This window comes from Marmota flaviventris, chromosome 14, assembly GCF_047511675.1.
Source record: "Marmota flaviventris isolate mMarFla1 chromosome 14, mMarFla1.hap1, whole genome shotgun sequence".
Classification (NCBI taxonomy): Eukaryota; Metazoa; Chordata; class Mammalia; order Rodentia; family Sciuridae; genus Marmota; species Marmota flaviventris.
This window is the reverse complement of record NC_092511.1, coordinates 58722479-58793701: the sequence shown is the minus strand read 5'-3', so window position 1 is coordinate 58793701 and position 71223 is coordinate 58722479. Positions and strand designations below refer to the sequence as shown.

General features: G+C 40.5%; 2 protein-coding genes, 1 long non-coding RNA gene and 1 other non-coding gene across 6 annotated transcripts; 3 read left to right on the top strand and 1 right to left on the bottom strand.

The window, feature by feature from the left end:
* Positions 1 to 15280: 15280 nt before the first annotated feature.
* On the top strand, positions 15281 to 46416 carry Paip2b (poly(A) binding protein interacting protein 2B). 2 transcript variants are annotated; one of them, XM_027934518.2, is made up of 5 exons: positions 15281 to 15444; positions 16098 to 16219; positions 40086 to 40234; positions 43984 to 44160; positions 45402 to 46416. In XM_027934518.2, the coding sequence occupies exons 3-5, from the start codon at positions 40097 to 40099 to the stop codon at positions 45456 to 45458; spliced, it is 372 nt and encodes a 123-aa protein (XP_027790319.1). In that variant the 5' UTR covers positions 15281 to 15444; positions 16098 to 16219; positions 40086 to 40096; the 3' UTR covers positions 45459 to 46416. The 2 variants fall into 2 exon arrangements, with proteins under 2 accessions (XP_027790319.1, XP_071457791.1); XM_071601690.1 differs by lacking the exons at positions 15281 to 15444; positions 16098 to 16219 and adding an exon at positions 21859 to 21941.
* On the top strand, positions 37261 to 37471 carry LOC114092088 (small nucleolar RNA U3). The gene has a single exon (XR_003582624.2). It is a non-coding gene; the product is annotated as a small nucleolar RNA U3 (small nucleolar RNA).
* Positions 46417 to 55202: 8786 nt separating the features above from the next.
* Positions 55203 to 64318, bottom strand: Nagk (N-acetylglucosamine kinase). 2 transcript variants are annotated; one of them, XM_027934364.2, is made up of 11 exons: positions 64227 to 64276; positions 62980 to 63228; positions 62317 to 62401; positions 62067 to 62165; positions 61142 to 61283; positions 60226 to 60336; positions 59439 to 59551; positions 57719 to 57806; positions 56720 to 56817; positions 56207 to 56285; positions 55203 to 55512 (listed from the first exon to the last, which is right to left on the bottom strand). In XM_027934364.2, exons 4-11 carry the CDS (start codon positions 62124 to 62126, stop codon positions 55322 to 55324), a joined length of 882 nt encoding a protein of 293 aa, XP_027790165.1. In that variant the 5' UTR covers positions 62127 to 62165; positions 62317 to 62401; positions 62980 to 63228; positions 64227 to 64276; the 3' UTR covers positions 55203 to 55321. The 2 variants fall into 2 exon arrangements, with proteins under 2 accessions (XP_027790165.1, XP_027790164.1); XM_027934363.2 differs by lacking the exon at positions 62980 to 63228 and having other exon boundaries at positions 64227 to 64318.
* Position 64319: 1 nt separating this feature from the next.
* On the top strand, positions 64320 to 70295 carry LOC114092058 (uncharacterized). Its single transcript, XR_003582609.2, has 4 exons — positions 64320 to 66199; positions 68436 to 68612; positions 69465 to 69604; positions 69775 to 70295. It is a non-coding gene; the product is annotated as an uncharacterized lncRNA (long non-coding RNA).
* Positions 70296 to 71223: the final 928 nt, after the last annotated feature.

Below are 71223 nucleotides of genomic sequence, written 5' to 3'. Positions count from 1 at the left end.
AGAGGTGGCAGTTTTATTAGGGAGTAAATCAGGCAGACATGAATACATATCTAAAGAGGCTAGGCAAAAATTGGTAAGAATCACATAATAGATGCAAGGTTTTAGGAGAAGAAATCTTCCAATTCCCTTAAAAAATGATGAATTTTCAAATGAATGTTCCTTATTGAAATTGGGAAAGACCTAATAATTGAGAGAAATCTGGAAACTATTTTATCAGCCATTTCTAAGCTCAAATTTGTTCTGTAAAGTCTCTTAAATTAAAGTCTTTTGGCCAAATGTTTCTGGTCAACATTCATCATTGATAACATATTTTCACCCACAAAGACTGGATTTCTCATTAGTATGATAATTTATTACATAACTTATGCTTTAGTTTCTAGTCAACTTATTAATAAAAACTAATGCGTTAGCTTTTTATTCATAACTTTAAGAAAAAATACTTAAGCAAACAAGAAAACAATGAATATTATCCTGGACAGGCATAAACTCACTATCTGCATCCAAAATTGGTCAAAGTTTTACCATATTTTCTTCATTACATGTATATGTGTATGGGTTGCTAAACCATTTCAAAATTAATTTCAGTTATCATAACAGTTCATCCTTAAATATTTTCTTATAGCTCTAAAAAAATAAGAATATTCTTTCTGTTAACTACAATATCACCATTACAACCTACAAAATTAGCAGTAACTCTCTAATGGTATCTAACATTCAGCACATATTTATATTTTCCCAATTATGCCACACGTACTTCAAAGCTGTTTTAGCTTATTACTTAAATGGTCATTGAAGTCATCATTACCATTAAATAACTATCATCAGTATCACATATTTTGTTTAATGTAATGCCCCCTCCCATTCTGTGCCTTTAAATCTGTTGAACCTACTCAAATACCTTGAGGTAGACATCTAACACAAATGAGATTTGGGTATCTCATCTCAGCCTTCCTTTCAAATCCTGGTTACATCCTCTATACTCTTCCCAGGACCCTATCCCATTCTTTACCATCCTTCCACCTGACTCCTAACCATCTAGCTTTATCTGCTTTTTGTTAGACTTGACCCCACCTGCTCTCTCCAGTCTTGGTCTTGGCTCTCTCTTGGACAGTTTTTGGACTCTCCTTCTGGCTCTCTTTCTTTCAGCTGTTCTATCCTAATTGACCTAACCAATGTCAACATTAGCCAAACTATGCCTTTTAGGTTGACCGCGGTCCCCATGTAGGGGGATGGGACATTTTTGCATTTAGTTCCTGGTGGGCAAAGTGGAGGAGAATTTCAAGTTTGTGGATCTGTCATGGTTCAGTCCTGCCGTTCTTTCCCTGCCTTGCTGTGATGGATCACTCTTCCATAACCTCATGCCTGGCTCCCACATCTCTGCCTGGAATCTTCATATTGATGCTTCATTGAACTGGTACTATGTTCCAGACCTACTATAGAAAGGGTTTTTTTTGGGGGGGGCGGGGGAGGGGGCTGGGGATATATATGGCTCGGTGATAGAGTTCTTGCCTAGCATGTTCAGGTTCCTGGGTTCAATCCCTACCACGGGGAGAAAAAAGAAGGAGCAGGGGTGGTTTGCATTCTACTTGCACTCCTAAGAAGTGCAACCTTAAGAAGGAGGGTGTAGGGTAGGTAGAGAAAAGCCAGATCAGGACATTTAGATATCTAGAGAAGCTAATGATTGGATGCTTCATTAAAACAATCCTTAAAGAATATTTGTTTAATGCTTCTTTTGAGGAAGAGGTGAGCACCATGTGGAAAGATGGAGGACCATAAGTCCTTACATACACTCATAGGCAACTCAGCAAAGCCAAGCCTTATGGTTAACTGGACCCACTTTGTTTTAAAAAATAGTTGGGTAGAAGAGAAGAAGCAGTATTGCTGAGATTGAAATGTTCCATGGAGGGAGAGAGGGCAGTGAACCAGAAGACCATTCATTCCAGCTGTTTGTGGGAAACAGTGCATCCTGAGCCAGCTGCTATCAGTTACACGCTTCCCACACTGTCTGTGGTCTGAGGCCTCTCAAAGCTCAAGGCCAAGAGATCAGAAGCACTCACATCTGACAACTTCAATATTGTTTGGGGCCATATCCTGTGGCTGTCCTGCCATATCAATTCCAGAGGTCCCATCTACAGGGGGGGTTGAAGGCCTGTCCAGTTATCACCCTCCTCCCTAGGGCAAGTGTCTACTTGACTTTCTGCCCAGTCTGAGAGCTAGCCAAGCAGCTGCACTCCCACCACTACTACTGCTGCTACTACTCCTACTTCTTTTCTTCTTCTTCTTTTTGAAGCAGGGTCTCGCTAAGTTGCTTAGGGCTTCACTAAGTTGCTGAGGCGAACTTTGAACTTGCAATTCTCCTGCCTCAGCCTCCCAAGGCAATGGGATTATAGGTGTACATCACTGTATCTGGATGCACTCCCAATTCTGAAGCTGAAACTCTTCTCACAATCTATAACACCAATTCCTCAGCCATACCATAATGACCTTTGTAAAGTAAAGGGCTCCTTCCAGGACTACTGAGTCCCCAACACAGCTTGTCACACATTGGACATTAGTAGCGGCTCATTCACTGCTTTCCTGCTCTAATGGCATCAATAAAGGAAGCACCCCTTCCTACTCAGAGAGTGAGGCTATTTGTTAGGTTCTGGAAGTTGCTCAAGAATCCAGAGGCTGCAGACTTTGTTGATCTCAGCTCTGACCTTGTTTGAACCAGTCTAGTGTTTTACAGTCTGCAGGCCCTTAACTTATTGCAAAGTTATGAGGGTGACTGTATCCCAGAAGGACATCATGTCTGTTAACTGCATCCCTGTGCCCATTTCTCACAGACGCTGACCCTGGTGGAGGTCAAATCCCAGGAAGTGGGAATTCCAGCTTTTAGGCACTGTTTCAGCATCTGAGGCTAGTGCACGCATCCCATCACAGCCTGCAGCAGCTGCCACATGCAGGGCTGTTCTCTTCACTCCAGGCAGCCTGCCTCTTTTTAGTGTTCTTAATTTTCCACCTCATATACTCTAGACAGCCCAAACTACCTCTTTCCCTAAACCTCAGGGGGGCAGGGACTCGGTTGTTGCCCTATCACAGGGCTTCCTGACTACTTATATCTAGCTCTAAATATAAAAAATAACATCCTTCATATTGCTTCATGAGAATTTCACATTGAAGACATGCCTGGGAAACCTGAGGAATTAACCCTCTCTAGCACCCAGGGCTTCCTTGAAGGTTTTTTATTCAAGCTCCTGAACCAAGACATTTTTCATATTAACTGCTATCTGTATCTCCACAGTAAATCTACCCATCAGGTCTTCCTCCACAGAAGATTCAGAAGACTCGGTCATTTAAATTCTGAACTCACCCCTAGTTCACCTTGCAGATACACACACACACACACACACACACACACACACACACACAGAGAGAGAGAGAAAGTGAGATTCACTGTGTTGCCCAGGCTGGTCTTGAACTCCTAGATTCAAGGAAGTCTCCTGCCTCAGCATCCCAAGTGATGGGATTCCAGTCACGCCCAGCTACCTTACAGTTTATTATCCACTCGCCCTGATTAGTATTCATTGTTTCCAGAAGGTACTGAGCAGGCTTCCGGGTTTTCACTATCCCCGGCAATGTGTCTTGGCCTCTCAGCCCAGCTTTTCTGTAGCTCAACAATTAATACAAGTTACTTATTCCCGATCTTTTAATTAGTTGTCTTCTCTGCTCAGGTCCTCGAGGCAAACCCTGTCCCCAGAAATAGGCCTTTAGTTTTTTTATAACCCATGTTCTAAACAATGTCTTGCTTTACATACTATCATTTTTATTTTCTCAAGCCTAGGAAGTGTATATTTTTAACACCTTCATTTTATAAAGATTGAGTAATTTGCCCAAGGCCAGCAAGTGGCAGAATCTAAGTATGAAATCAAGTCTAACTCCAGAATCTGGGCTCTTTTCAGCCACTGCCTGCCTGCCCTCCACAATGGATGTGAAGTATACGGCTATCTTACCTCTAAGGACTCTAAAATCCAGGCCTGCACTTCAGGAAGGAGATGTCCTATGGAGAAGCTTCAACAAATATTTATTACTCCTCTCTCATAGGAATTTCTCTTTGCTAGTGGTGATGTCATATAGTGATGTACAGTTTAAAAGGCAACATCCTTGCCCATCTGAACTCTGCCTACTACACACAGCCATCATTTGAGGTTCTGTTCCTGATGCACGAAAGAACTTGGTTTTCTGGGCTTGATCTATTGAGTTCTTAAGGACTATTTGTTGTGTTTACTGCTCTGGTACTTCAGGACCTGTATCAGTCAAGTAGGGATAGGTCAGGCTGTGTAACAAACAGTCCTTTGTTGACATGAACAAGTCTTTTTTTTTTTTTTTGGTACTGGGGGTTGAACCCTGGTATACTTTACTACAGAGCTATATCCCCAGTTCTTTTTTATTTTTTATTCTGAGTTAGGGTCTAACTGAGTTACTAAGGGTATCACTAAATTGCTGAACCTGGCCTCGAACTTGAGATCCTCCTGCCTCAGCCTCCTGAGTCACTGGGATCACAGGGGCACATTTAGTGCTTAGTTAAAACAAAACTTTGATACTTTGTCTATAGGGTACTACTCATTACAGTAACTCAGGAGACCCAGACTGTTGGAGGCTCTGTCTCAATACTGGTTATATGATCACTGCGATAGAAAGATTTTATAAGTAATATGCTGGTTTTATGTCTGTTTGTATCTGTCCAGAAATGATATATGCTTCTACTCACATTTTATTCTCCAGAGCAAGTTGCATACCCATGCCTAACTCAAAGAGGAGTAGAAAAGTATCCTCTGCATGACTCTATAAAAAATACTGGAGGATTGGCTTTTTAACTCTCAAGATAGCCCACATTTTCTCTTGAGAGTATATCTACTTCCTGAATAAACCTCTGTCTATGCCTTTGACTAGTCTGTGCTGAAACCCTTTTCCAACACATATACCAAGAACCCTGCTGGTCCTGAGTCAAGCTCTCTCTTCTTGTTGGTAACTCCTTAGACCCTTCTTAGGACATAGGTCTTCTCCCGTGACACCTCTTTGTGGCCTGTATGGGGAACTTCAGAGGCACTGACACTGATTACAACACTTCCATGTTAAGAGGATGGCAATACAAGAATTCTAGCCCATCCCACAACTGAGTGGGATGACTCCTTTTGAACAGTCAGGATGAGACTTTTGATCACTGACTAAGTGGGGTCCTCATCCCTTACCAGCCTGAGGCAGCCACAGAAGATAGATCATTGCCCCTAACCCTTAAGATTAAGGAATCAAAGTCTGGGGGCGAGTGGCAGGGATGAGATAGGAATTAGGGATAAATGAGACAGGAATTGAGTCTCAAAGGAAACGCCCCTGAGTCATTGAGATGAAGAAAGTGCTTAGGAATAACTAAAACTCCTGAGAGATATACCGTTGGCCTGTGCCCTTGTAAAATGAGGGAAATGCACAAATACAGGGGAAACCAGTGTGAAAGCATGGGGCTCCACCTTGGCTCCCCTTCCAGCCTGGCTCCCAACTACTGCCCCTCTATAAATTTTAGAGCCCCAACCCAAGGAGGGTTGAATGTGTATCTACTTCCTAAGTAAACCTCTGTCTATGCCTTTGTAAAAAACAAAAAATTAAACAAAACCAAAAACTAGAGGATTGGTTAATGGTCCTAATGACAAGCTCAGAAACCAAAAGTTGGTATGGCTCATTCAGTGTTATCCCCATCAAGGTCCACCCCAGTGTGCCAGTCCTCTCTCTTATTCCTTGTTCTTAGAAGGAATGTCCATTCCTTCACCCCTGTTCATCCATTCATCCCATGTTGCCTCAACAACCGGGCTCCTACTCTTCATATTGCTCCTAAGATTAACTCCCTGGTGTATGGATCTATCCTTTGGCCTTTGACTCTGATCTCTGCCTTCTGTCTTCAGGCCAAATAAATATGGGAAAGAGGTGCTTTGTGCACAAGCCATGCCTGGAACCTTTCAAAGGTCAAGTAAGTCCTTGCCTAGGCCCCTTTCTGACAGTGGAAGCTTAGACACCCGGAGTCCCAGGACTCCTTACTGGAGAACAGATACCAAAACTGTGGCCAAGGGAGGGTGCTAACGCTGAGGTAACTCGGTAGAACTTACCTCATGCAAAGAGCCAGAGGCAAGTAACAAGATCCTAAAATAAGGTCAGGAAGCAGGGAAACATGAGAGCAGAGACCAGCAGGGCAGACACTACAAACAGCAACTCCATAAACAGTGCCTCACAGATCCCATCTTGGGGTTTTCTACTTAACTGTGTTTAGTCAAAGTAAAATCAATTGGTTGTAAAATCAATTGGTTTCACTAGACTGATACTGAAAAAAAATCACCTGTTCTCTCCACCCTTGAGGCAAACTTTTTCAACATTTTAAGCTGCTTCTTTTGATATGTATATAGAGAGATATATAAAAATCTTTATCTACTAATAAACTACTATCAATAACAATATAATTTAATAATAAATATATTTATTCTTGGAAGTTTTTAGTTTTAGGCTAAATCTAATCTATTGGTCTTTTTTTTTTTTTTCTTTTCTTTTTTTGGTACTTGGGATTGAACTCAGGGGCACTCAACCACTGAGCTACCTCCCCAGCCCTATTTTGTATTTTATTTAGACACAGGGTCTCACTGGGTTGCTTGGCACCTCGCTTTTGCTGAGTGCCGCAGTCTGGCTGGGCACAAATCACGAGCCACTTAAGCAGGAACAAACTTTATTTCCGAACTCCCACCAACGCCACCCACGTGGCCTTCTCCGGGACACACCACACACCAACCGGAACTCCCTCCACCAGAACTTCACCAACCAACTCGAACTCTCCAGGAATCCCCGACCGGAACTCAACGGGAACTCTGCGAGAACTCAAAAGTACTGGCAAAATGCTAGGCACCATCCCAACTTGGCTGTGGCTCTCAACAGCTGAGGCTGGCTTTGAATTTGAGATCCTCCTGCCTCAGTCTCCTGAACCACTGGGAATATAGGTGTGTGTCACCTGCCCAGATAATCTATTGACTTTTAATCTATACTTTCCTACTCCCTATCCTCCCAATGTGGTCATATCATGAATTTTGTGACATTCAGTATTAACATGATGATGACTGTGTAAATACAGAGGCAGCAGAACATAGTGGTTAAGAGTAAGAACTCTGGGCAAAAATTACCTAGATTTGAATCCTGTCTCTACCCCTAGCTCTGTGTGACAGCTAGGATAATGTGCCCTTAAAGATGTCTACACACTGATTGCCAAAACCTATTAATATATAATTTTACATGATAAAAGGGACTTTGTAAGTTTAAGTTAAGGATTCTGAGATGGAGAGATTATCCTGGAGTACTCGATGGGCCTATTTATTTATTTATTTATTACATACATGACAATGGTAGAATGCCTTACACTCATTATTACCTATTTATAGCCAATTTTTCGTAACTCTGATATAAAGTATGTTCACGCTAAAATCATGCCATTATACATGTACTCTTGTTTTGCATTACAATTCTTAATACACATATATACCACAGTTTTTCATATCTCTGTATATATGTATGTTGACACCAAATTCAAATCTTCATACATATATTTTGTATAATGATGACCATCTCGGTGGGCCCATTTTAATTTCAAGGGTCCTTTTAAGAGGAAGGCAGAAGCTGGGCATGGTGGTGCACACCTGTGATCCCAGCAGCTTGGGAGGCTGAGGCAGGAGGATCAGAAGTTCAAGGCCAGCTTCAGCAATTTATCAAGGCCTTAAGAAACTTAGTGAGACCCTGTCTCAAAATCAAAAATAAAAAGGGCTGGGGATGTAGCTCAGTGGTTAAGTGACCCTGGGTTCGATTCCCTATCCTCCTTCCCCCCACACACACAAAAAAAGAGGAAGCCTAAAGAATCAGAGTTAAAGAGATGAGGATGGAAGCATAAGTTGGATGGAGAAAAGATGCTACATTGCTGGCCTTTAAGATGGAGGAAGGGGCCATGAACCAAAGATGTAGGTGGCCTCTAAAAGATGGGAATAGGAAGGAGATGGGTTCTCCCTTAGAGCCTCCAGAAGGCACTCAGGCCTGCCAACAGCTTGATTATAGATCATTAAAACTAAAATTATGGGGGCCGAGGATGTAGCTCAGTGGGAGAGAGTGCTTATCTAGCACATGTGAAATACTCAAGGCCCAGGTTTGATTCCCAACACTGCAAAACAAAAACTAACTTGCTGTGAACTTCTGACCTCCAGAATTGTAAGATAATAACTTTTTATTGTTTTAAGCAAGGAGAAAGCCTGAGCTTAAAGTCTTAATTGGGGTTTCCAGGAAAACACAGGGTAAGGTAAATCGTTTAGGAATAGCAAATCTGTATAATTTTGGCAGGCTTTGGGTTCCAGGGATGGTGTCTAGTTGCCTGGTACCCGACCCTGGGATGATCCAGGCAGAGGAATATGGCCATTTGGGATGTAGGAACAGATAGAGATGGCAGATAAAGTCTGCATATCAAAGTTGTGCTCTCAGCTGAGCCCTTTGCTGACCCTAAGAATTGACTAGCCCCAAGACGGGCAGTTTCTCCCCACACAGGTCCTTTGAGATGTCAAACATCAAAATGTACATAAAATAAAAGTATATGCAGTATATTAACGTCTTTTATGCTATTTGCTTTTTTTCTCTTGTTGTTCTCAAACTATCTCTTTGTCTTTGATCCTTGACAGTTTGATTACAATATGTCTTGGTGTACCCTCATTTGGATTGAATCTGATTGCAGACCTTAGACCACGGTGTATGTGGATATATATATCATTCTCCAGGTTTGGAACATTCTTTCTTTAAATAATATTTCTTCCCTTTTATCTTTCTCTGATCCCTCTTGAATGCCATTGGCCCCCACACGTTCTCTTTTGATGTTATCTCATGAATCCTGGAAACTTTCTTCATTTCTTTTTATTTTATTCTTCTAATCATACTTTCCCCTTAAGGAATCTCTCTTCAAATCCAAAGATTCTTCCATCGACTTAATCAATGCTGCTGTTGATTCTTTTTCAATTTTCACTTCATCCACTGTAATTTTTTTTAGTTCCAGGCTGTTTGATATTTCTTTATTATTTCAAAATTTCTATTGTATTTCTCACTTCTAGTCACATTTTTACATTATTTCATTATTTTGCATTATTTCTCTTGAAGTTCATTGAGCTTTCTAAAAATAGCTCTTATGAATTCTTTGTAAGACAGTTAATACATCTCTCTCTCTCTTTTTAGTCCGTCACTGGCACTTTATTTTGTCCATTTTTGTAATGTCACCTTTCCTGATTGTTCTTGATCCTTGTGCTTCTGTGTTAATGTCTATTCTTCAATGACATTGAAGAATTATGTACTTATAAACTGTGTTCTGGGAACATCCTTCAGCAATAAACATGCCCACAAATTCAAAAAATGTATATATGCAATGTATTGTGTGCATCTTCCAGAAGCTCCCAATAAAAGGATCCCTGAAAGGTAATTTCTTGAGGCTATGATTGTCTGAAAATTTCTTTATTCCACCCTTACACTTCATTGATAGTATGGCTGGGTACCAATTTGTAGCTTAGAACTAATGATCCCTCGGGATTTTGAAAACATTCCTCCACTAGCTTCTGTTTTCCTGTGTCAACATTGGAAAATCTGGTTTCATTCTGATTCCTGACTTGTTCTTAGGTGACCTACTTATTCCTGGAAACTTATAGGATCATCTTATCCCTATTGCTTTGCAAATGATTGGACTTGAATTAGAGTTTGTAATGAAAAGTCTGACTCCATTTTTCATATTTGCTGACAGCATTCATTCTCCACTTTCCCTTTTCCCCTCTTGCCTCATAAGTAGACAAACCAGTAAGAAAGCTTCCTTCCAGAAATTCTTGCCTTCCAAGCCCCAGCCTGTCTACAAACACCCTTTCCCCAGCCATCCCAGTTAATAACAAAGCCGAAGTCAGTCATCCCTTCTATCTCTCTCAAGGCATTTTCTGACCTGCTTGGAAGCCTGAGACACAGGAAAACCTCATTATATGGATAATGCAACTCTTCATGCCTTCTTAAAAAAATTATAGTTGTAGATGGACAGCATACCTTTATTTTATTTGTTTATTTTTATGTGGTGCTGAGAATCAAACTCCAGTGCTTCATATATCCTAGGCAAACGCTCTACCACTGAGCCACAAACCCAGCCCTCTTCATGCCTTCTTGATACACGTGGAACATCATCGGTATGACATCTGAATCCATTCCCCCTCTGCAGGAAAACAGAATGATTTTCCTTGGTTTATCTGTTTATGAGGGAGGAATCATAACAGTACTGTGTTGTTTTGAAGAACAAATATGAAGATTAATACATATTAACTGCTTAAAGTGATACCTGACACACAGTTAAAACTCAGCAAGTATTAGATATTACTGGTATGGACTTTTTAAATTCAAAATGTGGGGTGGTTGTTGAGTTCATTTTTTTAAGGAATTAAGTTAGTTATGAGACATGTTTTGGTATCATTTAATTTATATCCTTTCAGAATTTTTATCGACCCCTCCTTCTAGAACATTTCTTACATTATCTTCTCTATCTTCCATGTAATTTTCTTTTAAATTTTGCTTTATATGACATTTCTTTCTTTCCTTTTTTTTTTTTTTTTTTTTTTTGGTACTGAGGCTTTAACCCAGGGGTACTTTACCACTGAGCTACATCCCCAGCCCTTTTGATTTTTTATTTTGAGACAAGATCTCACTAAGTTGCTTAAGGCCCCACTAAGTTGCTGAAGCTGGCTTTGAACTTGCAATCCTCCTTCTTCAGCCTCCCAAGTTGCTAGGATTTACAGGTATGGACCCCTGCACCTGGCTTTATATGATATTTTATCAATTTCATCTTCCAGCTCTTCTGTGGTATTCATATCCATTCTCTTCTATTAACTTAATAGTAAAATCCCTGTTTTACTACTAGCACTTGATAATAAATAACTAATTTCCTGACTCCCGCTACAGCTGAGTTTGTTCATATGACTAAGTTCCGGGCAGTGGGTGTAAATGGAAATGGTAAATGAAACACTTCCTGGAAGTCCCTTAAAGGGAAGAGACATAGTTTCTTCACTTCTTGTTCCTGCCTGCTGTGTGGAATGTTGGAGCCCCATTTTCTTATTTCCAGGCATCTTCTGTTTAAGAGCAAAATAAAACTCTAAATTTATTTTATTTCATTTTTTTTATGGAAGTGCAGGGGCTTAAACCCAGGGTTGCTCTACCACTGAGCTACATCTCCAGGCCTTTTTAAAGATTTTTAAAAATTTGAGATAGGTTTGGCTAAGTTGCTGAGGCCAGCCTGGAACTTGGAATTCTCCTACCTCAACTCCCCAAATAGTGAAAATTATAGGCCTGTACCACTGTGCCTGGATGAAAAACGCTAATTTTAAGTTTTTATTTAATTTCTAAGAACTCTTTCTTGTTTTCTGAATTTTTTAAGTAGCATTTTCTTCTCATTTAATGATGCAGCATCTTATCCTTAAAGGATATTAATTAAAGGGTTTTTTGTTTCCTTCTTTTTTCATTTCACTTTGTTTCTTACATTGTCTCAGTTTCCACTGAGCTTATTTTTTCCCTGTGTGTTTAATTTAATCATTGTCTTTCCTGTTAGATACTTTCCTCAATTGTCTGATTATCATTGTCCATTCATGATAAAGAATGAGATACTAGCCAGACGCGATGGCACATGCCTGTAATCCCAGTGGCTTGGGAGGTTAGGGCAGGAGGATTGCAATTTCAAAGCAGCTTCAGTAACTTAGTGAGACTCTGACTCAAAATAAAAAATAAAAAGGGCTGGGGATGTGGCTCAGTGGTTAAGTGCCCCTGGGTTCAATTCCCAGTAGCAAAAAAATTAAATAAATAACAAGGCACTAGGGACTGGGGTGCAGCTCAGTGTTAGAGCTTGCCCTTGCCTAGCATGTATGAGAGTTTATGTTCCAGACCCAACATTGGGAAAATAAAGCAGCAGTATAAAGAAAATTGTGTATAAATTATCTTTGTGTATAATTGTTGACTAGTTGGTTTCACCATAGGGAATAAGGTAGGACCCAGACATTTCTTAGGGATCTCCAAATGCCTGTATCTCTAGGTCATTTATCTTGAGTTAGTCAGTGTCCCTATAGAAAGATCTTGGAGAAATTCCCTAGGGTTGGTGACTCTGTGTTGTAGAAGTCCTCCTGTTTCTAGAATAAATGGATAGTATAACAATTTTGAGAGAAGTCACAAAAGAGCTCTCCCTTGGAGCCCCCCACTGAGCCAAATATTCTTTACATTGCTCCTTGGGTTGGTGAAGATGTTCAGAAGAGCTTCTACAGTAACTGCAGATGCTTCAAAGCCCAGCCAGTGTATCCACTTATTTCTCTATTTTACCTCTCCAGTTTATCGGGGTTTCTCCCAGGAACCTCTCTGGGATGTAAGGGGAGACAAAACAAAACAAAACAAGATCTCCACTCCACAAGTTATACTCCATGCACATATAATATGTCAAAATACGCTCTACTGTCATGTATATCTAAAAAGAACAAACAAACAAAAAGATCTCCACTTTGCTTTAAAGCTTTGTCTGATAAAGTAAATTTGACCCTATAAGAAATGCTTAATTCTTTTATTTATTTATTTTTTTAAAATCTGTCTCTATGATAGCCTTGCTATAGCCTCCTCTGCTTCCTTCCCTAGGTGGCCTTCAGGAGGATAATAAGAGAGGGACTTGGGCAATCTTATGGCTTTGAAAAAACAGGCTCTTTAGAACCACATGGTGTCCTTGCACAATCAGAAACACTCCGCCAGCATTAAAAGACACTATCAATAGAGAGAAAAGACAACTCACAGGATAAAGTATTTGCAAGTCATATATCTGATAGAGGATGAATATCCAGAATACCTGAAGAACTCCTACAACTCAAAAAACAAAACAAATCTGATTTTAAAATGGGCAAAGGACTTGCATAGACATTTTTTGAAAACAGATATACACAGGAAAAAAAATGCTCAACATAACTAATCATTAGGGAAATTCAAACCAAACTCACTAGATATTATTTCCAACCATTAAGATGATTAATATAAAAAAAAACACAATATAACAAATGTTGTCAAGGATGAAGAAAAATAGGAACCTTTGTACACTATTCAAAGGAATGTAAAATGGGTGGTGCAACCATTTTGAAAAACAGTATGTCACTTCCTAAAAATTTAAATGTAAAAATGTGAACATACTTAATGCTACTGAACTGTACACTTAAAATAGTTTAAATGGCAAATTTCATGTACCCACGGAAGCAGAAGGCCAATTTAAGGAATTTGAGCATCCATGGATTTTAAAAATCCTTGGGGGAGCCTGAAACTAATCTCCAGTAGATACTGAGGAATGATCTATAAAAACAAAACTTCAAAACAGAGCAGACAATTCTGGGCTGAGGTTGTGGCTTAGTGGTAGAGCACTTGTTTCGTATGTGTGGAGCACTCCTTGGATCCTCAGCACCACATAAATAAATAAAATAAAGGTATAGTGTCCATCTACAACTAAAAAAAAAACAGAGAAAGCAATCCTAAACAGATGTACACCTAATCATAAAACTTCAAAATTAATGTGAAACAATTTGAATAGAGATCCTAGAATTGTACATGCTAGACATTATTCATGTCTTGGTTTAATGTTTTTTGTTTTTTTTTCAAACAGACTTTTAAACTGACCAGCTCTTTAACTTACACTTGAAATAGCCATTCCTCCAAACATTCTGTCACTTGTTGTATTTTTCTTTAGAGCACTTAGCCACAACCTAACACTTTAAAACTTTTTGGTTGGGGCTGGGGTTGTAGCTCAGTGGTAGAGCACTTGCCTAGCATGTGTGAGGCACTGGGTTTGATCCTCCGCACCACATATAAATAAATGAATAAAATAAAGGTCCATCAACATCTAAAAAAATTTTTTTTTAAAAATTTATTGGTGGGCTGGGGATGTGGCTCAAGCGGTAACGTGCTCGCCTGGCATGCGTGCAGCCCGGGTTTGATCCTCAGCACCACATACAAAAAAACATGTTGTATCTGCCGAAAACTAAAAATAATTAAATAAATATTAAAAAAAAATCTCTCTCTCTCTCTTAAAAAAAATAGTTAAAAAAAAAAACAAAACCTTATTGGTTACTTGCTTCTAGGCATTCTCCTTAACGGAGAATAAGCACTAGGGGTGCATCTTCTTTTTATCCATTTTATATACCCAAAGCGTAGATCTGAGTATGGAACATTTTAGAAGATGTTCAATAACATTTGATGAATAAATAAATGGATTTATTTACTTTATTGTATTATTTAATGTTAAATATGTATTTAATATATTTAGTTATGGTATTTAATCTGAATTTAATTCTCCTCTTTATTATCATTTATCCACTCATTCACCAAGCCTCTACTTGTGTCAAGTTCTTTAGTCAGCATAAGAGGGTGGGAGAAGACAAAGATATATACTGTAAACTCATATACCATAAAGATATTCCTATTTCTTGAAGAATAAAATTCAAAATCCTTTAAGATTGGACGCCCTAAATCCAAGGGAGAAAATAAGTTGGCCTTAAAAAAATACCTGAATAACTCAGGTTTGTTTTTAAAAATGTGGAAGCGTCCCTCTAATTCCTTCTAGTCTTCCAAGGAGCCTAGCTCCTAAATTTTCCGCGACAAAACATTGCGCCAAGTCCGAGCCACCCTTGCTCAAAGCTCCTCCCGCGGCAACTGACAGTAGGGGAAATCCCATTGAAGCCCGCCTCCAGCCTCCTGTATGCTAAACTGATTGGCTAAACCCGGTGGGACTGGCTTCCGGCTCAGCCAATGCAAAAAGCAAAAGCTAAAGCTCGTGTAAACAAACCCAGAGGAGCTGAGCCTTGGGCTCCTCCCCCACGTGGAGGCCAGACGCGTCCTTGGCCCAAAGCCTATTCCGGATTAGCTCAGCGTCCTTTTAGTCAATCAGTCGGGGGTGCGGGGGAGGGTCTCCGGCAAGGGGGGCGTTCCAAACCCCCACCGCGAGGGAAAGAACTAAGGGAGTAAACGGACAGACGTTAAGACCAATCACAAGCTTAAACTTCTGAGGGAATGGGCGGGCACAGCTTCACATTTAGACCAATAAAAGCTACATATGCCCTTCTAGGTGAATGAGCGGCATCTTCCTCGGTCCAATAGACGAATGGGGCGGTGCCCGGCAACCAATGGCTTGGATTCGGGGGCGGGGTGAGAAGCCAGTGTGCAGTAAGAGGTAACCGGGCGAGTGTTAGTGGCGCTTCTCCCGTGCTGTGGCTCACGTTTTGGTACTAGAGGCCGAGACTGTCCTGGCGACTGCTACCATTGCGGCGACGGCTTAGGCTCCCCGAGGAGTGGCAGAATACGGTCTGGAGGAGGGACTTCTGGTTAGCACAGGTGGGCTCGAGTGCCGGAGCTACAAGGGAAAGGACCCTTGGATCTAGGGGCGTCCTGCGCCCCCTTTTAGACCGCCGTGGGAGCTGTAAGGGGCGGCGCGCGCCTACCCGAACACCTGTGGGGAGGGAAAGCCCGCGGGGTCACACGTTGCACCTTTCAGCAAGAAGGGACGTCCGCTTGGGTCACCCTGTATCTCTGGGGAGCAGTAGAGGGTTTTAGTCCTTTTTTTTTTTTTTTTTTCTCCGCGCAGGTGCTCTGTTCTCTCCCACCCAAGTTCCTGAGTCTCCTCAGTCCCTTTCTAACGCTCGGACCGAATTCTCGGACATGTGGGCCCCCTCACTATCCCGGTGCACCACTGCTAGTAGCGCAAATTGACCATTGCTGCATCCCCCGCCCTCTCCCCGGGGCGAGAGCGAGGAGGAGTTGCGCGTTTACCCCTCCCCCATTGGCTGGACCCCGCGCATTTTCTGCCTATCTTCTACTCCCTCCACCTTTACCCCAGCCCTCCTCATTCTTCATACCTAATTTAACTTAGAAACCCTGGCTGCTTCTCTTATGCTTTGTTTTCTGAGAGTGAGTCCATCACCCTCTCACCCCCTAAATTTCATTCTCATTTTTCTTGGAAACTAACATTTTCCACTTGCTTCTTCCAGACAGCTGGAAGGTGAACGCAAGAGAGACAGAAGAACTGGAAAGAGGCGGAATACACTGAATACACTGAACAGGGAAGGTTGGCAACTTGGCAAGGTTGGGAACTTTAATCGCTTTGTTAAAGGTAAATTATTTTTGCCTCCTTTAAGATGGCATTTGATCGTTATAGCCTTTTAGGATCATTGTCCCGATACAGTTCTTTTGATGATAATTGTTGAAAATGCAGGTGAAAGGGGCCTATGGCAGCAACAGACCTAAAATGTATTATTTTTTCAGTAGATGGAATTGGATTATACTTTAAAGAGCTTAACTAAAGCGTCAGTGTTTCCAGTTAAGGGCCTGGCTATCCTATCATAAAATATAGGACATACTTTAGTTGTACTGCACGATGGGATTTGATCACACCCAACCTATGAATGGATAATAACAGCATTGAATCTGTTTAAAAACAACATTCCATAGTCTCTTTTCACCTTTGTATTCACCTTCATAGTATAGCTGCTTGGTTTCCAGTAGTGTTAGTTCTGGCCATATGTTTATAGATTATACTTCACACTATCTTGTACTATTTATTTTAGCAGTGCTGGCATTTGAACCCAGGTGAGTATGCTAGGCAAGTGCTCTACCACCGAGTTACATTCCAGCCCCCTAAATAAAATTATGCCAAGAGTTTTATAGGGAAAAACTAACCACTCTTAATTTTGATTTAAATTTTAGAAGTTTGAAAATATTAATTTAGATATTGAGCTGTGAGGATTTGGAGGAAATGAGAGCATATTGAGTTAAGACTGATAGGCCTCTTAGGCTATTTGTGTATGAGAGGAGCGAGCATATACACGTGTACAAAACCCTATTCATTTCCATAATTCTTAGTTTTATGATTTTACATAAAATGGAATTGTTTTTCCCAGGTCTCAGTGAAGAAATATAAGCTGTGAGTCTAACATCATGTTTACTGTGTTTGGGTCAGGATTTTGTAAAGCTTTTGTGAAAAGAAAAAATTTTTTTTCTTATTCTACTTGTAAGATATATAAATATGCTTCCCTATATTTTACTTATGGTAAGAGTTTATCTTGTATAAAGAAAGATAAGAGTGAATTCGAAGCAATCTTTACTCTGAGGTGATAAGTTGTCTAATGGATCATATGTTTGAGTCTTGTTAATAAATTACACTCAGTAGAGCACGGTCTTAAAACTAACAAATGCCCAGGTATTCCGAATAATTTATGTCAGAGTTATAACAGCCATCAAAGAAAACCCCCGGATAAGTTGCAGATCTCTGAGTTGATCACTATTGTGAGTTGATATAAGACTGCAGGTGAAAAACAACATTATTTTTGTAAAGTCTTTTCAGGTATGTTTGTGCTTAATAGTTATCCTTTGCAAATTTCAGAGGACTATAGCTATGTTTCTTCCTAGAGACCTTGACCTTGAGGTGCTCAGTTTGGTGGAGGATAAACCTATAAACCAAGAATTAAATGCAAAGAGAGGTTCTGCAGTTCAGGGTGTGTACAGGATACAGAGAAGCACTGTGGCACTGTGTTCTGGCCTCATCTCTCACTGCTCTAGACTTCCCACAGTGCCATTTCCTGAACCTACCTATCTCACATAGGTTATAATCTTAAACCTAAAAACAACCCATCCTGATAGATTCTAATTTCTTTATTTTGCAAAATAGACTTTTATAAAATGGGGTTCAAAAGTGTTCATGGATTTGCCTGGGGCCTTCTCACTAACAGGTGCCAAAGTTGATTCAAACCTTATCCCAGTTGGCCCTATAGCTAGAGCTTCTTGCACTGCACTGCCCCCTACTGTCTGTCCTCTGGTCATCTCTATATGAGAGCTGAATCTTTGAGCCATGTCACCTATTCGACTTCAGCTTGAAATGTATTCAAGAGGCAGTAGATTTTTCACCACTGTATACTTATCCAGGAAAGACCTCAAGAGCACCACTTGTTAATTTTGGGGTTACACATAAATTTTAGTAAGTAAATGAATTTGCAAATATGAGATCCACAAATAGTGAGGATCAACCATGCTTCTAAGTGATCCTTAGAGACCATTTCATGGTACCCTCCCCAGATTCTCTGTGGAATGTTCCTTTAGCTTCTTTGATAATTTGTTCACTTATTTATTCAATCAACATATATTTAGTAAGTACTTATTATAAGCCAAGCTAGAGATTAAATTCTTGCTATGTGGATCTTATATTTGAGTTAGAAAGACAGCTAATAAATCTGGAGAGGGAGGTCCAGGTTGAAATTATTAATTACCTTGAGCAAGGTGACACCTGGTGTGCTCTTTCTCATGTTACCTTCCCAAGTATACTTCCAGAATATATCTGTTCTACTCTTATGAATAAACTTTTCCCTTTGAGCCTCTCTCCATTGACCTGTGTCAATCTGTACTTGTCATTTGTTGATTTTGAGATCATTTGCCCATGTAACTGGTGGGATATTGTAGAATCATGGTCTTTGAATTCTGTCTCTTCTGTCTATCAGGTGGGTGAATTTGATCAAGTTCTTGGAATTTTGAGCCTGATTTCATATGTATATGTATTACATGTTAAACACTTTTTAGATTTCAGGGAAGAGGCTCACACATATTACCTTTGGTGCTGAGTAGTAAATGTAAATTTGAATGGGAAATAATTTCAAGCATCCATATTTTCTCTCAGTTCTAGAGCTTTTAAAACCTCACGGAACACTAACTCAACAGTATTTAGGATAGGATTTGAGCTCTAGCACCTGCTTTTTTTTTTTTTTTTTTTTTTTACTTTGTTCACCCAATGATTGTATTTTCCAAAAGAAAATAATCTGATTGGATTTGTCTGTCCAAATAAAATGAAACTTCCTAAAATGGAGGACCCTACTAGGCAGAATTTTGAGCCAAGCCATATTCTTGGTTATTGATCTTCCTCAAGTTCAACCTGTATTATGTCCTAAGTTGAAGCGCTGAGCCCTGGTTTCCTTTCTTTCAGCCAAAGAAACAGGGTTGGTTTCATATATTATTTGTCTGACAACTATAGGATATATAAAACTCCTTAGAGACAGTTCTTCAGACCCTATCTAGGGGCAGCAGTCTTAGAGTTTCAGTCTTCTTTCCAATTCAAATGCCTTCTAGCATGATCAAAGATAATAAGGCATCTACAAAAAAAGTAATTGACACATGTCAAATATGCAATATATCTTCTTCTTGGTGTTGCATTTAATGTCTTATAATGTGATTATTCATATGGCTGTCTTATAGACTATGAGCTCCATGAGGGCAGGATCCACAGCCTTGTCTTTCTATCCTTGGCACTTAGTTCAGAGGCTTATACATAGTAAAAGATACAGAAATATCGAATTTGGGGAATTCTCAACTCTTCCTGAAAGGATATGAATATAGAAGGCTTCCCAGAGAAGGTATTGTTTAAGCTGATTCAGTCCTCCCCTGCCCCCATGGTGGGTATTGAAGCACAGATCTTGCATGTTGCTAAGCCTGGGCTTTACCACAGAGCTACATCCCTAGCCCTTGAACTCATTCTTAAGGAATGAGTGGGAATGTTCTCTAGGTAAATGAAACCTTAAGACAGCATTCCAAAGAGAGATCAGCAGATGCAAAGGCACAGATAGAAAAAGATGAAGTTTACGGAACACTACTGGTAGGCTGAAAAAACTTGACCAGAGGGTATGTCACAACTGAGTAAACCATGGTGCTGCTTAGTAACTGGTGCTAGTTTTTCTCAGATTGTTGGCATGGTATCTATAAGGATGTTGAATTCTTGGAACTACTATATTGTAGTGAAATAATTTACTTCTTTACCATGTATGAATCTCTTGTGGGACATGTACTATTCAAGATGCTGAAAATATAGTGAGACTTACTCATGGAGTTCACAGGCAAGCAAAAGAGATGAATGAACAACTGATTTGTTTTATGACAAGTGAGATAATAGAGATTTTTAATAAAATGCTATCTAAATCAAGAAAAAGGAGCAGTTAATAATATATAAAGTGCTGAGGATGATACTGAACCCTCTGAAGCAGTATACAAATATAAGGCAGATAAAAGAAATATATCCAGCTTAATTTGAATTAACATTTTATTTTGTTTTAAACAGAAGTAGTCTGTTCTTATTGTTGTAAATAGAAATCACTGAACGGCAAAAGTGTGGGGGGGACTACAAAGTAATTCCTAGATCCTATCATCCTGAATCAATGGTTAATGTTTTGATGGATATATTTTATACTTTACATGTATATTCATGTGTATACATAAATATATATGTATTTTTAATAGAAATGGGTTTATTCTGTGTGTTCTATTTAGTCATTTCACTTTTATGAGCTAAATCCCCTAAGGGTATAATTACTACATATTACTGTACATAATGAGAAATAGAAAAGGGGCACTTTTCAGCCTAGTGAACCTGTAACCTTATGATGATTTCATCTCCTGAACCATTTTAGAGGCTTCATCAAAGACATTAGAAATGAATTAGATGTGTGTAGGTGGTTATACTTGGCATTATTGTTTATATGGTAGAGATTACTTCAGTATCCATCAGAGGGAACTAGTTAAGTAAATTGGAAAATCCAAACCATGGAATATTGTGTACTTTTAAAGAAGAGTAAAAAAGACCTATGTTCTGATATAGAAGACCTCTAATATATATTGAGTTTTTAGTATACTACTTTTTTGTGTTGAGAGAGAACAGTACAATATACATGCATATTTGCAAAAAAAAATTCTGAAGACATATAAGGAACCAATTGAAGTGTTTATCTGTGGAAGGAGAATAAGAGTAGAAATGAGATTTTGCCATTATGTTTGTATGGAGGCATATATTATATTTTAATTTTTTGGAATTATGTGTTTGTATTACCTTTTAAAAGTGAGTGAGTGAGTGAATGACATGAAGTTATTAGAAATCAGAAGAAAGGATCTGGGGGCTGCTAGTCTTTTTGGTATCAGTGAATACATAGCAGAAACAGCAAAGATGGGAAGATTTACCCTAGGAAATGGAGAGACAGTCTTTTTTACTTCTTTCCCTCAGTTTTGTATACTTTTAAAATATTTTTGAGAGCAATAAAATAAAACAAAAATGTTTCCAGACTGTAGTCGGTATTATTTTAATGGTGACTTTTATTTTTGATATTCAGTTGTATTTTTATATATTTACATATAATATTCTACAGCAATCACACTTTTAATCAATTTAAATTTACCTAATTGTGTTTTCTCTGTGGTACTACCATAGGACCTTTATTTAAAAAATGAAGCTAAGGCAACTTTGTGTAGTGCACATTTCAAAAGTGGGCTGATCTACCTCAAGAGGAGGGAATTCAAGCCCCGGAGCCTACATGTGACACATACATGAGAAAAAATAAGAAAAAGGAGATTTAAATATCTACATACACACACATGTATAAATGAAAATAGCATTTTTCCTTGATTATAAAGGAAGCAATATTCTCCTTGAATAATTTAAGATAAAATATAAAGAAATATAATCTTTAATTTTGCCACCCAAATCACTTTTTTGTTTTGTTTTTTAGACCTTTTCTATGCATGTAAACATTTTTAACAAGGAGGATCATGATGTATAGTCTTTTTCTCACTATAGTTTGGTTATAATTTAATGGTGGTATCTATACCCTGACATCATCATTTGTGTGTGGTACTGGGGATTGAATCCAGAGGCGCTCCACCACTGGGCCACATCTCCAATCTTTTTTTTTTTTTTTTTTTTTTTTTGAGACAGGGTCTCACTGAGTTGCTGAGGACCTTGCTAGATTTCTGAGGCTGGACTCAAACTTGCAATCCTCCTGCCTCAGCCTCCCAAGCTGCTGGGATTACAGGTGTGCACCATCATATTAAGCCTGTCTCATTCTAATAGCTGGATTTATATTATGTTCACCATTGCCCCCCATCGCCACATAGGGAATTTCATTGTACATTTTAGCAGACTTGAGAAAGTATTTTTGGGTTGAATTCTCAGACGTAGAATGTCTGTAGGAAAAGACTATAAAACAACTTTAGGGCTTTTAATATAAATTTTTAAATTATCCTACAGCAAAAATTGTTTCAGTTTAGGGAAAAAGAATGCTTTTGCTTTATTCTTTTATCTCTTCTAATTGGTTGTTATTGGTTTATATGAATACTATTAATTTTTTGTATTTATTTTTATTTATAAAATAAATTGAACTAAGTGCTTTATATATTTTTGTGTTTATTTTATAGCCAGTCTTGTTACTAAGCTTCTATTATTTCTAATAGTTTACCAGTTGATTCTTAGTCTTGCTGAAAAATCAAAATCATATTTGCACATAGGATAATCTTGCCTCTTTCTTTCCAATAGTGATACCTATTATCTTGTGTTCTTGACTAGTTGCATTGGATGGACCAATTGACTAGAATTAATTAGTGGTTATAATAGTTGATATTTCTAATCTTTTTCCTGTCTTCCATTAAAGACAGGAAAGCATGATTTTACTTATTCCTGGGTTTTGGGGGTTTCTTTGGTTTTTGTTTTGTTTTGTTTTTGGTACTAGGGGCACCCAACCACTGAGCCACATCCCCAGCCCTTTTTGTATTTTATTTAGAGTCAGAGCCTTGATAAGTTGATTAGGGTCTTGCTAAATTGCTAAGGCTGGCTTTGAACTTGTGATCATTGTGCCTCAGCCTCCCTAGAGCTGCGAGTACAGGCGTGCACCACAGGCCTGGCTCTGTTTTTTTTGTTTGTTTTTGTGGTGCTGGTGATCTAACCCAGGGCCTTGTCAAATTAAGCCACACCTCCAGCCCATTGAATTTTATTAAACACATTTCTGGCAACTACTGAGATGATCGTGTTTGTTTTTGTTTTTTTCTTGTTAATATGATAGTATTTATTTTTTAAAATTTCTAACTGTTAATGGCTATTGTTGAATTTCTGGGCCGAACTTAAAGTGGTTTTGTTTTTAAATAAATTGCTTGATTTTATTTGCTCGTGTTTTATTTGCAGTCACGTTTGTAGCATGGAAATCATTCTGTGATTGTAGTTTTCTTTTGTGCTAATGTTTGTTCAGTTTAGTGTGTTGAGCTACCTATATACAAATAATTAGAATGTTCTCTTCATTTTTGTGTGTGTGCTTTGAAACAGTTGCCTGTATTTGGAAACTAGGTGCAATGTGAGCTATAGACTTGTCTTGCCTACTCTTTAAAATGCAGTTACCTCAGGGAAGTAAAGTTTTTATGTGATAATTTTGGCAGAACAGAATGTGGTTTTCTAGTGAATCTACTTTTATTTGCTAGCAGTGTTCTTCATGTCTCTTTGTTGTTTAGGCTTTGGTGCTGGTGTTGAGTTATTAACACCATCTGAAGGCTTAGAGGACCTTTGGTTTAATATTGAACACATGTAACTGTTTGTGTACCTGCAAGACTACAGAACTACAATGTGCCTGTGAGCGCTCTGCTTTATCCCCACTGAAAGCAAGAAGTAATGCAGTAAAACTTTGCTGGACTAGAAGTTTTTAAGAATACGGTATTCTGGTTTAATTCTGTTAACTTGGAAGTAGTATAATTGTGAAAACTTTTGAAATCTTAACTTCCTGTTGAATGCAGTTCTGAAATATAGCAAATGATTCCACTTTTCTTCTCTAGTAAATTTGGTATGTTCAGACCTAGTTAATGTTTCATTATAGAATTTCTAATGTCTGAGATTCACATGATGAAGATACTTGTTTAGAACTTTAGATGTAAGAGGATGAAACAGTACTGCTGTGTAAGATCAGTCTGGAAGGGAAAAGTGCCCTTTCCCGAGTAAATCTCTGGTAGCAGTTTGTTTGCTTATTTAACTAATGAAAATAAAACACTTTCAATGAAAGGAGGCTGGGAGTAATAAGGAGATTATGTATTTTAATTGGAAATCTTTATTTGATATCAAAATAGAATACAGAGAATGCTTGGCTTTTGACCTAGAGAAGGAAGGTATTTTTCTATCTGTTGCATACCTGAGGTTCTCAAATTTGAGCGTGCATCAGAATCACCTGCAGGGCTTGTTACAATACAAGTTGTTAGGCCCCACCCCAGAGTTGCATGTCTAGGGTGGGGCCTGAGAATTTGCTTTTAACAAGTTTTTGCTGATGCCACTGGTTCACATAGTAAATTTTTAAGAATCACCACCGTTTACTAAATATGACTCATAAAAATCTTGTTCTAAAAGAAAGCTTAGTTTCTGGGAACACACAGGTTATGGGGCAAATCATGAAAGATTCAACCCTCGCTGCCAGCATAGTGCTGTGTTTGGTTAGACAGAACAGGGGACTCTAGTAAATAGGATTTAGTGATGTAACCCCATGGGAATAGGAGTTAGATGTCCCTTCTGTGTCCTCCATCATTTAGCATTTAAGCTAGTTTAGAAAGGCCTGATTTTTTTTTTTTAAACTGGTAAAAGGCTTTGAGTGCTTGTTAAATTCAAAGCTTTATGTGTTTTTAAAGATACTAGCTATGTTTATTGTTAGGTTTTAGGGATTTTAATACTAATTTGAGATAATAAGAGAAACGTTTTCAGAAAGAGACAAATCACTGGAATTACCTTCCTGGATTGTTGGAGAATGTAGTATGCTTCACAAAACATCAAGTGTGCTGTGGATTTTTCATATTTTTGTGATTTGTCCTTTGTATTGTTTGAGCTAATACTAATAATTCTGATCATCTTTTTGAAGTTGAAAAATGAAGGCCCAAATCATAAACCTGGCATAAAAACTACAAACTAGAAGCAGTTATTAAGGAATAGATGGGTATATACGAATATACATACAAATGCACATATACATACATACATGCACGTGTAGATACAATGCACATATTTTTTAAAATTACTTGTTTACTTTTCTTTAGCTCGAGACAAAGACATCTGTGCTAAATTTAGGCATTATATGTTGTAAAATCTTTGAGTTGAAGAGAGAAAACTTTGGGAGCAACACCTTTTTATAGAGGCGATGTGCTTTAACAAGTTTTTCTTGCTTGTCAACTCTCTAATTCCTGTTGTTCCACTGCTAATAGCTTCAGTTTTTAAATTGACCAGCTGGTCCAGCCTGGACTGTTCAGAGGAATAACTGTATGGCAAACACTGGGTGGGGCAGATTCCCTACCTAGAAACATTCCTGTTTGGTTCCCTTTATACCCTTAGAGAAGGTATTCCTTAGATGAGGAAAAGGAGAGTAGAGACTAGACCAGTGATTCTGAAGCTTGTCTGCACATCATAAACAACCCAGGAGTTTTCTAAAAAGTAATCTAGATGTGTATGGGGGAGGCTGTATCCCAAACCATCTGAATTATTACCTCCTAGGTTAGAGATGCCTGGTTATCTGCATTGTAACAACTTCTTCAGACAGTTTTATAGCTGGGCACTATGCCTCAGATCAGACCAGTGTTGGTCTCAGGTGAATTTTAAGCAGCCCTGAAATAAGAAAATAAGGACCACATAGTGTTTTTGTAAAATTTAATTTATTCAATTTAATGAATTGTCATTTGCACTGAATTAAGACTTTATGTATTTTATTGTTAAAATAGTATTTTATAAAATGATGTTGATAGGATGCTTTTACTCTCTTGACCTAGTTTTTGAAAAGTTCTAATCCTGTGTTTCTCTCAAAATATTTTCTTCTTCTTCCCCCCCGCCCCCAGTACTGGGGGTTAAACCCAGGGGCACTTTATGCTGAGCTACATTTCTAACACTTTTATTTATTTATTTTTAATTTTGAAACAGGGCCTAACTGAGTTTCTGAGGCTAGCGTTGAATTTGTGATCCTCCTTTCTCAGCATCCTAAATTGCTGGGATTACAGGCATGTGCCACTATGTCTGGCCCCCCAAATAGTATCAAAAACATACTGGTTTATGAAATCATGGAGATTGAATGCCTCTGATTTAATCATTCTTGGAAATTATTTTTTAAATGCTTTTGAATACTGATCCATAGAGAGTCTGAGCCCCTTGACCAGATGAGATTCAGAATTGAGAAATTTCCAGGTTTTAGAAAGACACTTTCTCTCTTGTATAGTGCTGCATGGGTCTGGGGCAACACTTTTTTCCACACACATTAATACATTCAAGCAAAGCAAAAGTTTTTTATACTAAGTGGGATAAATAAAGACTGTACATAGGGGCTAGGGATATAGCTCAGTTGGTAGAGTGCTTCCCTTTCATGCACAAAGCCTGGGTTCAATCCCCAGCACTGCACAAAATAAATAAATAAATAGATAGATAGATAAATCAACCCTGGTTTATAAACGTTTCTTTTTTTTAATATTTATTTTTTAGTTGTAGTTGGACACAATGCCTTTATTTTACTTATTTTTATGTGGTGCTGGGGATCGAACCCAGGACCTCACATATGCTAGTCAAGTACTCTACCGCTCAGCCCCAGCCCCAGCCCTAGCCCTATAAGCGGTTCTTTAAAAAAAAAAAAAAAAAAAGTCTGTACATAGTTTCTTATCAGTTCACTTTAAGTTTTACTGTCAGCTAAGTTTTCACATGAATTATATGAATTTTTTTAGTTTTTAGAGTTTGGATATTGAAATTGTGCATAAGGGATTATAGACCTTTTGGGGGTCTGCTTTCTCTTCCTAAATGTACCAGCAAGCTTCAAATTAAATGGATTTTATTTGTGTATGGTAGGGAATATTATTTATTTTGATTTAAACATACTAGCAGGTTATATGACCTGTTCACCTTTTTCTTCCAAAGACCTCAGTATTTTTGTTGAATATAATTTTTCTTCAGCCTGATTCTACCACCTGCATTTATAATATTTTTCTTTAAAAAAGTGAAACTTAGCATTGTTTTTTTTTAAGAGAGAGTGAGAGAGAGAGAGAATTTTAATATTTATTTTTAGTATTTGGCGGACACAACATCTTTGTTTGTATGTGGTGCTGAGGATCGAACCCGGGCTGCACGCATGCCAGGTGAGCGCGCCACTGCTTGAGCCACATCCCCAGCCCGAAACTTAGCATTTTGAAAAAAAAAAAAAAAAAAAGGCATTTTGGAATTGAAGTGGGTAGTGGTTCTGAGCCTGGGTTTTGGGGTTGGCTCAGAAAGATGTAAGGTTAAGCTCCAATTGTGACATTTACAATATTGTACCTTACACAAGGTATTTAATGCATCTCTGAACAATAGACAATTCACTGGGGAAAAAAATGAGACAATAACAGCCATTGCCTTATAGGATTGTTGTAAAGATTAAAAGAATAGTTAGTGAATTTCTTAGAAGAGTTATTATTTTATTTTTGTTCTTTCTCCTTGCTTTTGGGTAAATTACTCTTTTTTTCTCTATGTAATTTGACTATTTAGTGGGTCTTCTCTTTTGCTTAGAGGTCTGGGGGAATTTGCCTTGAATGCTTTCTCAACTCATGAGCTATTTTAGCTTCCTCTTTACAACTTAGATGTAAAATTCTGTTTCTTCAAACCTCCACACCAAAAAAAAAAAAAAAAAAAAAAAAAAAAAAAAAAAAATCCATGGGTTCCTAAGCTCTGTATGGGCAAGTAGAAAGTCTTCAAGTGTAGTTATTATTACATAGTGTGAAGCCTTTCAGTCTCTAAAACATATTGTTCTTGACTTTTCTTCTTCATTGTGCTCCAGCATTGTGCCCCTGTTAGCCAGAGAAACATTCCCTTTTCTCCCAGGAACAGTTCTGTCTTAACTTGGTCTCACATTTCTCCAACAAATTACCTTTTCCCCCACCTGTGCAGAGGATTGAACTCAGGGCCTTGTACATGCTAGGCAAACTCTCTGTCACTGACCTACATCCCAGCCCTTTGTATTTTTTATTTTGAGACAAGATCTCAATAAGTTGCCCAGGATGACCTCAAACTTGGAATCCTCTTGCCTTAGCCTCCCATTACAGGTGTGTGCTACTTCACCCAGCCAATTTAACTTACAAAAAATTTCTCCCACCCCAAATTATTACCCTTCCTGAATAGACTTGTAGTGCATGCTGTTTTCTCTCTCACATTACATAGGTATTTAGGCTGATTGGCTCCCCTCTTCCCACTTTGCTATGGCAAACCAATTCTTTTTTTTTTTTTACCAAAAGTATATCAAATAAAATGAAAATGGTTCCCCTTTTTTTGTAGGAATCCCTGGTTTTCTTCCAGTTTAGATAGTTCCACTGTGGCAAACTATTATGCCTAACCCACAATTCATGAGAATGTTATAGCCACCTGGTGTTATTAAGTGCTAATAGTGAATAAGACTATCTCAGAATTTCCTGGAAGTGGGGGATTTTCCACCTTGAATAACTTAACCTGTCAAAAACAGATTCCAGAATGGGGTTGCCACTGGCCATGGGGAATAGCTGTTCATACCCCATGAAGAGTGCTCAGCTACAGATCCTTGCCCCTAAGGGTATGGGCTTCCTGCCTGAATAATGAGATTTAGAATACAGAATTCTAGAAACAGCAGTTAATCAACAAATTATTTATTGGGGACTGGTGGGTGCCAACTTCTTTCTTGCCCTCAAGAAGCTTTCAAGATGATAAATAGACTATTCCCAAACTGAATAATGAGTAATGTTGTCTCAAATATATGTGAAATCAATCAAATATAAAATGGAGGCCAAACTAGGAGAAACTTAGGCACAGAGACCTCCTATTGTGGTATTTCTGATAAAACAAGTTGAAATTGTCATAGTCAGTCTTAAGACATTTGTACACTTATTGATGAGGAAAGTTATTATATGTAATAATTTTCCCATATAAATGTTTTTATTAATATTATCTTTACAAACTTCAAGTATTTCCCCCTGTTAATAATATGTAATAACTCTTTAGAGCTGGATCTGGAGAAGTTAAGAAGGATACTGTGCTGACTGTCATTTGATGTTCTGGAAGGAAGATGGATTGCCTTTCAGTGGGAGGAGTAGAGTTTGAAGGAAGGTCTGGGTACAGAGTCACCAAATGTTGGCAAATCTGTTGATTCTACCTTTGGAAGTGCCATTAAATGCTTTATGGAGTCTATTTTGTGTACATTTCTCATAGTGTAATACTAACATTACAGAATATCCCTAGGACATGGTAACAGCAAGTCCGGTTTTCTGTGAGGGCTGCTCTCTGCCTCCAAGATGGTGTTTTGTATCCTCTGGAGGAGTGAATCCCTGTGTCAGCAGAAGGGCAAAAGAGTCAAATTCTGTGTGAAGCTGCTTTTATAATGGCCTTATTTCCATTCAAGAGGGTGGAGCCTAATCACCTCCTCACAGCTCAGCTCTTGGCTTTAAGTTTCAAAACCTTAATTTTGGATGGGATTCAGTCACCACGCATTAATAGATAATAAATAAATAAATGTAATAAATTGGGTAAATAAAACTGGGAAATGCTTTAAAAGGACTTCTCAGAGCACTGAATTTACATAGCCATGTATATGTGGATTGTGTTTGTTTCAAAGAGAATTAGTAGAACACCAATTTGGGAACTGCTGATGTAGAAATTAGGGTAATTAGAATTTGTACTATTCCACACAGTCTGCCACTTTATTGGAAGAATTGTTTTTAGTCATCTTTAGTCTTTCTACCCATCAGAATTACCTATAGCAAATTATTGAGCAAAAATACAAATGTTGGGCCTTGACTCTGGCCTAACAATTCAGAACACATGACAGTATGGTTGTGGAAAAGCTTCCAAGTGATCTGATGTACTTGTGAGACTGAAAATCACTGAATGCCTTCTCGCCATTTGCCATATGTTTTTTAATCCTATTTGATTAAAATTTTTTGTTTTGTTTTCTTGGCTTTGGTCCAGGGAACCAGCCTTAATGAAGTTCTCAGCCTTAATAAAGTTCATTGTTGTCATTCTTCTCAGAATGCCTGTGTCAGATTTTCAGATTTCATTTCATCAATGGGGCAAATTTATCGAATAGTATAAGACAGAGTCTGTTTTTTGTTTTATTTTTGTTACTGCTTGGATTTTGCGGTGCTGGGATTGAACCCAGGGACTTGTACATGCGAGGCAGGCACTTTACCAACTGAGCTATGTCCCCAGCCCTTGAATAGTACAGGATACATCATACCATTAATAGAAAAGAGATTTATCGAATTGCTATTGTCTTTCTAATCTGGCAGCACTGAGTTTAATTTAGGGGGGGTGGTACCCCGGATTGAATTTAGGGGCACTCGATCACTGAGCCACATCCCCAGCCCTATTTTGTATTTTATTTAAAGACAGGGTCTTACTGAGTCCTTAGCACCCTCCTTTTGCTGAGGCTGACTTTGAACTTGTGATCCTCCTGCCTCAGCCTCTGGAGCCACTGGGATTATAGGCATGAGCCACCCCACCAGGCCAAGTTTAATTTAAATGATGCTTCTATTTGTAATTTACCCTTGTTTTTATATTTTTTGTTATTAGGGATCACATAAATTCTCTCTCTCTCTCTCTCTCTCTCTCTCTCTCTCTCTCTCTCTCAAACACTGAGCTCAGCCCCATCCCATTTTTATGTTTTATTTAGAGACAGGGTCTTGCTGAGTTGCTTAGGGTCTCCCTAAGTTGCTGAGACTGCCTTTGAACTCATGATCCTCCTGCCTCAGCCTCCCGAGCCCCTGGGATTACAGGTGTGCACCACTGTGCTTGGCTGTTGCTCTTTTTCTGGACTTTCTTGTCAACTGATATGTTTTCAGAATCTTCTTGTCAACTTCTTATTGCAGGTAAATTCAGTTTTCTGTGTGTTTAACACTCACTAACATTTTTGTTTGTAAGCACTCTTTTTGTATCATATGAAGATAAGTAATATAGCATTTGTGCACTGAGGTCAACATAGAAAAGCTTAGCAGGGTGATTACCTACTTGTTTTCTATTAAAAATTTGGCAGCTGCTGCTCCGTGAATGAGTGAAATGGGAATACCAGGAACAAAAATCTTTTTCTTTCTTTCTTTCTTTTTCTTTTTAACAGTACTACTGGAGATTGGAGATAGAGGTGCTTTACCAATGAGCTTTATCTACAGCTTTTTTTTCCTCCCTCCCTCCCTCCCTCCCTTCCTTCCTTCTTGCTAAATAACCCAGGTTGGCTGGAATTTAATATTCTTCTGCCTCAGCCTCCTGAGTTGCTGGGATTATAGGCGTGTGTCACCACACCCAGTGACAAAATCATTCTAATTAGAGATTAATTTAGAACTTGATTTTTAATCTCTATACATATCTCACTTATCTTCCCTCACCCTTATGACAGTTGCACTACTCTCCCTGCCTTCTGTCTTCCTTAAATCCTCCACCAAATGATGGATAAAATCTGATGAGTTTATTTACTTAGTTAAAAGAACACTTCTCAAATAAAGAGACAAATTAATTTAGTGCCAAGTATAACATGGCATATAAAAATATGTTCCACATGATTTTAAAGGCTTTATAAAGTTATTTCTTGTATTGCCTAAGTAGCTTTACATAGGTCCCACCCCCCAACACCATTGCCACCCAAGAAAAAATGTGTGGTGGTGGGGGGATATGACCCTGCAAAAAATTAGAAGAGGAAATGAAAGGCTAATTAGAAAGTTGGAGAATTGGAGTTTGACAGGTTAATTCAGCAACTGTTCCAGTTAGGGAAACATACTTGGGAGACAGCATATCTGCCACCAGGCAAGTGAAATCACCTACCATAGGCTAGTGATGTTTCCTATGACTTTGTATGGTTCAAATCCGTCTCCCCATGCTCTTTTTCCTGCTGCTCTGATTTAATGTTCACCCTGCAGTCATCTATCACTAAGAATCCTAGGCATTTGTATTTTGGAGGATGGTTGTGTATTCTCTTTTGTGTTTATAGCCTCTCCCTCTCTACTAGACCCTTTCTGTGAATGCCTAAACATGCCACTGGCCTTTTCAGTGTTAGTTTCTGTGGACTTAGTTTCTGTGGACTTCTCACTCCTCCAGTTTCTGCCCATGCTTTCTTTGGCAGCTGGACTCCTTGAAAGAGTTACTTCACACATGCTGTCACCTGCATTTCAGCTTACTTCCATTTGACTTTCCCCCTTATTTTTCTACATGGAAACTGCTCTTATTAAGGTAATCAGAAATCTCCAATTTCCTAATTCTGTGGATGCTCCTTAGCTTTCTTCTTCTTTGACCTTTTAGCAGTCTTCAGCATTCCCACTTCACTGGAAATGTGTTGATTTTCTGTGGTTACTAAAACAAATTACCCATAAACTAATGGCTTAAAACACAAAATTGATTCTTTCTCAATTCTGGAGGCCAGTATTCCAAAATCAGCCAGTATACCAAATCAGTAGAACTGCACTTCCTCTGAAGGCTTTAGGGGAGGATCTGTTCTTTGCCTCTTCTAAATTCTGGTGGCTGCAGGCCATACATATATTTTGGTGAACTTTCATTTAATCTATTACACTGGAATTCTGCCTTCCTTGATTTCTGTATTGTCAAATTCTTCTGATTTCCTTCTCATCTCTAGATTCTCCCTAACCTCCTTTCATATTATCCTCCTCCTCTGCCTGTCTTTTTAAAAATCTTCACACACATCAGAGCTGAGCCTTGGACCATCTTTTCATCTCACTTTGCTCTTTCTTTCTAGGCAGTGTTTTCTAGTCCCATGACTTCAGTTGCCATTTATATAAATGACTACTCCAACTTTCTCTTTTTAGCCACACTTCTTCTATTCTTGATGCATATAGCCAACCTACTTAACATCACCATTTGAGTGTTTCTGAGGCATTGCAAATTTAACATGTCCAAAATAGAACTCATCACCCTTCTTAGCCCACCCCACCATTGCCACCCAGGAAAAATTTTGCTCTTCCCACAGAATTCCTCAGCTCAGACAATGACATTACCATCTGCCCAGTACCTTGTACCAAAATTATATTTGATATTTCCCTCACCCTGATTCCCCACATCGCCTTCATCACCCAGAACTTCCTGAAATAGTTTTGGAGTTGGCCTACTTCTCTTCTCACTGCCACCATCATGAACCAAGCAACCGCCATATTTTCATCTGGATTAAGAGCATTAGCTGCCCTACTAGTCTCATTATCTGCTCTGGGTCTCTCCAGTCCATTTTCCACATAGCAGCCTGAGTGAGTGCAAAACATAATTTGAATCAAGTCATTATATTGCTGAGAACTCCTTATAATGGCTTTCATCACTTTTAGGATAAAATTCAGAAGCCCCATATGATCCAGCCTATCTGCCTCTTCAGCCTCATCTCTTCCTTGTCCTTCTACTAGATGCCCATCTACCTTCTTTGTGTCCTGAAAAGATCTCTTCTGCCTGAGGCTTTGCACATGCTTCTTTCTTCTCCTTATTGCTGATTTATATTTTTCAGGTATCAGTGAAAATGTTGCCCACACCTGAATTAGATTGGTTCCCTCTATAGTTTTCTAATAGTCTCATTTACTTCTCACTTTGCAGTATAAATCATAGTTACTCTTAATTATTTGCTTGTTTTTCTCCTAAGAGAATGTAAATACCATCAGGGCAAGGACTGTGTATCCTACTGCCAAAGCATCAGTGCCTAATGTAAATTGGCACTCAGATTTTAATAAATGAGTAGATTGAGCCAAGGGATTGCATTTTTAAGATGTAATGAGGAAAGGTAAAACCTGTATCCAGTGGCAGCATATTTGAAGTAAATAGAATTAAAGACTATTATCCACAATATTTAATTTTAAAAATAGTATTAAACAGGCTGGATGGAATAATGAAACTGTTGAAAACAGAATAGCAGAGGCTAGTTTTATTTTTTAAAATTAATTAATTATTAATTTTAGGTACTGGGGATTGAACCCAGAGATACTTCACCATTGAACTATCTCCCTAGTCCTTTTTACTTTTTCTTTTGAGACAAGTCTTGCCAAGTTTCCAAAGCTGGCCTTGAACTTACAATCCTCCTGCCTCAGGCTCCTGAGTTGCTGGGATTACAGGCATGCTCCACTGTGCCTGGCAGAGATGACTTTTTAATTCAGTCAAAAATCCCAAATATAGCCAGTCATGGTGGTGCATGCCTATAATCCCAGTGACTTGGGAGGCTGAGAGAGGAGGATCACAAATTTGAGGCCAGCCCGAGCAAGACTGTATCTCAATTAAAAAAAAAAGGGGGGGCTGGAGATGTAGCTCAGTTGTAGGGTGCCCCTAGGTTCATTCCCTGGTACCACCTACACACCCCAAACTGTTATTATGGGCATAATTCAGATTTTATAGCTTATGAAATATCTCATATAGATCCAAAGAACAGCTGTTTTTGGTATGAGTGTATTGGATCTGAAAGGTGTAGGTGTTCATTATGGCTGGTAACTAAGGCCCCTATTTTAAGCCAGATATTTTAGACATAAACCCTTGACCATGGTAAAGTACTAAAGCAAATGCTCTGCAGGGTTTAGTACCCCTGTATATACTCAGAACATGAGAGGGAAGGTAGGGTGGGGGAGCGATAGGTTTCAAATTGTTCTTAGATTTCTTAATGCCAAATACCTATTGGGTAAAAGTGAAGAACTGGAAATGGGAAATTTAATGTTGATAATCTTATTATACCCTGTTTCTTCCCCAAGATGGAAACATCCATTTGCTTCCCTAGGAGCTACCAGTGTCCAGCAAAATTCCTACCCTGTTACTAAAGGAATGGGGCACTTGAAGCACCAGTTCACCCTCACCCAGTAAGCCCACAAGCCAGTGTTGTTCTTATGCTGACCCACAGATTGAGAGCTTAGTCCCACCAGACTGCCACCCACTGCAGACTCCAAAGTTCCAGATCTCTTGCTGTATGTGGTGGTACACGCTTATAATCCCAGCAGCTCAGGAGGCTGAGGCAGGAGGATAACAAGTTCAAAGCCAGATTCAGCAACTTAGTGGGCCCTGTCTCAAAATAAAAAATAAAAGGGGCTGGAGATGTGGCTTAGTGGTTAAGTGCCCCTAGGTTCTACCCCTCCAGTCAGAATGGCAGCTATTATGAATACACACAACAATAAGTTTTGGCGAGGATGTGGGGAAAATGATACACTCATACACTGCTGGTGGGACTGAAAGTTAGTGCAGCCAATATGGAAAGCAGTATGGAGATTTTCTTGGAAAATTGGGAATGGAACCACCATTTGACCCAGCTATCCCTCTCCTACATCTGTCTATACCCAAAGGACTTAAAAGCAGCATACTACAGGAACACAATGTTTATAGCGGAACAATTCACAATAGCTAAACTGTGGGACCAACCTAGATGCCCCTCAGTAGATGAGTGGATTAAAAAAATGTAGCATATATACACAATGGAATATTACTCAGCAATAAAAGAATAAAATCATGGCATTTGCAGGTAAATGGATGGAGTTAGAAAAGATAATGCTAAATGAAGTTAGCCAATCCCCAAAACCCAAATGCTGAATGTTTTCTTTGATGTAAGGAGGCTGATTCATAGTGGGGTGGGGAGAGGGAGCATGGGAGGAACAGACGAACTCTAGATAGGGCAGTGGGGTTGGAGGGGAAGGGAGGGGGCATGGAGTTATTAATGATGGTGGGATGTGATGATCATTATTATCCAAAGTACAGGTATGAAGACATGAACTGGTATGAATATACTTTGTATACAACTAGAGATATGAAAAAATGTGCTATATATGTAATAAGAATTGTATACATTTCGCTGTTATATATAAATTTTAAAAAATTAATTAAAAAAATCCAGACCTCCAGAACCTCTGACCAGCTGGCTTCTAATTGAGATTTCCACAACCCCATCCTTAGGTACAGTTAATTTGTTAGAGCAGTTCACAGAACTCAGGGAAACATTTATGTTTACTAGTTTATTATACAAGATATACAAATAAATAGCCAGATGAAGAGAGATATAGGGTGAGATTTGGAAGGATCCTGAGCCCAGGAGTGTCCATCCCCAGAAATTGGCTTCACCATCTTGCTAGGATGTGGATGAGTCGTTTTTTTTACCTTCCTGTCAGCCTCCACACGTTCAGCTGTCCAGAAGCTTTCAGAACCCTTTTTTATTTTTTTAAATGTCATTGCATAAACATGATTGAAACATAGACAACTGTGTAACAATGTAATTAGACAAAAAAAGGTATGATCTAATGCTAATAAATGAGTGGGGAAAACCAGCAAATCCTGTCTGTCCAAGATTCTTCTTGGCCTCTCTGCAAATTTCCTTGCTCCAAGCTGTGGGACAGGACCCTTTTTTAAAAAGGGGGCTTATGATCTAGTGTCAGACAAGATGTGTAAGAGAATTTCCTTATGACTAGCTGAGAGAGAGAAAGGTAGGGGGAAGATTAGAGTATAAGTTTAGTTTCTTTTTTCTGCTGTACTGGGCTTGAACCCAGAGATTCTCTACCACTGGGCTATATCCCCACCCCTTTTTATTTTGCTACAGAGTCTCACTAAATTGCCAAGGCTGGCCTTGAACTTGCAGTCGTCCTGCCTCAGCCTCCCAAGTGGCTGGGATTACAGGTGTGCACCACTGAGCCCAGCTATATTTTTAATTTCTATGACCTGGCTTGAGGAAGAGAAGTTCTGGTATCTGTGGTATGCCTTGGGGACAAAAAGGATCAGGTGAAAGGAGGACACGAGGTTAAAGAGAGACAGGGATTCTGGTTTCTGAAGCCTAAAGTACCTTTTATAACTATCTAGGACTGGAAATGTAGCTCAGTGCTTGCCTAGCATACATGAGGCACTGCACTGAGTAAATGGATAGATAGATGGATGAAATTATGGAACTATGGATGAAACCCCAAATACACATACATTATAAAATCACAAGTAACACCCTCATGTTGAGTTTATGGTAATTACCATGGCCTTTCTCATGAACAAGTGCAGTGTGTAATTTGCTCTGTGTTCTACCTTGCTCTTAAATCAGAAGGGGTATTCTGTTCTTTTTCTGCCTTCCCTTTTTCCTTATGATCATATGCACTTAGTATTTATTTTTTTTGATAAAGGCAGATGTTTTAGAAAACTGAACTCTGATTCTCTGTGGACAATTTCCACATGGATGGGGAGAAATGCTGATTGTAAACAACAGCCAAATAAATCTTTGGAAATACAATACAGGATAACCTGCTACCCAGAAAAGTAGAGAACCTGTAAGAGTCTCTGTTTAGGAAGATCACACTTACTTACGCAGTTGCTCTGGCATTTAAAGCTGACTTGCTTCTGTCATTGCTATGCTGCAAATGGAAGTAGTAAAAATAAAGAACTGGATTCCTCCTTTAGCCCTGTAGAATTGTTTTTAAGATCCTGTATTGAAATAAACATTGTCTTATTTTGTCTCTAACTATCTAAAATATGTCTTGAGGAGGAGGCGTAGTGTTCCCTTCTGAGCGTGAAGCTGGCTTTTGGTTTTGCATTGCTGCAGCTGCCTATTGCCATTGATGATCATTCTTCTCTCCTTTCTGGAGAACAAGAGGGAGGGAATGCAGTCTGAGTGGTTTCTGTTTTAAATAAATAAATAAATAAAATATGTTAAACAGATATTTTTCTTACCAGGTCCCCTCTTTAAACCTATAGTAAATTTAATGGGTTCTGCTTTAAATGGAATTCTTTTAGAACTATCAGTGAGTTGTTTTTCCATCTATTCATTACAGTTCACAGTTCTACTTGCCTTATTACAAGATTAGGGCTTTATTTGTTTTTCTTTTTCTTTTAGTGGTACTAGGAACTGAACCCAGGGGCAGTCTACCACTGAGCTACATTCCAGCCCTTTTTACTTTTTATTCTGAGGGCAGAATCTTGCTAAGTTGCCCAGGCTGGCCTTGAATTTGGCAATCCTGTTGCCTCAACTTTCCAAGTTGCTGGGATTAACAGGTGTATGCCACCACGTCCAACTACAAGAGTAGATTTCTAATGTTCATAACAGTTTAGGAACTTGCAGAAACTAAAGAAGATTAAGTAAGAAATTTTTAGTATACTCAGATGCAAAGAAAGGCTTTTAGGTGTGTTGCCAAGATGGAGACAAGAGGGAAATAATTTGTTAAGAAACTCTTAAAGAAGCCCTAAGGAATTTGGTGAAAGCAAGATGGGATAGAGAGAGAAAGTTGCCAAAGCACAATTAAGCCACAAGTATTTATGGAGTCTTTAATGTTGTGATAAGTTACAAATTGTATGCACCTCAAGTCTTGTTGGAATTGAGATCTAGTTGGAACAAGAAAGGTTATGCACATGAAACAGAAAAAAACTGAAAGAATTTTAACATGGTACTCCCTAGGTACAGTAGGTTAGAGAAGAAAAATGAGTGAAGACTGGAATGTTTTATGAAGAATGGTTAATATTAAGATAAAGAGTAGAAAAAAGACACATTCTCAGTGATAACAAAACACCAAAATGGATTACAAGCCAAAGCAAAGTCTTTTTTTCCATACATATGGACCTTTAAGAGTCGTAGACTGACATACACACACAAGCTGTAAGCAAAGATGAAGGCTAGCAAATATGGCCACCAAAAATAATGGAGCAAATATAGCTAGGCACGGTGTTGCATGTCTGTGGTTCTAGCAACCTGGGAAGTTGATGTAGGAGGATTTCAAGTTTTAGGCCAGCCTCACCAACTTAGGGAGACTGTTTATAAAAAATAAGAGTTGGGGCTGTAGCTCAGTGGTAGAGTTCTTGCCTAACATGCAAGGCCTTCGGTTCAATTCCCAGCACCACAATCAATCAATCAATCAATCAATGGCTAGGGGTGTAATTTAGTGGTAGAGAGCCACTGGGTTCAATCCCCAGTACTGCAAAAAATAATAGTAATAAACAAGTGTAGTAATTATTTTACTTGTTTTTATAAATTATTTTTTAATTAAAAAAAATTTAAACTAATAAGTGTTCTTACCAAAGATAAGGAAAATCCACAAATCTTAATAGAAAAATGGCCAGTAAACATTTCAAAATACTTAGCCTCAGTAAAAATTAAAGAAGCATAAACAATAAAATGCAGGTTTTCTCTTATGAGACTAGGAATGGTTTTAAAATAATAGTATTCATGAATGTGGAAAAACAGGCACTTACACACTACTGGGGGGATTTAAATTCTTTTGGGAGGGTGGCAATAAATCAAGATACTTAAACAAAGGAACATACTCTCCAATGTAGCAGTTATAAAGAAATCATCAGAAAAAAATAAATACCAGAAATTCATCCAAACTTTACAATACAGAAACATTGGACATACTCCAAAAGACATTATGGCTATATTAACACAAATGAGAAAAAAATGGTGGGGCTTAATGCATCATGATCCTGTTACTGCTGAGAATGGAAACTTGGGGAACATGTGTATGTCTGTATCTACATACATGCCAGGGGTGTCAGGAAGTTTCCGTGCACCATCACATTGTTAATTATTATTAACTTTAGATGGTTGGACAACTGGTGATTTTTTTTCTACTTTTTGCTTATCATACAATGAACACGTATTATTGTTTTGAAATACATTTTAAAGAAACACAAAGTTTGAGAATCAGAATAAGGAGCAGGTGCTTACAGTATTCATTAAGAATGCATACTCGGGCTGGGGATGTAAGTCAGTAGTAGCACACTTGCCTAGTATGTGTGAAGCCCTGGGATCAATCCCCAGGACTACAAAAAGAATTAAGAAATAGAAAAAGAATACATTCTCTCTTCCTGTTTAATCATTAAGGAAGTGATCTGGACTAGGTTCTAGGACCTTCAGGAATTTGACATGGGAAGATTCCTTACCCCCACCCTATCCTATGTCTCTTGCCTAGGGGGAAAAAAAATAAGCCTAGACCCTTTTTTTCTCTTAACTCTTTAAGAATTGTGCATCTGTATTAAATGGCTCTTTTATTTATTTATATGTGGTGCTGTTTTATTTATTTATATGCGGTGCTGAGAATCAAATCCATGGCCTCACACATGCCAGGCAAGTGCTCTACCATTGAGCCACAACTCCAGCCCCACAGTTATAGTCTTAACAGTCTCTGTTCATTTAAGTCTTTGGCTCAGAACTTCAGAAACTTCTAAAAGAACTTAGATGTTGTGGGTTTACATTTTCTTGATCCTTGTATTCATTTTATCCTTTCTTTTGCTCCTATAGAGTCTGTCATAATGAATGGATCAAGTGTGGCAAATACACCACCCAGTGTAAAATCCAAAGAGGACCAGGGACTAAATGGGCATGATGAAAAAGAAAACCCATTTGCAGAATATATGTGGATGGAGAATGAAGAGGACTTCAACAGACAGGTAAAGAAAGAAGTAGAAGCTAATGATACATGTAACTCAATAGCTGTAATATTTTCTGTAAAAATAAAAATGGCTGGGTGTGGAGGAGCACACATAATCCCAATGACTCAAGGTGGCTGAGGCAGGAAGATTGAAAGTTTGAGACCAGCCTCATCAACGTAGCAAGATCCTGTCTCAAGCGGGGAAAAGGCAGGGGATACAGCTCGGTAGGGAGCACCCCTGGGTCAAATACGCAGTACCACCAAAAAAGGGGAAGGTGTCACTGGTTCCCTTGCACACCTTTATGGAGGATTGAACCCATGAATGCTTTACTACTGAGCCATTCCCAGCATATTTGTTTGTTTTTGAGACAGGGTCTCCTTAAGTTGCCCTGGCTGGCCTTGAATTTGTGATCCTCTGCCTCAGCCTCCCCAAGCAGATGGAATTACTGAGTACCTGGGATGGCAAGCTTGTACTACCCCACCCAGCTAGCTAAGGTCTTTTATCCTGCCCTGATCCTGTTTTAATCCTAGGAACCACTCTGATTCTGTAACTCTATAAAGACAGTATGAAATTAAGTGCTTATACTATGGAACAATAAGAAATAGAATGGTAATGAGCTTGCTTTTCTGGACTTTGAAGTTCATTGATTTTATTTTCTTATTGGAAATGTGAAACTGTGCTTCATTTTGAAAATAAATGTAGACATAATAGATGTTTAAGAACTCTAAGCGAAAATAAATATATTTTCTATGGGATTTTAGAATAGTTGCATTTAGCTTTTGTGTTGACCTGTATGACTCTGCCTTTAACTAGCCTCTGACTGGAAAAAAGTTTGCTGAAAGCATAAACAATTTGTCCTGGCTTTGATAATACTTGTTGACATGCTCTTAACCCTGCTGATTAGGACTGGGACTTAAGAGCCAGATGTTTACACTGTAGGCCAGATGTGGGCTTCTGTATCTAAGAATATAGCAAACTGAGGCAGGGTACTTGGAAAAGTACTGGAAACCTAGCAGCTTACAGAAACATGCACACACACACACCCAAAGAGGTTGAGGAAAGATAGTTTAGAAACTTTAAAAATTATAACTTGTTTCAGAACTAGGAAAGCAGTGACAGTTATATCCTGCCAGGCCCTTAGAAAGGCTAAGCAGGTAAACGATTGTTTGCTTGAATTCTCCCAACCCTAATATTTTACAGGAAATACTAGTTTTGTAACGTTATTTTCCAATTGGTATGCAATGTCAAGCCAGGGGATTGAGTATTTCAGAGAAACTTTGTAATTCCTCAAGAGCAGGAAGATTTAGGATCTCAGATCTGATTGATGTAATTTCTGCTTATACCCCTGTAGGTCACTTTGACCATGTTGAACTATACAGTTTTTACCACAATCAAGTTGTATTTATCTTATTCTATTTTCTCAGATTTCTTATTGGAAAGTGCCTCACATGTGCTAGAAGATATTATATCTGGGTTACCAGCTATAGAATCCAATGTCTTCTCACTTGAGGTTCAATTCAAGATTCATTGTATGCAAAACACCATACAAGCCCCCAAAACTAGGAATGAGACATTGATCTTTTGATAACTCATTGAATTTGATGCTGAAAGAATTTGAAATGTAGCTTTGAGGGGAGAAAGAATTAAGTTCCAATAAAAATAGTATCAGTCATCTTCAGAAAGTATAACTGAGAAAAGAAGGGAAGAAGTAAGATTAAACATACCAGTTTATTGTAAATGGTTTGTTTATACCCTCCTCTGCCTGGCTTCCATGGAATTTTTAAGAAGAAAAGACGCCTATTGTTAAGGGTTGGGGGGAGGCAAAAAAACAGTTATATGTAGTGTATAAAATGTGCTTTTACTCCCTGTCTACACTGTGGAAAGAGATGAAGAATGCTTATTGAATTTTTAAATCTTATGATTCTTTTGTATGTACATTTCTAATTACCAGGGGACTTTTTATTCTAAGCTCCTGCCGTTTTCCCATGGTGTCTAGTAAGAGTAGGCTAGGTACATTCCAAAATGTCATTAATCTCCATTCAGGTCTGAGTGTTGAAATTAAGGTGACTTTTTTTTCTTTCCTTCCTTCCTTCTTTTTTTTTTTTTTTTGTAAGTAGATGGACACAGTGCCTTTATTTTATTTATTTATTTTTATGTAGTGCTGAGGATCGAACCCAGTGCCTCACATGTGCTAGGCAATGCTACAACCCCAGCCCTAATTTCCCAACTTTTATACAAAGAAAACAGCTTACTGCTACAATTCAGGAAATAGTTTTACATAGTAAGCCCCCCAAAGAGAAATATATGAAGTAAAATGCTTCAGAAAGGGAATATATAAAAGAATGGAGCAAGAAAATTTCAGGAAATTTCAAACACAAAGTCATGTTAAATCTTGTGGCTTGGAAATATTTTGTTGTGATTATTTTAATAACTTCATAACTATGTAATTCATTTGACATTTTTTTAAAATGTGACTAATTACAAAGTTAAAATTCCTTTCCTTAAATCTTACCACCAGTGACTTGTGAATTGTATAGGCTAATTTGAAAAATCATTTTTTGCTTGATGTTCATTCTAGTGGTGGCGCTAATGAGCTGTGAGTTTGTCATCAGGATGCAGGCAAGGAATTTGCCAAACGTGAGGCAGGAAGCCTGTTAAAGTCACAGGAAAATCTGCAGAGCTTACTATGAGTAACAATGTTTGCAAAGAAGTGTAAAATATTCTAGATGTATTTATTGCTTTAGTTTGGGGCAGAGTTTAAGAAATATGGAGTTGTTTAAATATTCATACATTTCTTCTTGCTTTGAGAGAATACTATATTGATGACATGGTTGGTTTTCTAGTGATATGCCATAAAGTATCTTTTTTTTTTTTTTGAATGGGGGTACCAGGGATTGAACCCAGGGGCACTAGGCCACTGAGCCACACCCCCAGCCCTATTTAGTATTTTATTTAGAGACAGGGTCTCACTGAGTTGCTTTGTGCCTCGCCTTTGCTGAGGCTGGCTTTGAACTTGCAATCCTCCTGCCTCAGCCTCCTGAGTTGCTGGGATTACAGGTAAACACCACTGCACCCAGCCACAAAGTATCTTTTGTGTCTTTCTAAGGTTCTGAAATTACTTTTCTGCCTTGGGGGTCTCATTACTAGAAAAGTGGTCCAGGAGCTAAGAATTAGTTTTGATTTAATCTCCACTATCCAAGTAGTACAGTAATTACATACTTTCTGTATCTTGTTACATATTTCCTATAAAATGGGAAATTTAAGAATTTCTTTCTTAACAAGACTGAGAAAAGAATTTTAAGCTGTAAAATGATTTTCCACAAGGCCATAGAAATGGAAAATATCTGGTACATATTGTAGGTCTTACAAGAAATGTGAAGACCTGAAAATTTTTTTTTAAATATCTTTTTTGGTTGTAGGTAGTAGACACAATATTTTTATTTTATTTATTTATTTTTGTGGTGCTGGAGATTGAACCCAGGGCCTTGTGCATGCAAGAAAAGCAACTCTACCAACTGAGCTATATCCCCAGCCCAAAGACCTAAAATTTTTAATAACTATTTCTCTGTTTTATTGTTGATGAAATTCAGCTAAAAATTAAAAATCGTGTTTTTCCTAACCAATCATAACAAGCATCTTAATTCTTAAATCTCATACAAATTCATCTTAGCTTCAGAGCAATAACCTCTGAAGGGAAGGATTGGGGGCTTCCTGGTAGGGATGCGTCCCCTGGATAGGATATCTGAGGTGCTCCCTTTGCATGCCAGGTGGAGGAGGAGCTTCAGGAGCAAGACTTCTTGGACCGCTGCTTCCAGGAGATGCTGGATGAGGAAGACCAAGACTGGTTTATTCCAGCACGAGACCTGCCGCAGGCCATGGGACAGTTGCAGCAGCAGTTAAATGGACTGTCCGTCGGGGATGACCATAATTCTGAAGATATTTTGGTAAGAACCATGTGTATTTCCACATAAGACAGGGTAAAAAGAATGTAGAATTTGGAGTCAAAGACTGTTTTTCTGGCCCTCAATCTTTTGCAAGTTTCTGGAGCCCTCTAAGCTGCTGTTTCTTCACCACTTAGATGGGCATTGATGAGAGGGTGCAGTGAAGACATGATGCCTGCCTGCCAGTGGGCTTTTCATAAAACTATTCAGACGAAGGATTAAATTTGAATACTCAAGATCAGGTTTGGTTTCACATGATCTGTTGAGGGCCATCTGGCTGTGACATGTCACCCCATTTATCACCAGGGTTGTTTCTGCTGATCTGGCTAGATGGTGTCCCTTCCTCCTTCACTACTCGGTGTGTCTTGCCTGAAGCTGCAAATTGAGGATGATCTTCCCCAGTAGAGGAAACCCATTCTCTGGTCAAGAGTTTAGAGTAGCTGTACTCCCCTGATAGAACCTCCAAACAGGCTCTGAAATGATCACTTGCTGCTATCTTCCTCTTTACTGTCGCCCAAGTCTGTATTTAATAAACCTAAGTTCTGAATGTTTGTATCATAAAAATTGCCTGTTCATTTTAGAAGGAAATATACTCCTGAGAGGTCATTTGCCACTTATAATTAGACCAGATAAATAAATTTCTTGCCTTCCATGTTTATGTAACATCAGAATTCTGTATGCATTATGTTTTTCACCCAACTTGTATCTCAAATGATTATGCCCTGAAGTTTGCTGAGTTTTGGGGTATTCACAACAGAGGTGTGAATATATTTATAACCAAAGAAATAAAAATGAAGAAAAGTGGAAATTATGGTAACCAAGACCAGTTTCATGGAGTTCTGATTTTCACGAAGTTGAGATACTTGTGAAATGAAAATTCTTTTTGGAGTTGAACTGAAAGGCCTCTGATGAGATTGTGAGAAGCATCAGGAAGGGAACAGAATCTCAAACAGGAAGGAGAAAATTAGCTAAGTATGGGCTAAGTATGTTAGGAGCCATTGAGAGCAGCCAAGCAACAACAGAGTTACAAGGAATTTTCTTTCTTTCTGTCCTAAAGGCTAAGGGGAAGGTAATGGTATTAGTGGAAGTGGAGGGGCTGAGGGTGTATCTTTGTGGTAGAACACTTCTTAGCATGAATGAGGCCCTGAGTTCAATACCTAGTACCAAAAAAAATTAAGTAGGAAGAAAATAAGTTTTAAAGTACAGCTTGCCTTAGGATTTATTATCTCTTGTTCTTATTTCAGAGCAAAAGTAACCTGAACCCGGATGCCAAGGAGTTTATTCCAGGAGTGAAGTACTGAGCCAACAGAACCTTTGAGGAGGACTTGCCTGTCCCCACATTTGGGGATAGTGATGCACAAAAAGGCAGAGCTGTCTAGAGGCGGGTGGGGTGGGCAAGGGGAGTATAGCCGGGAAGGGGAACCTCGGTTTAACTGGATACTGTGACTCTACAAGCCTCTGAGTATTTCCTTTTGGTTCTACTGACTTTGGAGCAGTTTCCTGTTTTGTTGTTAATTAGCTCTTTTTGAATTAAGGAAATCGCATTTTATTTTTTCCTTTATCAGGAATGTTCTACTGTCTGTGTTTAAACAAAATAAGCTGACCAAGGAATATTGGGTTTTTAAGAAATACCCTTCTCATCCTGCTGTGTACCTACCAGGAGCAAGAAATACCCACAGAGCTACTTGCAAAGACTGTTGTGCTGTCTTGCTGGATGGGAAGAGGGACAAGCAGAGGAGACACATGGTGCAAACCAGAATCTGGAGCCCAGCTCTCCTGTTCCCTGGTGTTTCTGCAGTGAACTGGGAGTACCAATGGCCTGTGGAGCCATGTCTTTCTGCTCTGAACCCCATTCAAGAAAAAACAGACTTAAAGTTCTTAGTTTACAGTAACTCTTCATTCTGATGAAAGTTGTACATAGAAGGAGTGGACTATGATGGCAATTGTCACTAGAGTCCTGTGGTTGCTGTTGTCCTCTTCTTAAGCCTTTGTTTACAGCTACCATCAGTCTCATCATTTACAGGTGAAAGGGCACTTAGGGCTGATTTGCCACCTCAGCCCTCAGCTGTCTCTGCCCATATCTGCTTTCCACCCCAGCCCTACTTTGTGTTTAGGAAAAGTTATGTTACCAAAACATGTGAGAAGCCTTCTGTTTTGGCCATTAGCTCGAGCTTGGAGACTCAACCTTAAATCCTGGTTTTTGTTTACTGTAGCATCTTGGGTTGTTTGTGTCTTAAAATTTATTCAGACAGTTTTTAATTTTTTCTCCAGTCCCATCAACATGGTTCTCCTAGTATCTTAATTCCCTCAGAAAAGTTTATGCACCTTTTCAAGGAAGTATATTTTTCAGGACATGAGTAAGAAGCTCAGCTCACAGATGGGATGCTTCTCCTACCTTATAAAAGTATGCAGAGGAATTGAAAAATGACCTAGGAGTCCTGCTAGACCCATATGACTGTGTCCACAACCCTCCAGGATAGTTAAAGCTGTTTCACATTTTACTGTTCCCATACACCAAATCTTTTGAGTTTTCTAGGTTGACCTTTCTGGGTATGCTCCTGTTGTCTTTCCTACCTACAACTCACTGAAGGTTTTTGTTGATACATCTAAGGACTAAACTGGGCACCAGGAGCTGCTTTTTGTGTACAGAGAACGTAGGAGGTAGTAGTATGTGTGAAAGAGTATGTCTAGTGCTGGCTCTTCTCCCAGGATGAGTACTGGCGGAGATCTGAGGATGCAGTGGCTTTTGTATAACTGTTGCTTGCTGTGTGATAGGCCTATAAGGGCAAGATCACATAACTTGAAATAAAGTTGGTAGAGATTCAGTATGTGGATGTGGGACAGAGTTTGGAAGAAAAGGACTAGGTCTGGAAAGCTGAAGAAATTCTCCATTTTCTTATGAGCTCACTTGTTGACTTTTTTTTTTTTTGGGGGGGGGGGGGGCAGGGAGGGTGCCAGGGATCAAATCTAGGGTTTTATGCATGCTGGGCTGGCACTTTGCCACTGTGCTATATCCCAGCTTCCCTTGTTGATTTTTTGAAGAGCCACAGGCTAATGATAGGGTTTTTTCTCCAGTACTAAAGATTTGAACCCAGTGGTGCTCTACCACTGGGCTACCATCCCCAGTCTTTTATTTTTTATTTTGAGACAGGGTTTCTTTATTTGCTGAGGCTGGCCTTGAACTTGGAATCCTCTTTCCTCAGCCTCCTGAATTGTTGGGTTTACACTAATGCCAGATTTAAAATACAAACTCATATCTTTCCTCATTTAAGTTTATAGGGTGGAATCATTTGAAAAATGGTCTTTCTCACTAGGTCACATGTCATAGGACTATGAGTAGCTTTGGGAACATGTATTGCCAAACATGCATATTCCCAAAGCTTCTACCTCAAGAGAATGAAATTGTTAATTTTCTTTTAGGGAAGACTCTGAATAAAAAACCTTGTTTATTCCAGCTTAGTTTTCAGCCAGGATGTTGCCTCTAATAAAGAGAAGGCATTGGAAGTACATAAATAGGGGAAATCTCTCTCCTGGGGCTACTGTGCCTGTTCTAGTCTCCATTAGCCCATCTAAGCTCAAAAATGCTGAAGGCTGTTGGAATGTGTTGGCAAAGAGGACAATGGACTCTCCTTTGGCTACCCATCAGGAAAGCTCTGTAGGGATCCAGAGTAACCATTTTTTCATCCTGAAGGTTTGTTCTTTTGATGTCAGGTAGACTGAACTACTAGGCATGGTCTAAGAGGCTCATTTTTCTTCTGCTGTGCTGGCTGTTTTGGATGTCTGTCTTCAGCACAGTGTCACAAGGTATATTGGGTCCGGACTAAGGAAACTCAACCAGATGAGTCTGGAACCTAAGGGCAGGATTTTTCAGTCCCCCTCAGATGCAGAATGTGCTGCCCTCCAGATCAGGAAGCAGCGGGCAAGGTGATCCCTTATTTAATATGTAGGACTTGTGCTTCCACTGGTTCTTCCTGTGGCCCAACTCTTTTTATCATCTATTTCATGTTCTCAAATGTGTTGGGGTTGTAGGAAGGGATTATCCCCTGGGCCACAGGCTCAGCCCTAATTTGCCAACTTCTTAGCAGAAAATTCATGTGGGTCTGGTAGACCCTTCCCTGGGGAAGTGCTGAGAGTCTCCATCTCAGATTTTTCCCCCAGGAGAGGTCTGAGTGCAAGCAAGGCAAAGCTTGTGTTTATGAGTGATAGTTTTGATGTTGAATTTAAACCACTGTTGTCTTCTTACTTTTAAAATTGGCAACTAGAAGTTTGACAGTTTATAGAAATGGAGTATTTTTAACAGTTGCCAATCTGGCTGGTCCCAGTGTTAATTTATTAGATTACTGTGATTATTTATTTGACTCTAAAACTACAAGGAGATAATTCCTCTTTTTCTTCATGGGAAAAAAACAATAAAGGAACATCTTTTGAGTTTCTCAAGATATTTGAACTGCAACAGAAAATTCAAGGATATAGCCTAGGCCTGGGTACATGCAGTTCTGAGCCTCGGGCCAGTTTCTGTGTACATTAGTTTACTTTTGGGAATCATATAAGGACAGACCTGGAAAGATCATAAAGATAAGGATGGATTTTTGTAGCACCTTTAATTTGCAAAGTCAAAACAGTTGGGATGTTTTTAAATTTACCCTGCTAACAGTAGCTTACAATAAATGTTTTAGTGAAATACTAAGCATTTTCCAAATTGGTTTTTTGCTATAATGTCGAAAAGTTTTATCTTGATTTAAGAGAGGCTGAGCCATAGTGAGGTCACATGAATATGCTGGTAATTAACAGGTTAGAAAGCAAAGTTTGAGAGAAGTAGTAGTCCACAGAAACAGCATTCCTGCATCCACCCTCCGGTGGCTGGAAGAGGCAGCCCTTTTTAAGTGAGCATCTCAGCATTACAGGCTCCCTTGATCTCTTGGTTTAGGTGATAACTGAGGTATGAGAACCAGTAGAGATCTGAAAAATTTGATCAAGATTTGGAGATATTCACCCATTTATAAAGACTGTGCATCTCCTCTAGGATACTGGCAAATGGGCCGAGAGAACAGGATTGACCTTGATTTTCTGTCTTGTGAATTTCATCCACAGACTTGGTCACAGTTTGGAAAGAGAGGTTTTAGAGTTTCTTTCTCCTTGTTTTAATCTCCCATACTGAACATGCTACTGGTGACAGGGACAGGGGAGCAGGAAATCTACCCAAGGAAATACTCAAGTGTCTTGCATATTACTTGGCCTTCTGCTCTCACTTTCTAAACCTCCATTGCTGTTCCCAGTCAGTTTCATTTTTAGGGAAGTTATGAGAAAAAGACAGCTGGATATACTGATCTCTGTAGGGTGTTAGCCAAGAGATTTGTACTTCCTGCTTCCAAGGGACGTGAGAGAAATCTAAAAGAACACAGAGACACTATCTTTATTTGGGGGGGGGGGATTATTTTTAAAAGGCTGCTTTTGTTTTTAAGTCTCATTTGCAAAATTTGCTGAGCTTACTTCCTCAAATCTACCTTCTCACTGGCTACCTTTTTTTTTTTTTCCAAAATAATAAATGTTTTAGGTTATTTATTTCTACAGAAAATTGAAAATTTTTTTCTGTTTTGTATTGCTAGGGCTCAAATTCAGGGCCTTCCTCATTGTTGGGCAAACACATTCTATTGAGCTACATCCCCCAGCCCTGAGATAATAAAATTTAAAAACATTTTACTATTTTACAATTACTAAAATATTTTTTTCTATAAAATAGTAAAATGTTTTACTGTGTAAATCAATACTAAGTGATAATCCTGTTCTTTTGATTGTGAGCTTTTCAGAATTGTTTAATGCTTGAAGGGCAGTTGGGAGGTAGGGAGTCTTTTTTTAAAAAACAACTTTAATGATGGATATTTTACATATCATAAAATTCACCCATTTCAAATGTTGTACAAGTCAGTGGTTTTAGTAACTTTCCTCATTGGTGCAGCCGTAACCATTACTTGGTTCTGGAACATTTTCATCACTCCCAATAAGATCTTCATGTTCATTAGTCCCTGTTCCTACTCCAGGCAACCACTTTCATGTATAAATTTGCCTTTTCTTGACATTTCACATCAATGGAGTCCTGCACGTGGTCTCTGGTATCAGGCCTTTTTTCACTTAACATAATGTTTGTGAGGCTCATCCACTACATAGAACATGTTTTGGTGGTTTGTTCTTTTTACTACTGAGTAGTATCCCATTGATGGGTATGTACACTTTGTTAGCCAGACAGCCTGACGAACTTGGATTTCAGATTCCTGTGGTCTAAATGGAACTCTTTGAACATAGATATATAGGACTCATAGGTGAAGCTACTGTGCGTGTCAAAGGAATTACTTTTCAGAACCAGCTTTGTCACTAGAAGCTCCACAGAAGGAGCCTCAAGTGCTGCAGAAATTTTTATAATTTTGCAACATTTTTTTTACAAGAAACTTTTGTGCTGTCTACTATACATCGGGACTTTTGAAGCATCTAATAAATCCATTTAATAAGTATGAGCATGTGTCTCAGTGGAGAAGAAAGTGAAACCATCTATGCTGTGCTGGATGTTTTTCCTCCTCCAGAATGAATGGGGGAATCTGAATTTCCTAAATAAGTAGCATGTCTCCAGTTACAAAGCTGAACATGTATTAAAAGTTGTACTGCCTTTGTTGGACACATTAGGAGGGAGGGAGAGAGGGAAGGCTGACGGCAGAAGTAGAGAGGAGAGAGAGTGGAGCTTGTGGAACAAGAAGCCCCCAGAAGGTCAGAGGGTGTGTGTGTGGCACCCCTGTTGGTATGGATGGCAAGTAAAGTATTGATGGTACTGGGGACAGCATAGCATCCCCGGCTGGTCCACGTTGAGACTTTGGAACTTTGTCACTGTTTCATAAATGTTTAAAAGCTATTGTTGCTTCCCCCCCTTCTAAATAAACTTTACATGGCAGTTATTAATACTACTTTGGAGGAGAAATAGTGCTTTAAAATTGAAGAAAATAATTTTCATAAAAATATAAAAAATAGAAGTCATTTTTTAAAGTTTGCTATACGAACCAAATGGCAGCTGTTGAAAATCTCAATAAATGAGAATAAAGTGCATTTGCTGGCCTTGGTACTTTTTTCCTAGGGATGGTTCACTATGTATCATCATAATGTAGGGGTATGTGTGTGTGGTATGCGAGTTATTTTTTTTTAATGTCTAAAGACATATCAGTTTAAATTGAATAATATTCCTTCCAAATGAGATTACAAAACAGTAAAAGCATGGGCTTGGAATCAGACCTGAGTGAACCCCCACCTTCACCACTTTCTTAGTGCCCTTAGGCCTGAACTTGTTTATTGGTAAAGGTATGACACCTACCCCGAGTCTTATTTTGAAAATTAGAATTTTATAATATTGACTAGCACATTGAAAGCTCTTAATATTGTTGGGTGTGGATGCACACATCTATAATCCCAGGAGCTTGGGAGGCTGAGGCAGGACGACCACAAATTCAAAGCCAGCCTCAGCAATTTAGCAAAACCCTAAGCAACTTAGAAAGACCCTGTTTCCAACAAAATACAAAAAGGTCTGGGGATGTGTCTCAGTGGTTAAGCACCCCTGGGTTCAATCCCTGATACCAAGAAAAGAAAAAAAAAAAGTGAGTGAAAGCTCTTAATACATCTCAGCCAGTAGTGGCAGTAAGTACACTTTGAACAGAGGTGGTGAAAGGGACTTCTTGGGCTAGAAAGGAAACTTGAGAGTTGACTTCTGTTTGAGCCAAAGCTAACTCCTACCTTAAAAAAAGTGAAAAGATTCTGTTATCGGTCTTTCAACTACTAAACAAGTTTGAGCGCCTACTACATTCAAAGCTTCATCTTAGGCACTGGGGCTACAGGGTTAGTGGGGACGACTATTGAGAGGATTGGTGTTTTGTACTTTTTTCTTTCAAGGATTTTAGGTGCTAAAAAGATTATGGGCCCATGGGTTTTGCTTTGAGCCCTGATTTCTTGCCAAAGCTAGGGAGAAAAATCTGAGTTGACCTGCCTATTTATAACTTTTTCTAAGTTATAAGTATAGGGCTGATATATTAGATTGTAACATCCTTGAAGATGTGGATGGTATATTTTTTAAATTTCACTAAACTTAATTGTAAGTGTAGTGTACTAAAGTGTGGATATATTTTACGTGTACAGCTCTGAATTTTGCTAACTAAAAAATGGCCTAGTCATTTTTAGCACTCAGAGCACTTCATCACACCTGGAAGACATCAGTGTTAGCTTACTGGTCTGGATGATGAGCTGTGCTAAGATCAGACAGATGAAGGCAGTGCCAGCCTTATTTAAGTCCAGTGCTCATTGCTTTCTTGCCTTGTCATGAGGCTGTTATAGGCTTGGATGCCTTGGTAGTGCAAAATCCCATGAATTGCTCCTGGTATCTTGTTGGAAGCATATGTTTAAAGGGGAGGAAACTCTCACACAAAAATAAGCCCCTGCACCACAACTAGTGTAATAGTGTCTTACTAATGAGAATAAACAACCTCATCACATTTGTTTAGTTTTGTTGTTTGTCATACTAGATAAACATACTATACCACTAAGCCACATCCTCGGCTCTTTATTTTTTGAGTCTTGATAAATTTCTAGGCTGGCCTCAAACTTGTGACCTCCTGCCTCAGCCTCCCAAGGGGATTATAGGTATGTGACCACACCCTGCTTGAAACCTTATCACATCTACTAAATGTGATAGAATCTAGGAGCATATCTGACCTTAGGTACTTTATCGTCATGGGGTGGAGAGATTGGAGATATAGTTCAGTGGTAGATCACTTGTTGGGCATGTGTGCGGCCCTTGGTTCAATCCCCAGTACTTGGGGGATGGGAGAGATTTTCACTTGTTTTTTGTATAGTACTGGGAATTGAATCCAGGGCAGTCTACCACTGGCTTCATCCCCAGCCCTTTCCACTTTGAGACAGTCTTGCTAAGTTGCCGAGGTTGGTCTCCAATTTTCAATTCTCCTCTCAATAGGAATTTCTGGGATTACAGATGGACACCAGTGAATCTGGCTTCATTTTTTCAACTAACATTTACTCAATAATCATGTTCTTGGACTAAGAAAGTCAAGATATGCTGCTATTCTTTTCTAAAACCTCCACTGTCCAACTGGAATTATAGAGTCTACACAAATAGAGTGATGGTCATATTTGAAGAACATAAGTAGGTCTCATTATTTATAAATTTTTTACCAAAACACTGCTTGAACCTAATCCTAAGAACACATTAAAACAAAACAAAAAACAAAACAAAAAAAAACAAGCCAGGTGAGTGGCACATGCCCGTAATTCCAGAAACTCAGGAAGTAGGATCACAAGTTTGAGGCCGGCCCAGCAATTTACTGATGTCCTAAAAAACTTACTGAGACCCTGTCTCAAAAAAAGAGCTGGGGATGTGGCCCAGTGGTAAAGTGTCCCTGGGTACAAAAAAAAAAAAAAACTGGGCATGGTGGCTCATGCCTGTAATTTCAACAACTCAGGAGGCTGAGACAGGAGAATTCCAAATTCAAGGTTAGCCTTCAGCAATTTAATGAGGCCCTAAATAATTTAGCAAGACCCTGTCTCCAAAAAAAAAGTAAAAAGGGCTGTGGATACAACTCAGTGAGCCTAACATGTGAGGTTCTGGATTCAGTCCCTATTACTATTATTAGGACTGTGGGATATAGCAAAGGTACTTCTGTTATATCCTTGTTCTCTGCAGACTTTTTACAAGGTGAGGTACTAGCGATTTGCCAAGTGCTGGACCCAAAGAATTGGGTGACAGTTGGATGTGAAGTTGTGCTCTGTCCCTTGAAGGGACTTGGCTTGAGTTCTTACTGCTCAAAGCACCAGCTTGCTACATTGGGCTAGGGAAGAGAGCTGCGGCCATTCTGTTCCACATGAATGATGTACTGTAAACAAACAGGTAAGACCTAAGATCCCCTGAGAATGTAACTGGAACTCAGAAGCAATAAGGCAAACTCCTTCAAGTACAGATGCTGGACCTCTGGCAAAAATCACCAAGACAAGTGAGTAGGAATGAAAATTCCTAGGTGGGCATGGAGGTCTATGACCAGCTCCTTGAGAGGCTGAGGAAGGAGGAATGCTTGAGATCTTGGTTGAGGTCACTCTGGGCAACATAATGAGACTATTAAAAAAAAAAAAAAAAAATTCCTCACCCACTCCACTCATCTCTGACCTATTGAGTCAGACCTCTTGAGGTAGGGGGTAGGTAGGAGGAGGGAAAAAGACTGAAACCTGATTTTAAAATAAACTCTAGAATTGAAGCATGTAAGTTTGAGAACTCATGTCCAGGAGATGATCGATGCCTTCTAATAGTGTACACTCTGGACACTTGTAGAGGCAGCCACTGTGGATCAAGACTGTAGCACAGGCAGCAGCACAGGAAGCTTTAGGTTTGTCTTCACTAGTCCAACTACAGAATCCAGAGGACAGGGACCACGTCTGCTCTTCACGGATGCTCATTATTCCCAGGGGCCACACAACAAACAAAATGTCATGCCATAACCAGAGCCAGGCTAGTAGCAGTCAGGGACAGGCAGGTAGGCCATCCAGATAGGCTATCCCTAGTTGGCCTTTTTGGACCTCAGCAATCTTCATAAACTCAAGAATTCATTCACACAAGAAACTGAAAAATGCACTGCTTACTTACAACTACCAAATCCAGTGAGGTAAAAAATTTTTTGAACTAGAATTGTATTGTCCCCTAAATCCTACTGAGAAATCTCATTCAGGGGAAGACTACTTAGTTCCAATAGGGGTCAGGCAGGAATCATTACCTACTTTTGACAGGAGAAAACTTAAGTCACAGGTTAATGTGTATGGTAAGGCAAGGGGGATGTGTTTGAGGTGGCACAGATAAATTATCTGTCCAAGAACATGGTGATCGGATGCAGATCACAGACCAAGTCCCTGGAGGTGGGGCTTTCAACTATGGACAAAACCATTCCTAAGCCCTCTGGGACACCTGCTAGTGGTGCATTGAGGATATAACAGCAAGGGTGCTTGAACACACAATCCAATTGGGGAATGGGCAGAGTGCATTTATTTTCTTCTATATGTGTTTTTAAAAAAGAAAAGACCTCCTTTCTAGCACCCAATGTCCACTAGGCTTAGAATGGGAGGATCTAGGACCAGTCCCCTAGGAAAAGGTGTAGGAATAGAAGGCAATGGCATTGACGTTGTAGTCCATGGGGAGGAGGTGCCCAATGTGCCTGGCCCCTAGGCTGGCCCCACCCAGGGCGGAGGAGTGCCTTAGCTTCATCAGGGTGAAGCTGGAGAAGGAGTTCTGAGCCTGGATCTCTCTACCCTGGGTCAACGCCAAAAGGAAACCTGCAAGGAAGAATGCAAGGACAGAAATGAGAAGAGACCAGGAGGAGGGGAAGGGGACAAAGATGCTAAGGTCTTTCTGTGAAGATGCTGAAGGGGCCAACAGGCCAAGTCCCCAGGACACAGTGGATCCCAGGGCACATGCAGCCAGCAGCCTCAAAGGCCTGCCCTCCTCTCAGTTCCAATGCTGGGAACTCCAATAGGGGCCGTTAAGCCCTGCAGAATGTCTAATGGGAGCTGAGCAACTTCCTGAAAGGAGGCTGCCTGGAAAGAAGTCACGTTTCTTCTGGCCAGGATTATGCTGACTAGGGATGTTACCACCGTTAATCATATGCTGGAGCTCTGATTCTGAGTTTTCACTTTAACTTTTAAAAAGAGGTTATTTAATAAATCGTTGGAATATGACACGTTTTCAGGACTTCAAGGAACTGGGATTGCAGCTCAGTGGTAAAGCACATACACAGCAAGTCTGAGGCCCGAAGTTTAATCCCCAGCATAAATTATATATTAGTTCGTGGGAAGTCGGATGGGACAGAGGCAAAGTGAAGGCTGAGGGCCTTAACCTGAGGCATCAGTGGCCTGTCTTGGCCTCAGGGCACAGGTCTCAGTTTTTCCTAAAACAGGCAGCTTTCTTGGACTTCCACTCCAGACCCATTCTCTGCCTTTGCCCTTCCCCTCCCCTTGCCCCCAGACTTACCTTCCTTCAGTAACTCCCAGCTCTTCCACACAGAGCCCACACACAGGATGGGGAGGCCAATCTTCCCTTGGAACAAGACCTGGGTGGAGGGCCAAAAATGGATGCTGTGGACTGAACAAGCATCTCTGGAGCTGCCAGGTGGTTTCCTAAGACCAACCCCAAATCCCAGACTTTCCCTCTAGTCAATAACAGAATAAGGTGAACTCAAGGAAAGAGAAACAAGAAGAGCAGGCAGGGGAGGGAAGAGAAAAGGGGCAAGCAACTACAGAAACAGGAAAGAGAAAAGGAAGGGGAATGGACAGAAAGGGGACAGACAGACATTAAACCCATTTACTACACGTAAATACAGGTAGTAACACACCAGTTACAGAGGGAAGCACTAGACCGTAGGATTTTCTTATGTTATAAGCAGAATTTTTCTCACCTCATAACTTCATCTAAAATAGTTTCTAATTGATGCAGGGTTTGATGGGGCAGTTGCATCACCAAAAGGGAAGCAGCACCTCCACTCACCGGGTCAATCTCGGGCAGCACTGCTACGATATGTCTGCCCAGCATTTCCCCAGCCTTCCTGAAGATGTAGCGGGAAAGGGGGTCTCCCTGCTCGGCACCTGGGATAGGAGAAGGGAAAAGGGGGTTGGTGAACACCCAGGGACAGCTTGTCCCGGTTACTCTCCCCATCACAGGGCAGCACCTCTAGCTGGCGGAAGTCTGAATCAGGACATATGCCTCACCACTGGCACGGGGGCAAGCAAGTCTCATGGCAGCACTCTCCACCTCCCCGCTGCACCTCTGAAGGCACTGGGAAGGACAGCCCCCTGCCCCAAAGCACCCTACCACTAGATTACCAGGTTACACTGAGTTATTTTGAGTCTATCCCTATGAATCTCTCAGCTCTGGGGACCCAGGAATTCAGCTAAGAAGCTGGCTGACATCTGGTCAGTGCCTCCCACCTGCTTCCAGCAGTCTGCCGCTGATTAGCCCCTTCCTTGTTACTGGGGGAGAAGGAACTCAGTCTAGCAGGCTCTAAAAGAGCCCAAGAGTACCCCGAGGCTATGGAATCCAAATTAACAGAGTATGGACGTGACAGTGGAGAAAGCAAAATATAAACAAGCAAGCCATATTTTGAGCTTCTGACACCCAACAAAATATGCCCAAGGTTTCCTTAATCCCCTGGTTCTTTGAATGTAACCAGTTAAAAAAAAGTTATAGATTTGTCTAAATGAAAACTGTTTCACAAATTTCTCAGAAACTGGCATATAGCTTGCCCTAGCCTTGACACCTGTCAAGGAGAAACACTGACAATACAAAACAACAGTCAGTACAATCATCTAGCCCTTCTGCCTCAACCCCAAGGCACACCCAGTGCCATCACCAAGGACAGAGGTGGCAAAACAGTGAGGTCACTTGGTGAGAGGGAAATTGGTGTCTAGCCCCCATATGAACTTCACCCCCTAATTAGGCAGGTCTGAGGGAAACAAAGCCAGACAGAACCCTACCCCACCTCAGTACCTTCGGCAATTTTCCGGCAAAACCCAGCAAACCTGCTTTTGTCAAACTCCCTGTACAGGTGGGTGAGGATTCCTAGCCGATCTGGCACCTGAAAGACAAACAACACAAGACAGCTATGAGAAGTAAAGAAAATCCCATTTGCCCACCTAAGTTGCCCTTCCTAATTTATACTATTTGAAGAGCTAGAATAATTCTGGGAGCACGTTTTAGCTCTAGAAAGTATAAGGATGTGAGATTTCTCATTTTGAGAAAAGTGTTTTCCCAGCATGGACTTCATTGTTACCCATTAGCTTACAGGCAGTATAGAATACAGATATGTAATCACCACAGCATGTTCTATAGTTCCTTAAAGTGCTCTTGGAAAGGTTTCTTTGGTCAAAGGAATCTAAGTAATACCATATATTGCAACTGTCCCTGGGAGAGTTACAACACACATTAGCAAAGGCTCCAAGAGGTACTGCAACCAAGAAATTCATCTGCTTCTCCCAAACTTATGTGATCACAGAAGGTCCTTCTTCCCCAACAAACTTGCCTACCCTTAACATCTCAAATGATTTCCCAGACACATTTTAGTAGAGGGAAGCGGTGCTAAAATTTGAGTACCTACATATATAAATATTTTATACACAGTCTCATTTAACCTTAATAACAACTTCCTTTTCTTTTCTTCTTTTTTTTTGTACTGGTGATTGAATCCAGGGGCACTTTACCACAACCACTGAGTCACATCCCCAACCCTTTTTTATTTTTTTGAAACAGGATCTTGCTAAGTTGCTCAGGGCCTCAATAAGTTACTGAGGCTGGCTTTGAACTCATGATCCTCCTGCCTCAGCCTCTTATGCCTACAGGCATGTGCCAGGACACACAGCAAACCTTGGTAACAACTTTCTAAGAATGACTGAAAAATGTAAGAGGGAGCAGCAGGCATGCTGGTGGAGTGCAGACACAATTGACTGGGTGAGACAACTAAACTGCTAAGGTGTTTTCTCCTGGTTCCTCCCTATTCCTCACTGTGGCACAGGATAGGGTTACTCTTTAATCACCAATCCCTCAGCCTTAAGAAGACATGCCCTACCTTCTAATATCTCTAATCTCCTTCCTCAGCTTTAGGTCCAGCTTGCCTAAGTGACCCCCAAAAGACAGACTGGCCCTCATGCAGATAGACAAGCTATTAAATAAATTTATCTTCCTTCTTCTCTTCCTTCCACATCCTCCCACTTTTCACCTCTGACTCCACTAAAGGCAGTTGTGTCTCCCAACCCACAACTGAGCACAGCACAGATGAGGAGTCAGTCCCCAGTGTGCTAGGTAAGTGGCTGTGCCTCCCTCTGAAATTCTCCTGCTTCCTTTTTAATAGGCTTTCCTGACCCATAAAGGCCAGAGAGCAGATCAGCATTCAAGGACCTTGCTCAGACTCTACCTGCTATTTCTCCTTTCTGACCTCACTTGCAATTTTTATGTTAGCCTAGAAAGCTGTTTCAGTGGGTTTTAGCTGCTCAAGAATGAAGCCTGGCTAACCACTTGTTCTCAAACCACAGCTTTCTCATGCTACCTTTGGAATGCACTGTCTTCAGCATTCTAAATTCTGTTCTTACCTATACTTCACCTTGCAGCTCTGACCCACTTTGGCCCACCCAATCCCTCTCCTGCAACTGCTGTATCTTAGAGTCCCCCTCTGCCCTACCCCAGATGTGCACATCCACTGGGGCCAGGGAAGTACCTGGAAATAGTTGAACATGGCCTGCTTGACATAACCAATATCATGAGGAGCCGCCTCTAGGTTGTCGATGGAGTCAAACACTATTTTCACTGCTTGGTGTGCAATCCAGTAGGCTGCAGAGAGCAGAGAGGGCTAAGAAGATGGGCTATCTCTTGAAGCTCACCAGGAAGGAAACTCAGACCCAGACAGGGTTAGTGATCTGCTTGGGTTTTATAGAAAATTACATTTCCTGATTCCTGGGGGTGGGGATGCCGGGGAGAAGGAGGTGCTTTTAATGAAACTGTATCTGACTGACCCAGATAAAAGCAAGTTGGAGCTGGAAGACAGAATAGGTGAATCTGTATCACAGCATCTCCTACACAAAGACAGGGTCAATCAGTTCTCACAATTGTGCCAGAGTCACAACTCGAGCTGGGCCCCAAGGGCCCCTATGAAAATGTACACATACTACCCATAAAGAGGCCATGGTGGGAGGAGTTTCTGTCTCTTTCCCAGAAGCGGACTGATATGGCATCTATGATCTTTCATAATCTCAATTCTTCCCTAAGGTCTCCAAAAGTCAACACAGGTAGGCTACAGCCATTGTGCTGAGATGTGAATCTGAACCCTGGAGCAAAATCACTAGTGAAGAGCAATGTCAGCAGTTAGTCCAGCTATGATCTGTCAGCCATTACCCTGCACTTGGAATGGCTGTCCCCAGAAAACCCCCAGGGATTAGTAGGCCAAGAGCAGGGGAGAAGATGGGGAGCTGCAGGAAGGAAAGGGTCCAGGCCCAGTGTGAGCTCACCTGAGCCCTCGTCTCCTATCATGTGGCCCCAGCCGCCGCAGCCACTCTCGGAGCCATCAGGGTTGATGAGCCTGCAGTTAGAGCCAGTTCCAGAGATGAGCACGATGCCACCTGGGGAAGGGGCAGGGAAGGCTCAGTGGCCAAGGCTCTGTACAGAGCAACAGCTTCCGACTGTGGAAGAAGATAGGACAGAAACCACACACATCCTAGGCAAAAGGGTTACCACCCAGTCCTACAGGGGAGAAAACTGAGCCCAGTAGGTTTCCTGCCTAAAGGGGAGGGCCTGGGCCTCGGAGAAACTGCAATCATAGAGCCTGTCTCTAGGGACTGAGGAACATGGTCTACATCTCCTTCAGGGAATGTGGCTTCTTGCTAAGCCAGTCTTCAGGTGACTCTACCTGCTTTACTGAGTTCCTACTATGTGCCACAGATTGTGCTAGACAATGTTCTTATAGTAATATTTAGTCAGCACCTTATAAATATAATTGTCCCCACTGTATAGATAAGGAAATCGAAAATCAGAGAGTTCCATGACTTCTCCAGGATGGTAGAGCTAGCAAATACCAATCCTGTGATCTAGCACTACAAAATCATAGAGCTCCCCAACTTTCTTCTCTATGCTCTAGGCTATGCACAGCCTGCTTCTCACTGGCTTCCACCAAGGGCTCCCTCCTTTGCAATGGAGTCTTATGTTTGATTTGCTTACCACCATGATTACATTTCTTGCCCACTTTTTTTCTATCTTCCAAGTCTGCTTTGGCAGAGTCTTAAGCTGATCATGATAGGATTTGGGTAAAGAGGGGTGACTCAGAGACTTCCTTCCAGATACTGCAATACTAGTTTTGCCAGCTATCTCTAAGGGGCTTTCCCAAGCAAAAACCAGTTCTCAACCTCACCCCTCCATCCATCTCCTCACCATCTGGTGTAGCTGTAGCGATGGAGCCTGCAGCATCCGTGGTGATAAAGTAGTTTTCACTCAGGTAGGGAAATCGGTCCCTCAGCTCCTCCGTCAGCATCCTCAGTGCATCCTCCTGCTCCCCACCACTCAAGGATAGGCCCTGGGCCACGTGGGAGGTGAGCAAGCAAGCAGAGCTCCAGACACAGTGCCTTTCTCATCCCAACCCTCCTGATGCCTGCTTCCTGCTCTCTATTATGTCTGGCTATACCTTGCTCATCCAGCCTCAGTCGCTCCATCCCACACCACCGCCCCTCAGAAGGCCCTGGCTCTGAGAACAGCCCAGACTGGGGATGGACAGAGGAAAGAGGAATTTAACAATGCTATGTTTTTAGAGCTTAGACAACAATGCTCTTAGAAAAATCAGGCAGAGAAACAAGGTAAGGGGTGATGGTTTGGCTGTGTCCAAAGAACATTTCACTTATGTGTACAAGGAGTAGACAGAGCTGCATCAACTTGAGGGGAGGATCTAAGCTGAGAGTAAGAATAGCTTACACCTAATGAGTGCATATGGGTCAGATTCTGTGTTAACCCTTTTGGGATGTATCACTGTACTTTTCCCAATAACTCTGGGATAGCTACTGCTAGCAATGTTTTCCAAGTGAGGAAAGTAAGACCCACTTCTTAAGGGTCAAATAGATACTGAGTGGTAAAGCTGGATTCAAACCAAGGTCTCAGTGGCTCTCCCCAATCCTACTCTTCCAATATACTTGTAGTTGAAGGTGGCAGCTGAAACCATGAGAATGGGTAAGATCACAAGTTTCAACACCAGGGACTAGACCTTGGAGGCCTTCTCATCCATAGTCATCAAGTTCATCCAATCTAAACTTGCTACCTGTCTTAGTGTTGCTGTTGGCTTAATTCCAAGGCTCTACCCCAGACTCACCAAGCTTCGCAGAGGTACCAGAGGATCCACCCCTGCTTTCTGTTTGGCCCTGTTCACCATCTCGTTGATCCTCTCCACACATTTTTCTGTCCCGATCAGCTGGCCCAATCAAGGGAAGGAGGAGTTACAAAGGCTTGCAGGACCTATGTCATCCCTATCAGTTGCTCTATGAATCCCAGCCACCACCTCAATTGGAATTAGAGAATCAAATCAGAACCAAGCCCTCTGGTCCCCTCAGTGTGGCTTTTACCCAGTGGTTTGTGCTCAGTCCATCTGCTTCTGCCAGGATCTGCCCATCCTCGGAAAGTAAAAGGACCTTGGACCGTGTGCCTCCCCTACAGAACACAAGAGGGCACTCAGTTCTGCTTAGAAAAACCTGCAGTAGAGCTAAGCTAGTGCAGTCCCTGTTGCAGGCAAAGCCCAGTGTGATAGAGATAAGTTTCAGTAATCCCAATCACCACTCTCAAACCCACCTCTGTGGTTTGGTGTTTGTTATGCTCTTGAAACTGAAACACAGTTCTCCTTCAGTTTCCCTTTGAATATGCATCATCTAGGCCTTGAAATTTTCTGATGTGTGGCCCACCCCACTTAGTTAAGGCTATTTAGTTAAACCCTCACAGTGCCCCCATAACTATTAAAATTTTCCTCTGCATCAAGCATGTGTTCAGTTGCTTTGTGTCTACTTCTAAATAGATTTAACAGCTCCACTGGGCCAAGCTTTGGATCATTTATCTAGCCTCATAACTAGCACAGAGCTTGGCACAAACAACATTTGGTTAACAACAACAACAAAAAAAAGCTAAAGAAATGTGCACATCTCTCTGTTCCTCTCATAACTACTAAAGGCTGCCTTTCAAGACCCGAGAGCTCCACCTGCCAAGGTCTTCAAGACATCTTTGGAAGAAATGCTCACCAGATGGCAGGGAGAATTTACACACAATCAATTAAACCCTCCAATGCTGATTACTGGGGAAAATGGTAGTTTAGAGGCAGATCTGTGGTGATGGGATGTGTGTTTCCTTATGGATCAGTACTTTTAGGAATGTCTTAGGAGAGGACACTGAAGACCTTCTCATCGGATTCAAAGAAGACACGAAGTTTCAAACAGTAGTCAATGCATGTGAAGTGGTAGATTCAACATCCAAAACAATATCTTGACAAACTGAAAAAAATGGGTTATAGCTTATAGATGAATGTTACAGGGATGAATACAAACTGCTACCTACACTGTACTGAGGTTTAAAAAAAAAGTGCTACAAATACAAGATGGTACAGGATGGGGAAATCAACCTTCACAATTCATGTGAAAAGACTTTTGGGTAAGTCAGCAGTGAGACATGGCATACACTGAAATGAATTCAATCCAATTCAAAAGCTCTGAAACAAGTCACCTTCTATTATATCCTGAGTCAACACATTCAGATTCACAGAATCTTGTCACTGGCAGGGAATCTGGTAATCAATCATCTTGTTCCTTTCTGTCCTCAGTAACTGAAGCTCAGAGAGGTATTACCCAAAGTTATACCCGGGGCAGAGCTACTACAGAAAGTCCTACAGACAAGATTCTTAGCAGAAAAACAGAGTAACAGAAGATTCAAACCAGCATGAGGTGCCTGTGGTGCCAAGATAAATGAAAGCTTTGGGGCATGGGCACCAGGACGTGTGAACACTGTGTCTCGCAGCTGTTCCAGCTCCCAGATACCCTCAGGCAAAGATCTTTGTCCCAGCTTCCACTCACTCCAGCTTGCTATCTCCAACCCAGAAACTTCACACCTGACACCTGTTCTGCAAAAACTCCTTCTGGATCTGGAAATGAGGAAAAAGCTGCTTTCCCAGAGGGAATACGCCGAGTGGGCTGTCCAGTGAGTTGTCGGTGGAAGAAAGGGGCGTGGTTCCGCCGTAAAATACAAAGGACCCCCTGGGGTGTGGCCTTGGCACTCACCGAGACCCTGCAAGGCACAACGCCTCGCACTTAAGATTGGCCCTGCACGTGACACACCCTTTCTCCGTAAGGCCCTGCAACCCAGAAGCCCATAGTGGCCGGATCCTGAGGTGCGAGGCTACCTGCACACCCTGCTGGCCACGACCTTCCGCCCCGCCCTCCAGCCTGGAATGTTCGAGGCCGCCCCTCCCGTGCTCCCGGCGTCGGGCCGCACTCACCCCTCTACACCCCCATAGAGAGCGGCCATGCTGCTGCTACCGCCGCCGCTGGTCCCGCCGATTGCTCCCCCGCCCTCCTTCATCTTCCCTCCCTCCCTCCTGCTCGGCGCCGCCCCGCGTCACGTATTCGTCTGCGCAGTCTAGCTGGCTCGCGGTGCGCGCGAGGGGGCGTGGCTCCGGGAACCGCCCCTGGTCCCTGGTTGGCCCGGGCAGGGCAACTCCTCGGACTGGGCTTCTGTGCTCCTCAGCGGCTCTTCCCGGTCCCGGCCGGGCCTCCCTCCTCCCGGACCCTGCTTCCGAGGATGGGTACTGGATCCTCAGTGCTGGAGTCAGAAAGTGGCGTCGCGAATTGGCCCCACTCGTCACTCCCCTCCCCGGCCCTGGACGTCCGGAAGTTGCTGGCAGCTCCGCGTTGCGCGTGCGCAATGCTCCTGTCGGCTGTGTGCAGGGTTACGCTGACGGTGACGCACACACACGGCAGGGCTCCGGGAGCTCCGCGCACAAACCTGGGGTCCGGGGGCGTCCTAAGGAAATTAATGTGAGACCCTGGCGATGGCGAAAATCACACGCGTGCACAAAACACCTGCGCAGATCTTCAGCTGCGCTTGTGTGAATATACGAAACCAGGAGGAAGTAGAAGCCTTTTGCAAAACAAGAAAAACCCTCCAGGCTGTCCTGAGAAGGAAACAGTCAGCTCTTACTGCCGACCTAATTTAGTTATCCGTGGAGGGTATTTACGAGGACGCACACCAGCAGATAAAGTTTTACAGGCCTTTTATTACTTTCCATCCACCACTCCGCACCCGTTCTCCCACAGCGTCAGGAAAGGGACTGGTAGCCCGAAGGAGGAAGGGTTGGCCACTGACGGGCCCTTTGGGCTCCTAAGAGTGGTTCTGTGTCTCCGACGCCCAACTCTGCCTTGCAGTAGGGCAGCCCTTAGCAAAGTCTCTTCGGGAACATCAGTCTAGGGATGGGTACTTCTTAAGGCAGCAATTCTAGAGCTAGCCTATCCGTGTCCAGCCCCTGACCTTTCCGTGCTTGCCATCTTGTAATCTTGAACAGGACTCTCTACCTGACAGCCAGCTGGCTGAGTCTGGTTATCCTTTGACATGAATATTTGGCATACTTGTGCTTTTTAAACTGGAAGAGAAGAATCTTCATTTCCTACATTCGGGATGCTGAAGAACTAAGTAACGAATAAAAAGTAAATCACTACATGATAGAGAATAAAGGTTTAAAATTCTTGCCCTGTGACATTTTCATTCGTAGCTGCAAAGTATTTGATCCAGCACACATATTTTTAGAATAACAGCTAATAGATTCTGGTGAGTTTCAAACTGGGCAGGAGTTTGAGCAGAGACGCGACGCGAAATTGTTGGTGAATTTTGAAAAAATATATTTTTTTCTAATCTTGCGTGGTGATGCATACTTGTAATCCCAGTGATTTGGGAGGCTGAGATAGGAGGATTGCAAATTTGAGGACAACCTTAGCAATTTAATGAGACTATCAGCAACTTAATGAGACACTGACTCAAAAGAAAAAATTAAAGAGGCCTGGGAATGTAACTCAGTGGTAAAGTGCCCCTGTATTCAATCCCCCATACAAAAAAAGAAAAATGGATTCCTTTTCTGTACCATTGCAATGAGTCTTGGAACCTACATGTGTGATAATATTCCAGTGTGCTCTTGGTTTGCTTGTTTAGAAAAGAAAGCAAAGAGGAAAGTGCCCAGGTTTGAAGACAAGGATTGAGTTCATCATTTAGTAGCTGGATGTTTGAAAGAATTACACATAATTTGCTGCTGATTCTCATATATACAGAATGAAGATGGTAAACCTACACCTACCCTGGATACATGAGATTTAAATGTCAAAAACTTTTGGAAAACCCTAAAGTGTTGCACAGATCTCTCTCTCTTTTTTTTTTTTTTTAATGTGGTGCTGAGGATCGAATCCAGTGTCTCACACATGCCAGGTGAGCGCACTACCACTTGATCTTAACATTTATATTTATATTTGTTGCCCTACACAGTATCCATGTGACTGTTGATCACTGGAATTGTGGCTAGTCCAAAATGGGATATGTTGTCAGTATAAAATACACACATGATCAAACAGACTTAGTGTCAAAGGGGAATGTAAAAATATCTCACAAATCATTTCTATATGAATTACATATTAAAATGACAACATTTTGGATATAGTAGGTTAAATCTTTATATTATTCAAATTTGTCAGCGTCTTTATCTTTTTAAATACGGGTACTAGAAAATTTTAAATTACATGTGAGGCTCATATTTGTAGCATGCAGTACATTCTGTTATGCATCTGTGTTATATGTCTTGTTTCCTATCCATCCAGACCAGAGTATTTCAGTCACCTCTCCTGGCTGGGCGAGATGGCAGGAGATCACACAAGTTCAAAGTCACTGAGTGCTTGTTTCTGAAATAAGTATTGGTCATGTGATTGGTTTGAAGAAAGTAGCATTTAATAAAAGACTAATAATACTATACATTTTTGTTGCACATTATAATCCTTAAAGTTCTTTATATACCTTAATTTGTTTATCATCCTAAAATTTTATGATAAGGAAGAGATTTCCAACCACACGTTATCAGTGAAAACTGAGGCTCTGAAATCAAATTAGCCTAAACTCACAAAAATAACAGTGTTTATTATGGGTGTGGTTAGTTACTATAACAAGAAAGAAATAAAGGTGCTGCAGTACAGGAAGGTGTTCATTAACTCTAAATAGCTTTGTAAAAGTTTAAAGCTCCTTTGCACTGGGCTTGCAGCATCCCAGCAGTGGCTCCTATGATACTCACGAGGTCGGTAATTTCCTTTAGATATCTGTAAGCCTCAGTCTTGTTCTCTACCTTCTCTACTTTGTCCGTGTGATGCTAGAAGACTATAGTTTCAGGGGAGGCAGGACAAAGGTGTTAAGAAGGACAGTGGAAAAATATCTTTCATGCCAAATCCACTTATTTTGGAACAGAGGACTTTTAGCCCCAAAGGTCTTAACAGATCCTTCTGACAGCTCATGAAACAGTTCTCTTTGCTCAACACTGTATTTCCAGGGCTAACCTCGGTACCTGGCACATGACAGGAGCTCCAAAAATTGTTTCAAGAATGCTGGTAGATGATATGTAAGCTATCACATATGTTGGCATACAATTATAATATGACCTTAATATATTTTTAGCATCTGTAGTGTTATTTTGATAGCTCCTTTTCCATTGATATTAATTTTTATGTTCTTGCTTTTTTCTTGAATAGACTTGCTTATTTTTTATCAATTTTAGCTGTATTATTTCTTCTCTATTTCATATATTTCTGGTCTTACTCTTATTTTTTCCTTCCCACTATATAATTTGAAAATCATTTATTGTTATTCTAGCTTCTTTCTGATAAAGTACTTTAAGTTATAGATGTTCATCTGAGTACTACTTCATCCCAGAGATCCTGATATTTTAAGCTTTTATTATCACTTAGTTCAAAGCACTTTTTATTTACTTTTATTGTGATTTCTTCCTTGACCTTGAGCTATTTATAAGTGTGCCATTTAGTTTTGAAATAGGGCTGGGGGTATAACTTGGTTGGTAGAGTACTTGCCTCACATGCACAAGGCCCTGGGTTCAATCCCAGCATCACACACACACACAAAATTGAAATAGCTTACATGTGGGGGTGGGATTCTATATATCTTAAGGTAATTGATTCCTAATGTAATAAATAAGGCAGGGGGAAAAAAAGAATGCTGGTAAACTATAAAGTCCTGTGCCACAAACATGTGGTATAGTAAATGCCCTACTATGAACTGAAGGAAAGAACAAGCAAGTTCCATGGCACAGACAATTTACAGAACACTAGGGAGAGAAAGACATAGAAAAAAATAAGGAGAAGTGAAATTGTGAACTAAGGAAGCAGGAATTGGTCATGTGGTCATGATGTTGGAGCATGATGTTGGAGATGAGAACTGCTGACCCAGGAACAATAGAAATGAAACTGAATCAGTTGAGAATATGAATACACAGGCAAAATTCATTGCGGGCAAAATTCATTGTACCTCAAGGAAAAGGGAGAGAGCACTGGGGGGTGGGTAATCAGGAAGGACAGACCTTTTATTGGGTTGCTGGGGGTGAGTTGTCTGTGGCTCCAGAGAAGGGAGAAATCCTTATCATTTGAGGGAGCAATCTCCATTTGTTTTGCAGGATGATTAACAGACCTGTGAACCTGGAAAGGGGCAATTTGGTTCCCATGAGATGACTGTCTCTGCTTACTGTCATTCTTCTCATGGGGTAACCTCTCTGCAAGGCTCCACTGTTCCTGGAAGGTTTACGACACTGTCTGAAGATTTCCAGGTGCTGCTGCAGAAGGAAGTTGTAAAAGTGAGTAGTAGAATGTCCCTGCAAATCTTGAAAAATACCTACTTACTGTTATCTTGGTGTCTTCAGCCTTGAAACAGGCAATTGCCAGCTTTAAATGAACCCTCCTTAAATGCTTACCATGCCTGTGTACAAAGGTGAGCAGAAATCTGACCCACAGTTTAAGGTAATAAAGGAGACAGATACAAAATGAAGGCAGAGATGCCAAGCTTGATCCTTTTTTAGTTACCCATCAGTCATCAGCAGGTCCAAGTGAAGTCAGTGCTTATTAGCAAAGGCTGCCTCTCTAAGTCCCTGTTATAATTGAGGGCTCAGACTCATTCCGTTTTTGTAATACTTTTAATGAGCAGTAGATCATGAGTTAAGGCCTTGGGAGTACATCTGCCTTTTGTCACTGTGGTGGTCCCTAACTGTCTTAATCAGCGACGCCTCAACGGGATCTAGCCCTAAGAGTTGCCAATACATATGTGACCTCAGCACTGTGCTGATTTACTGGCAGATTCCTTATAATGGGCCAAATGGGAGCAGAGTTTGGAGCCTGGAGATAGATACTTAGAAGGCTAAGCAATGGCCTGGGCAAGAGATAAACAGGGAAGTGATAAGGGCGTAAGGAAAGCAGGAACCATAGGGAGGGATCTGAGTGGAATTACACTGACATCTCCTGCTTCTGACCCAGGACAAGGAAGGGAAGAAAGGTTGGATTTCACTGTCTCACAAGGAAAGAGAGTAGAGGAAGGAGCCTCTGGGGAAGTAAGGCAGGGTTCTTCTAGACCAATCCAGGTGGGGAGGGCATATGTGGTCCCCAGAGTGCAGAAGCATGTGTAACTAAATGGCATAAACATTCTTCCCCTCAAGGCTCCTCAACCATTGAAGGAAGAGAAGGGAAGGAAGGGCTTTACCTGCCTCAATCTGAAGTTGTTCTGAAGGGTGTGGAACCTCAGACTAGGGCAGCAACCTGAGCACATCACGCTGATCTATTCCTTCTTCTTTCCTGGGTATGTGGGTGTCTGCATAGGATTTTATGTGCATACCTCGGCCTGTGTGAATCTATAGGTAGACAGGCACATATTTACTTATATTTTTGAACTTGTCTTTGTATATGTTGTAAATGACTGGGTCTGCAGACACATGTATTTGAAATAACATCTATGTATTTTTCCTGTAGGAATGTGTCTACAGGATTAGAATTAGCATCTCCATCCTCCAGGAAACCTGAGCAATCCTACACATCTAGGCACCTTTGGGCAGATGCATCAATGTGCAAATGTGACTTGTGTCAGAGCTCTGGTGTTGCACCGGAGCACACTCACACCAACTCACAAAGACCCAGCTTTGTGTACATCTCTCCAACTCCATTAAGAGATATGTCTGTAGCTTGAAATCACCATTGTGGGAATGTCTATACCACAGAAATCAATAGCTGCTACAAATCAGGTTATTGGCTATGGCTGTTTTAAAGAAAGCCACCTGTTCAACATTTACCAGCACACCACTGGGTACAGGTTTTATGCACATGAGAATGTCAGTGGTCTATACCTGTGTCTATCTGTGTATAAGTACATTTATAAAAGTGCCTACCTGTGTAGTGAGTTCAATTTTTTAGAGTCTACAAACTCAGGGGTACAAAAATGTAACTATTTTCCTACAATAAACTTGATTTCTGTCTTAATTCTCCATTCCCCCTAATAGTGGAAAGCTTAATCTCATCACTTACAGCCATTTCACTCGCAACTAAGATCCAACACCTCTCTTTCTCCTCTTGGGCCCCCTGGGTGCCATGTGAAGTTCAGGGTTAAACAGTACCATAGCTCCTACAGGCATTGGCTGATATGTGCTCTTTTCCCATCAGGCCTTTGGTCACTAGTGTCCAGTTTCTGGCGTCTGAGGTTCCTTAGGCCGCATGAGGTCAGTTGTTCTGTCTGCACTGACCTCCACTTGCTGGACTGTCCCATTCCTTTGTCAGGATTCAGCTCCCTGGTTCCTAGCTGGAGTGCTAAATATGGAGGTCTCTGAGCCATAAACACTATGTGTCCCAGGAGAGGGAGTGAAGATCTCAGGGAAGTGAGGTGGACTCCCCTAGAACAGATCTCTTCTGAAAGAGATCTCAAGGACGGAGAGGGCAAAGGGAGGCCATCTCTCCCATGCTTGTCCATTAGCACATGTGAGGAACCCATGGTCCTACTTTTATAAAAATTGACTTTCTTTCCTTTCTTTTTTTCCTTCCTCCCTTCATTTCTTGTTGGTGGTGTTGGAAATGGAACTCAAGGCCTCATACATGCTGGGTAAGCACTCTACTACTGAGCCACACCCCCAACCCTTGAGTTTCTTTTTTGTTTGTTCCTTAATATGGTGTCTCCCTGGGCTCAAGGTATCCTCCCACTGCAGCCTCCTGAGTAGTAGGACTGCAGGTAGATGCCATGGCACCCAGTCTATATTTCTTTTTTTTTTAGTAAATAATTGTAATTTTATTAAGACAATTATAGAGTCACAAGCAGTTGTGAGAGATATCAGAGACTTCTGTTTTTCCCATGGTAAAATCTTGTACAACTATAGTACAAAACCTCAAACCAGATGTTGACATAGATACAAAGCCCATCAATCTTTCAGATTTCTC

Excerpts from the sequence above, each read along its gene's own strand:
- Paip2b (XM_027934518.2), top strand. The coding sequence starts at position 40,097 with ATGAATGGATCAAGTGTGGCAAATACACCACCCAGTGTAAAATCCAAA. Across the intron at positions 40,235-43,983 it reads AAGAGGACTTCAACAGACAG|GTGGAGGAGGAGCTTCAGGA; the intron begins GTAAAGAAAGAA and ends TTTGCATGCCAG. Across the intron at positions 44,161-45,401 it reads ATAATTCTGAAGATATTTTG|AGCAAAAGTAACCTGAACCC; the intron begins GTAAGAACCATG and ends TTCTTATTTCAG.
- Nagk (XM_027934363.2), bottom strand. The coding sequence starts at position 64,309 with ATGAAGGAGGGCGGGGGAGCAATCGGCGGGACCAGCGGCGGCGGTAGC. Across the intron at positions 61,284-62,066 it reads TGGTACCTCTGCGAAGCTTG|GGCCTATCCTTGAGTGGTGG; the intron begins GTGAGTCTGGGG and ends CACGTGGCCCAG. Across the intron at positions 56,286-56,719 it reads TGCTGCCCGAGATTGACCCG|GTCTTGTTCCAAGGGAAGAT; the intron begins GTGAGTGGAGGT and ends CCCTCCACCCAG.